A 72,089-nucleotide genomic window follows, 5' to 3' on the forward strand; every position below is an offset into this window, starting at 1 on the left:
CCATGATTGAAATCTGGTTTTTGTGTCAAAAACGAAATGGGGTGCTTCAAGGAAGTGAAGAACAGCCCCTTTTTCGTTTTTGAGGGTGGGACGAAGGTAATCAAGTAAAATTGAAATGGGAAAAAGGATTTTGGGAGAAAATAATTTTTGGGCTGGAGATGAACTTCAGCTGCATTATTCAATTCATCTTTTGAAGTCGTCAGTGGAGCGCCAGACTTCAAGTCATCTCGATGACTAAGATGAAGTTGAACAACATCTCAATGTTATAATTTATGGAATCTGTTTTCCGCCCAAAATTGCCAATCATCCAGATGAAGTAAATGCCGGGGTTCAAACCCTCGACGTTTTTCTCCTCTCTCCCTGCACCCCCTTCTCTCGCTCTCTTTCTCATTTTCATTTTTTCTCCCTCTCTCCCCGACCCCCTCTCTTGTCTCCCTGCGCCCCCGAAGTCTCTACTCCCTCTCTTCTCTCAGACTCACTCTCCAACCTCCGTCTCTCAATCTTCTCCTTTTCATTTTGTTCGTCTCTCCCTCACCCCCCTCTCTTGTCTTTGTGCGCCCCTGAGGTCTTTGCTCCCTCTCTTCTCTCGGACTCGCTCTTCAGTCTCCCTCTTTCTTTTCTCCCTCTCTCTTATCCCTCTCGGCCTCCCTCTCTTCTCTCTCTCTTCTCCCTCTGTTCTCCCTTTCAGCCTCCCACTCCCATCTCCCTCTCACTATTCTCTTTTCCCCAAAATACCTTTCGATTTCTTTCGATTTCCCCCATTTCGATTTCGATTTTCTTCGATTTTGACATTTGGGCATCGATTGCTTAATTTCTACTTCGATTCGGCATCGATTTCCCCATTCGGCTTCAATTTCACCCTTCAGCTTCGGTTTTCCCCAAATTCAGAAGGAATGACTAAACCCTAATTTTTTTTCGATTAAATTAGTGTTGTATTTGATTTAATTTTAGTTGAAGTGCCTAGTTTGGGGTTATTTGTGCATAATTGTGGGATTTAGGGTTACAATTTAGGGTCTAAATTCTGGATTAGGGTTAGGGGTTGGTGCTCGGTATTTAAGGGTTCTGGAATTAGGGTTTAGGGTTTAGGGTTAAGGGTTTAGGATTTAGGATTTATGGTATTTTTAGGGTTGAGGTTATGGAATTAGGGTTTTTTTTTAAAAAAATAGGGTTTAGTGTTTAAGGTTTTTAAGGTTTAGGGGGTTTAGGGTTTTTATGGTTTTGGGAGTTTTGTGTTTTTAAGGTCTAGGGTTTTTTGGGTTTAGGGTATGGAATTAAGGTGTAGGTTTAGGGCTTAGGGCTTTTAAGGTTTAGAGGGTTTTATGGTTTTGGGTTTTAAGTTTTGGAATTAGTGTTTAGGGTTTAGAGTTTAAGAGGTGATAGGGTTTAGGTTTTAGGGAGTTTAGGGTTTAGGGTTTTATGGTTTAAGGTTTAGGGTTTATTAGGGTTTTTTTAGTCGCCTACATGGGCGTCTATTAGCCAATGAAACCCGACCCCCATCACTGATTTGTAGTGACTACAAAGTCAGATGGAGCTCTACCAGGGTTGTTCGGTGAATTTGGACTTGATGTGTGTGTTTTTGCATTGTTTAGTACAAAATAGTTTGATTAAATTTGAAATATTTTAGAATGTTGGTGAGAATTTTTTAAGTGTTGTAGAATGATTTTGCCATGTGGTGAGGAGATATTGAAAAAGATTGGGTCAAAACCCTCAGGGAAATCCTGGACTTGTCTATAGACTTGAAGTTTCACGCTCTTGTATGGTTGGATTCGCCAAGTAAGAAGTCATGTTTACGGAGATGACAGTGGAAGAGCTGGTCAAGTGGTTTAAATATTGTGCAACAAACTATTTGTAATGCATTTTAAATACACCATCTTCTTTTGGAATATTGTTATATATTAGGTAAGATATTTGAATTATGACGTTGAAAGACTTATTTGTATAGTTAATATTTTATTTTATATGATTGTTGTGTTAATATATTGCATGGATGAATATGGTGGATGAGTATGGATGTGGACAATTAAATGAATATGGTTACATGAAAAAATATTATTAATTAATAATATGTAAAAATATATAATGTTAAAGTTAGCATTTGATAGATTTTTCATGTTTAATCATGACTTTTTTTTTTGTTAAAGAATACCATATATTATCAATCAATTAATAACTAAATGTATTATATTCGTTTATGTTATTTTTAATATTTTTTTATTAATCATGTGCACAGTTAATTTGCTCACATAAATATTGTATTAATGTACAATAAACAATAATTATTAACTAATATAATATATAATTCAATTAATTAGAATACTTTAGTTACACATTAAATTAGTTATTCATGTAGTAATAATGTTTATTTTACCTAATTTAATGTTTAAGTATTATATTTTAATTAAATATATTATTATAAGTTATTAATTCTCTTATTTTCCACGTTTTTCTCATTTGGGAGACTAACACTAAAAACTGTTTTCCAGTGGACATGAACTCGTCCACACTAACACCCATTTCAAAGATGAAGTTCATGTAGATGATTGAAATAAAGATGAAGATGAAAGTGAACTCGTCCCCCCCCCCCCTAAAGCTAATAATCTGCCCGTCAAAACAACTTGATATAGGCGGTCAGGAAGAGAGCCAGGCCAAAAAAGCTGATACTAATCATATTTATGTCAAAAAACCCTTTACCGGGTATATCTCCAAATAAAATAAGATATCATTGAACGAAAATGCTCTGCCTAATGTTTAATAACATAACTAACATGCAATTGCTGGTAGTATAAATTCCTAAACATTCAGAAAATCAAACACAAGCAAGCATAGACAAAGACCTCAGGCTGCTGCAACAGATGGCTTTGAAGCAGTAGAAAGGCGAGACCTCTTCTTGGCCAAGCTCTCGCTCCTGCGCTCCCGTTGCTCCTTCAATCTGGTGGCCAACAGCTTTTGGTACTCTGCAGCATCGGCCTTGGCCTTGGCGATCTTTGTCTTCTTCTCAGCAATTCTAGCACGCTTCCTCTGCAATGTCAAGGGGGTCACGAGCCTCTGAATCTTAGGAGCCTTGCTGCCTGTCTTCCCTGCAAATGTCATCGCCAGAATGGTTAAAAAAATAGCACAATCAAACAGAATGATCATACAAGGTTCATGGGGGTAAAAGAAGTAGAATTTGGTGCACTCAAGAATTGCAATAGTCAAATGATGTTTACCAGATTTCGTAGTGAATGTACGCCTGTATGTGTTGACATATTTCCGCACATCATCCTCCTTAGAGAGGTTGAAAAGCTTGCGGATCTTGGAGGCCCTCTTTGGCCCCCTCATTCTTGGCTTCTCAATGTCTGTTAGGCCAGGAAGATCTCTCTCACCTGTTCCAAACAGAGCAAATATGATAAGAGCATCAAACATAATTCTCAGTCAAGAATACAGATACTTTTATGTGAACAGAGTGAGCTCTCTCCACTAAATTCATCATCATCCTAACTGGTAAAGAACATCATGAGCATCAACTAGACAACAATATTCTCTTCCAATTCGCTCAATCATTATTTATACATAACTAGCTTGTCAACAACTATGGATTGAGACACGGACTCATGTTCAACAACACTAAATATCATAGATACCCAACATCTTAATCAGTTTCCCTCCCTCCAGAATATCTACCAACATTAACAAGCTACAAAAGAACATCCCATCCTAATCAAATTGAATAGATGGAACAAGAGTATCACTCATGATTACTCACAACAAGTAAATCGCTTACATTGGGAAACATACCCTTCTTCACAATAACCAAATTCAGGACTGAGAGGTCGGGGCTAACAATACAACCCCTCCCTCCAGAATATCTACCAACATTAACAAGCTACAAAAGAACATCCCATCCTAATCAAATTGAATAGATGGAACAAGAGTATCACTCATGATTACTCACAACAAGTAAATCGCTTACATTGGGAAACATACCCTTCTTCACAATAACCAAATTCAGGACTGAGAGGTCGGGGCTAACAATACAACCCCTGACAGATTTTCTTCGACGCTCTCCATTGCGCCTTCCATAACCACGAAAACATGGAGTGCCTGTTCCAAAAAGAAGTTTGAATATAATAAAATTCTTCGAATTAAAAAATTACAAAAAAAGATCAGAATAAAACCTCTGTGCAACAGCAAACGGACACGGCCAGGGGTCAACACTCCCTGTTTCATTGGAAAACCCTGCTTGTCACAACCACCCATGATCTTAAAAACATATCCCTTGAACTCCTGCAGTTAAAAGTAGTCAACAACACCATATTAAAAGCCTGCAGAACATGCATCCACGAATCTTCTGTGTTTCGACTCCTCATTGGAATGGAGTACACTCATTTGCAGCATCTAAACCACATCCATTTCATGAATGGACATCCGCAACTTAGTAAAAGTGCTTAGGGAGCATCACTATACCTCACCAAGAGCATCACCACTAACTTCCTGCGATATTCTTTTGTCATAAAAAGCTCGCCTGATCAAAGATAAATAGAAATGAATATACAAGACGAATTAAATATACAAATAAAATATAACTTTCTGTACCAATTATTCATTAGCATATAAAAATCGTAACTTGAGATTTATGTTTACAACGGCAAGAATATATCATATTTCAAAAACCAAAGCTACACTTTTGCTTAAGTAAGCATGAGTAAGTCAACTACACAGCATTCATCTACAAATTCCAGAATAATAAAACCCCGCAACTGAAATTCCTGTAGATCAAAACCTAGTACAACTACTCATAGAAAGTCTATAAGGTTTCAACTGCAATACAAACTAAACACCATGGCAAATCAACTCACTTCAAAATAGATGTCTAACTGAAACTATAATCTCTAAGACATCAGCAATAAAAAAGTACAAAAAAGTTTCGTCCACAACTTCAAACAGAGAAGATAAATCGTAAATTCAGTCCTTCAGTACGCCAACTCAGAACTTATTAACTATCACAACAAAGTCTAACAAGAATAGAACGACACATTTCTCCAATAATACCCTTCAACCATGCCCTTCCGGCAAGTTCAAATCCTATGCTAGTTCCAGTGCCCCAGTTTCAGAACTCAGATAAATTTCAGATACCAGAAGGCCAACCAATTAATCCACAAACAGTTCTAAGGGATGAAAAGGGAAGGCTTAAAACTATACAGCTTCTGCTCGTCGTCGACTTCAAGCTTCTTCTGGCAACCGGTCGTCGGATTAGCGACATTGAACTGAGACAGAAGGAAGAGTAGCAGGTAAGTTAGAGAAAAATAACAGAGGAAAGATCAAAGACGATACATTTCGAGGTTGAGAGAGATGGAACCTTCATGGTTGATGTCCGAGATCGACCTCCGCTCGCAAAACCGACGTTGGGCTTAGGGTTTGCGAGACGAGAGACTGCGCGGAAACGAAGAGCAGCACTTCGTAAAGGGCGAGAAAGGCTTTAAGGTTTGAGAGAGTGGATGTGTGAGAGGCTGATCTATCCATAAGAGAACATTTAAAGACTTAAAACGCCCCAATTTAGTAATGGAGTTTAGATTATAGGTTTAACCCTAAACATTTTTTATATAATTTTTTTGTTGTTCATAAAATATTTATTAATGTAAAAGATAATTGTTAAATATAAGTGTCTTAAATTTAACTAATTTGAAATAGTCTCTTCATTACTAATCTCCATATTATATATGGATACATATTCATCATAAATCTCAGGTAAGGTCTGTCGAATAAATTCATTCTAGCTTCCACCTAAGAATATATCTCTGGAAAACATATTTTGATCAATCTTAATTTGATCCTTGGATCCAAAACTAAAGCAATAGCCATCAACAAATTGTATTTACCCTAGTACTTTTCAAATTTCTCTTTCATTCTACTAACCATTGTCCAAATAAAAAACTTTTCCATTCATAGAATGAAAATTCAAAATTTCTTTTACCCTATGTACCTCTTTAAGTTACAAATTAGAAGTAGGGTAGTCACTCCTAGAAAATGATATTAGTTGTTGGATTTAGGATCCCATTATGAGGTCCTCGAGTAGAGGATGGGAAAGAGGAGAGGCAGAAGAAGACGATAAGAAAGGAGAGGAAGAAAGATGAAAAGAGAGAAAAAGAGAGACGACCACAGAGCTTGGGAGAAGAGAGAAAGGATATGACGAATTTGAGAGAAGAGGGGAGACTTAATGATCTACCCTTACCTTGAGCCTCTATTTATAGATTATGAAGGAAGGTTACAATGACTACAATGCCCTTAGGACTACAAGCTTTCAAAAGGAAAAGACATAAGTAGACATACATCATCATACATAAGTACACATTTGTGCCTTCATTAAGGGAAGATCAATATATTACCCTTTGTGCCACCTCCTTAATGTGGATCAGGTTTTTACCTTAATTCCACTTGAGGTGTCTTCCAACATTAGTGACTGCACTAAAAACTTCTAGAATCTCACACACCATTTCAACTGTTTCCCATTTATCAAGACTTGGCAAACAATCATAAGTTGGCTCTCTATCTAGAAATCTAAGAAATGCATTTTTGAATTGTTGAGCTTATGAAAAAGAGAAAAACTTCATTGATTTGATGTAATCTGAATACATGAACCCCTATTTATAATAGAGAAAAATAGTAGAATCCAATTACAATTAAACTACAATTACACCCAAACTCTAACACTTAAAGATAAGTCCTAGCATAATTAAATAACTCAACATAAATAGAAGACTCACATAACTAAAACACTTTTAAATAGAGACTCTTCTGTAAGACTCCTTTAAAACTACACCATATTAATTCTGGTTCTCATCTTGTCCTTAATCTGAGGCCTTACAAAACTGCTGCAGAAATGTGGGATTACCTCCACAAGGTTTATCATCAAAACAGCACGGCCCGACGGTTTCAAGTCGAATATGAATTGGCAAATTTCAAGCAAGGAGGCAGTTCCATTGAAGAATATTTCTCGGGGTTTCAAAATCTGTGGGCTAACTATACTGATATTGTTTATGAGAGCATCCCAGTTGCTGCTCTCTTAGCAGTGCAAGCAGTACATGAAACTAGTAAGAGGGATCAGTTCTTGATGAAGCTTCATCCAGAATTTGAGATTGCTCGATCACATCTGATGAATCAACATCCAGTGCTGTCTCTGGATGCCTGTTTGAGTGAACTCCTTAGGGAGGAGCAACGCATTGCTACTCAGGCCGATATGGAACATCGAGTCCAGGCTGATATATCTGCTCATGTGGCCTATGCTGCACAAGGAAAAAATAAGGACCGGGACATGAGTTCTGTTTAGTGCTTCCATTGCAAGGCCTATGGTCACTTTGCTTGGGAATGCCCCAAGAAATCTTGTAACTACTGCAAGAAGTTGGGCCATCTCATCGCAGCTTGCCCTACTCACCATGAAAAGAAAAAGAATACAACTTATCATTCCTCCACTAATACTTCTAGTTCTGCAGCATTACCAACTATCGTGCCAGCTACTACCGTTCATGTTCCTCCAGCACCTGCAAGTTCAACCCTACTTACCCCTAAAATGGTACAACAGATGATCATATATGCCTTTTCTACTTTTGGTCTCTCAGGTAAGCAGAAAATCTCTCCTCAGCCATGGTATTTTGATTCTGGTGCTTCTAACCATATGACCAACAATGTTGTATCTCTCTATAATGTCAAAAAGTATGATGGAAACCTGCACACCAACACTGCTAATGGCAGCTCTCTGCCTATCAATGCTGTTGGTGACCTCTCCCCCTCCGTATCTGATGTCTTCATGTCTTCTGACCTATTGACAAACCTTCTGTCTGTTGGTCAACTGGTTGATAAAAATTGTAATGTTCAGTTCTCTCGCTCTAGTTGTGTTGTGTAGGATCAAGCATCGGGGAAGGTGATCATGAAGGGGCCTCAAGTGGGAAGGTTTTTTCCTCTTAAAGTCTTTCTCTCCACCATCATTCCACGTACTCTTGTACCTTTTTATGCATGTAATGTTATTGGCTCTGGCCCTAAGATGTGGCATAGACGTTTAGGTCACCCAAACTCAGTTGTTTTTCGTAAATTGCTTAAATCTGGTTTATTAGACAGTAAAAAATGCACCTCTTGATACTGTTTTGAATGTTCATCATGCAAACTTGCCAAAAGTAAGGTTTTACTGTTTCCTCATCATGCCACGCATGCCTCACACTATTTTGATATTATTCATAGTGATGTATGGGGCATTGCTCATGTTGTCTCCCATGCGCAATATAAGTACTTCGTTACATTTATTGATGATTTTAGTCGATTTACCTAGGTCTACTTCTTATGAGCTAAATCTGAAGTTTTTGTCGTCTTTAAAAAGTTTCTTGCGCTTCTAGAAACGCAATTCGTTGCTCATATTAAAGTATTGGGTTCTGACTCTGGAGGCAAGTACATGTCCACTGAGCCGGGATTTTCTTCAGAGAAAAGGCATTATGTTATGGACTCATAAGGGTAAAATTTGTAATTTCTATTCATTAGGGGTTTATTTTCAATTTCTATTCATTAGGGGTTTATTTGTAATTTTTTGAACTTATGGCCTTTGGCATGTTTTCCCTAACTCCCTATATAGGGAAATGAGATAAATGAAGAAAGTAAGCATTCAGAAAATTAGAATTAAATAGGTCGGATTCTCCCTCAAAGGTCTAGGTTGGATTCTCCCTTTGAGGACCAAGGTCGAGCCTCCTTCAAGGCTCAATCCCTTCCTCCCCACGCTGGAAGAAATCGTCATGTGGTTGATCCAAAATGGGGCATAACAACTTGGTATCAGAGCGGATCACCCATGGCAATTCGTTTTCCTGGGAGGATTTGCGTCAATATTTGGTGGAACAGCATCCAGTTATGGAGAAACAGCATATGGCCATGGAGGAAATCAAGATGGACATGTACGCCATGAAGGACATATTACAGCGGATCAAATGGCTACTGGATGAGGAAATGGGTCGTGGTCAGACGCCACCGGGCAATTCCACTCTTCTAACCGAGCACCACCATTCCCGCCCGCCCCCAGCCCCACCACTTCTGCGCCATCAAACCCCGCCCCCACCTAGGGCTCCTCTGCGCCCAGCACAACCTTCGTCGGCCAAAATGCCAATTCGGGAGCTCTTGGTCATGGAAAAGCTCCCCCAAATTTCGATACCAGACGATGGCGACCCCAAATCACACACACCGGAGGGGTTTTTCCCCACCCCTGTCTCACGGGAAGCCATTCCTCTTCCTGCACAACGGACGCTTCCAGTCCAAAGGATAGCAAACTCGAAAAAGCTTTCCGAACTCCCGAAATAAAAAAGCGGTGACCCAGATTTTGGGAAATCGGAAGATATTTTTGCCCAAATGCCATCGATACAGGCTGATTTGGGTTCGACCTCCAAAATCCCCTTCTCACGGCCAGTAGCACATCTTCCCGCATAGTAGACGGAAGTCTTCCCATCTGCCTCAGTCACGAAAAATCAATTTGGCCCTCCCTCCTTTGTCTCCGACAATCTACCAGCACCAGTAGAAACAAGAGTCCACCGGAAAATGAGGAAGCGCCATCGGAAACTTGTCCGGTGGGATGTGACTTTTGACCATCACCTCCCACTCGCAATCCCCCTCTCGGCCGAACCGAGGGAACCCAACTTCCAAATTGGGTGGGTGTGGCTCAGAAAAAATTTTCAGGGGGAATTGGATTCTGGCCAACAGCTATCAGTTTCAATCTCCTTCTCGGCAATCCAGTGGGGCACCCTCATCCACGCAATCGTGACGCATTGTCAAAATGGCAGCTTCGATTCGGCATCTCTAGTTTTTGATAGAATGGTCAAGGTAGGTTCTCAGCCAAACTCTGTTACTTATTTGTGTTTCCTTCATGGTCTTTGCAATGTTGGTCGTCTTAAGGAAGCACGTGATCAGCTCATTGACATGAGAAATAGAGGTGTTTGTCCTAACGTTCGAACTTACACTAGTTTGATCCCTGGGTTGTTTAGAGTGGATTACTTTGAATTTCCTATTGGCTTGTTTAACAAGATGTTAAAAGATAGTGTGGTTCCTCACCCAGTAACTAATAATGCTCGACAGCCATGGTATGAATTACTAGTCATACCTCTTTGGTTTGAGCCTTTGTGTTCAATCATGATTCCACTTTCTATCAAGGTTTCTCTCAATTCTGTGACGAGTTTATATGCAACATTTATAGACTGGGATGATGAGATGTATGATACGAACACCAACACCCCTTCCCATGCTACAAATACAGCAATCTGTGAGGATATGGGACCAGTAGAGTACATTTTGCCTATTGTTAATGCTTGTTCTGAAGTTTATAGAAAGTTAGGTAGCTTTCATGTTCTCTGTAAGCACGGTTTGGATGGAACTCACCCTAGAGCTGACGGCAGTGTTGACCTACTGACTAAATTTTGCAGTTCTACTACTGGTATATGTACTTCTCTTGGAATTCATAGTGAGAGTGAGCTTGCAATGACATGTGGAGCTATTGCAAAAAGGTTAGACCACGATAGATTTGGATTGGATGTGGAATTTGTTCCAAATATAATAGAACAACTTCTTGAGGCCCACTCTTGTTGCCAGTATTATATGAGGAGGACTTATTTAGGGTCCCACAGTGATGACTTGCTCAGAAAATCTAAGAAGCAACGCAATGAGGATTTGTTTAATGAACCGAGAGTTCCTCCTCCTTGTCGACCTTTGAGCAGCAGGCTTCCACCAAAGTTAGCTAGTGATGTTATTAAGGCATGGGAATTACTATTTCGTTTTTATGACGTATTACAGCTAGAAGAGCCTATATCCTTTGAGGAACTTAAAAGAACTCCTTGACCTATGGTTTGATGATCCAAACTATCTTGAAAAAGTTGAAAAAGAAATACAGCAAGAAAAAAACTTTTCCATGCTGGGCAGTGAGCGCCCTGGCTTGTCCACTTCTTCGTCTACTTGTGAAGCCGGAATTCCTCCCAAGGATTATCTCAGTGATTCAATTATTATGATTGAAGTAGAGTCCAACACTGAAGCTACTCATTTGAAGAAATTGGATCATGCCCCTGAAAATCTTCAACTCTCTTGGGCCGAATTGTTGGCTTATGTCTCTCTTGGTGTGGCTAATGCAGGATGTGTTGGAGTCTTCTATGTTGCAAGTCCATTCCCTCCGGGTATTGTCCCCAATCCAGAGATTGACTTAATTGAGCCTACTGTGACTGGTACCCTCAATGTACCTAAGGCCTTAATTGAGCCTACTGTGACTGGTACCCTCAATGTACCTAAGGCCTTAATTGAGGCACCTGTGGACAGGTTATTGTTGTTTCATCTCCCTTTGCTGTTCCTATGACAACAACGTGGCCAAAGGATAAAATCAAGAATGAGACTTGTTGGTCAAACAAAGTATACTGCAGAACAACTGGGAACTGGTATTGCCTTGCAAAAACAGCAGCTGCAAGTGAAGCTTTGGAGTATGGAAAAAAACACAACATCTGGCCACATTCGAGATGTAGCTGAAGCTCTTCTCCTTATCTATGCAAGATCAGATGCATCTGGGAGATCCATATGTGGCCCCCATGCAATACAGGCACATGATTTAGTTGACAAGTTACTGAGCATGTTTTCACAGTATAATTATCCTCAAAATTTTGTCAATGGTGACGATGATATTTTTCTGGGCTCTGAGACGGTGAAGAGTTTAGGATGCTTAAAAAAATAAAAATAAAATAAAAAATTTGCTACTCTGCTAGGTTGCTCTACTTTTGTACAAACAGGCCATTCTACATTCGAGCTTGAGGGCAAGCTCGTTCTCCAAGAGGGGAGTGATGTTATGGACTCATTAGGGGTTTATTTGCAATTTTTATTCATTAAGGGTTTATTGATAATTTGTTGAAGTTATGGCCTTTGGCATGTTTTCCTTAACTCCCTATATATGGACATGAGATGAATGAAGAAAGTAAGCATTGAGAAAATTAGAATTAAACAGGTCGGATTCTCCATTTGAGGTCCAAGGTTGAGCCTCCTTCAACGCTTACCCCTTCCTCCCCACGCTGAAAGAAATCATCCTATGGTTGATCTGAAATCGGGCATAACACATTATCTCTCAACGTTCTTGTCCTTCAACACCCCAAAAAAATGGGGTTGCTGAGTGGAAAAATCGTCACCTTCTTTATATGGTCCGCGCCTTACTTCTTGAGTCATTTGTTCCTCCCCGTTTTTGGTGTCAGGCACTCTCTACCTCAGTTTATTTAATCAACTGTCTGCCCTCGCCTACCTTGTAGCATGTCTCTCCATTTGTTAGGTTATTTGGTTATTCTCCATCATACACTGATTTTCAGACGTTCAGTTGTGTTTATTTTGTGCATTTCCCAGATCATGAACGACATAAACTCACCGCCCAATCAGTGATGTGTGCGTTTCTTGGATATGCCATTTCTCAACAAGGGTATGTTTGCTATGATCCCCAAGCCCGTTGAGTCCGTGTTTCTCGGAATGTGGTCTTCTTTGAAAACCAATATTTCTTTCCATCTCACATTACACTTCCATCTGCATCCCCGTCTAGTCTGCCGAGCTTTGATGAGTCTCATCCCACTTCCTCGCTGCCCCCTTCCGATTCCAACATGGCGCTTGCCCCTGTTCATCTCTCTGCTCCTGCCCCCATCACCCTTCGCTGATCTACTCGTCCATCTTGCCCTCCTGATAGGTATGGTTTCCCCTCCCCTGTATCACTTGTGGCTACCTTATCCTCTATTTCCATTCCCTCTTGCTACAAACATGCTATGGCACATGAGAGTTGGCAACAGCCAATGCAAACAGAACTGCAAGCACTGGAGGACAATCACACTTAGGACATTGTGACTTGCCCACCTGCCATTCGGCCTCTTGAGAGTAGGTGGGTATTTTCTGTCAAGCTGCGTTTAGATGGATCATTGGATAGATACAAAGCCCACCTTGTGACCCTAGGAAATAAGCAGGAATATGGGATTGATTATGAGGAGACATTTGCTTCAGTTGCCAAGATGACCACCGTCCACACTATATTATCCATTGCAGCCTCCCAATCCAGGCCACTGCATCAGATAGATGTGAAAAATGCCTTTCTACATGGTGACCTACAAGAAGATGTTTACATGGCGCTCCCCTCGGGTATGACTACTTCATCTCCTGGTCATGGTTGCAAGCTACGTCATCCGCTGTATGGGCTGAAGAAAGCTCATCGGGCTTTGTTTAAGAAGTTTCGTAGTACACTTATTCTTCATAAGTTTACACATAGTCAATATGCTTCATCTCTATTTTATCATAAGTCTGTCGTAGGCATGGTCATTCTCTTCGTTTATGTGGATGACATCATCATTATTGGCACTAACTCGGGCCTGATTTCCAAGCTTCAACAAGTGTTGCATGCCACCTTTCATATGAAGGACTTTGGATACCTCACATACTTCTTAGGGCTGGAGGTACATCACCGTCCCAATGGTATTTTCTTAAACCAGCATAAGTATACTCAAGATCTTATTTCTCTAGCTGGATTGGATGACACATCTTCAATTGCTACTCCTATGGAGGTCAATGTCAAATACAGGAAAGATGAAGGGACTCTTTTTGATGATCCTACTATCTATCGGCGACTGGTTGGGAGTCTCATATACTTGACTTCTACTCACTCGGACATCTCCTATGTTGTGCATCAGGTTAGTCAGTTTATGTCATCTCATTAGCACCTTCATCTTGCAGCGGTTCGACGCATCATCTGCTCTCTGCATGGTTCTCCTACTCGTGGGTTATTCTTTCCTACAGGCTCTGCACTATGATTGGTTGCCTACAGTGATGCAGATTGGGTTGGATGCCCAAATACTCGTCGATCTACTACAGGCTGGTGTAAGTTTTTAGGGGATGCGCTGATTTCTTGAAAATGTAAGAAACAGGACTGGGTGTCCAAGTCATCCACCGAGGCTAAGTATCACACCATGTCTACTACATGTTCTGAAGTCATTTGGTTATGCGGCCTTCTTACTGAACTCCAGTTTCCTTAGACCTCGCTACACCACTTCATGTGGATAATACGAGTGCGATTCAGATTGCGGCCAACCCTGTTTTCCATGATCGCACCAAGCACATTGAGGTGGACTGTCACTATATCCACGACACTTTGGAGCGCCGGGTAATATCTCTTCTATATGTTTTTTCGAATCTTCAAGTAGTTGCTATCTTCACCAAAGCATTGTCTCATCCACAGCATAATTTTCTAGTTGGCAAATTGTTGTTGGTTGATTCACCAACATCAATTTGAGGGGGGATGTTATGATATTTTGGAATGTATATTAGGTATAACTTATGCTTGTTGTATGGTGTATTATATACATAGCTTAATGGGTTGAGTGGGATTGTGGTGGGCCCATGGGCTGATATGTAATATGTGATCAACCTAAGTATAAATAAGAAAGAAAAGAGAGGGAAGGGGCATTGAATTCCCGTCCTCAAAAGTTTCGCCTTGTCTCCTCACCGTCATCCTCGCCGAGAAATGAGAGCGTGCGTCTCTCTGTCAAGACTGTGCCATCAGTCCCTGGAGGTCTTGGTGGTTTTCTTCCACCATCAAGGGAGTTTAGTGGTCTCAGAGGAGAGGAGCTGCAAGCCTTGCAGCATGGTGTTTCATCCCCGAGAAGACCAGTGCGTGGACACTGGTCTCGGCTGATTCGTCGGCCCTTGTTCATGAAGAATACCTTGGTTAACAATATTTTTGATTCATTTGGAAGTATGAGTGTTGCATAGTCGCCTCCTTCTGGTTAAAATTATTTTCCTCTAGTATTTATTTAGTTTATCTTCTTATTTTTGCTTCACTTATGAGAAATGCCAAGACCCACTACTTAAATATTATAGGAGTGTACCCAACATCCAGCTTAAGTTAAGTCTTTTAGTCTTCACCCCATAAGTGATTTGTGTTTGAGCTCCTAAAAAATTGAGTAGTCTCTTTTTTAATCCCATTTTTACGCTTTTAAAATTGAGCGGAGTGTGTTTCATACTATGATCATTTTGACTAGTGTGTGGAGTTTTGTCATACAACTATGAATGTTTTTTTCTCTCACATTGTGTTTTGTCCAAGCTGGGTCTCTATATCATTTTTATCCCCATCTTGAAGGAGAGGATTAGAAGAAAAAATACAAGAATAAAGGATTTTTTTCCACATGTGGTAAATTTTATGTGACAAAAATATTAGAGAAAGGGGGAGAATAGATGAAGAAGATTTAACATCTATGAAATTTTTTCACACATTGAGGAGAATATTGTACACAACATGGCAAAGACCATACCTTTTCAGCTCCTCGAACTCCTCAACAAAATGGTGTCATTGAGAGAAGAAATAGAACCTTAATTAAAATAGTAAGAGTTATGCTACGTGCATAAAATATGCCACATAGATTTTGGGCCAAATCCATAAATTCCACTTTCTATATAATAAACTGAGTATGCATAAGGCCCTTCTCAAAAAGTTTTTCGAACCTTTGAATGCAAAGTATTTGTAGTAAAAGAACCAAAGGATAAATTACGGAAGTCTGACTCTAGAGCTGATATTGAAATATTTCTAGGTTATTCATCTCATAGAGCATATAAAGTTTATAACAAGACATCTATGAGAGTTGAGTTGGTGCACATTGAATTTGACGAATCCGATTAACCAAAGCCAACTCCAATTCCAATTTATGATGAAGAAGAGCGAAACCTCTTCAACTCATGTTGAGTTCTAGGGTTTAATCCATGGATAACCTGGTTTGAAAAGAAGAAGAAGAAGAAAGAAGAAGAAATAAGAAGTAAGAAGAAATGAGAAGGAGAAGGCAAGAGGAAAAGTTGAGGAGAAAAACTTTAAGGTTAAGAGAGAGCAAAAGAATGAGCAGCACACAACCCCCCCCCCCTCTTATTCATATAGGTGGGGCATGGATGACCTAATACATAAGAATAAAAAAGAATACTTAAACTAACCAGTAATTATAGATTATGGCCCTCACTTTGATAATTATATAGAATACCACTAAAAACTACGTCAACACTCCCCCTCAATCTGATGAGAAACATCAAATATTCTCAGCTTGGAGTAGGTATATGTGAGAGACTTTATAGCAATAGCCTTTGTGAAGATGTTCGCCAATTGATTTTTTGAAGGGATATAGTACATAGATATTATTCCAGGTTGAAGTTTTTCTCATATGAAATTACAATCTATCTCAATGTGCTTGGTTCTCTCATGAAAGATTGAATTTGTCGCAATATGGATAGCTATATGATTGTCACAATGAAGTTTGTTGGAAGATGGGCTCAAACCCACACTACCAAGGAAGGCCCACACGTCCAAGAGAGGTGTGTTAGAAGATGGACTCAATTCACATGACCAAGGAAGGCCCACACATCCAAGAGAGGTGGAAGATTGGCTCAAGCCCATAAGACCAAGGAAGAAGATGGGCTCAAACCCGTGTGACCAAGGAGGCCCACATGTCCAAGAGAGGTGGCATGATGGTAAATAAAGATTCATCTCATAAAGATGACACTGATGTAATTAGTTTTAAGTTTCAGGGGCATAATTATAATATTGTAGTTTTATTCATCTATAAATAGAGCTTCATAGGAAGGTTGTTATGGACTCATTAGGGGTTTATTTGCAATTTCTATTCATTAGGGGTTTATTTGTAATTTGTTGAACATTAGGGGTTTATTTGTAATTTGTAGAACTTATGGCCTTTGACATGTTTTCCCTAACTCCCTATATAGGGACATGAGATGAATGAAGAAAGTAAGTATTGAGAAAATTAGATTAAACAGGTCAGATTCTCCCTCAGAGGTCTAGGTCGGATTCTCCCTTTGAGGTCCAAGGTCGAGCCTCCTTCAAGGCTCAATCCCTTCCTCCCCACGCTGGAAGAAATTGTCCGGTGGTTGATCCGAAATGGGCCAAAACAGCTTGGTATCAGAGCGGACCAACGGTGGCGATGCGTTTTCCTGGGAGGATTTGCGTCGACATTTGGTGGAACAACGTCCAGTTATGGAGAAACAACATCAGGCCATGGAGGAAATCAAGACGGACATGTACGCCGTGAAGGACATGTTACAGCGGATCAAATGGCTACTGGATGAGGAAATGGGTTGTGGTCAGACGCCCCTAGGCAGTTCCACTCTTTTGGCCGAGCACCACCATTTCACCCCCCCCCCCCCCCCCCCCCCCCCCCCCCCTCCCAACCCCACCACTTTTGTGCCATCAAACCCCGCCCCCACCTAGGGCTCCTCTGTGCCCAGCACGACCTCCACCGCTTCTGCGCCATCATACCCCACCCCCACCTAGGGCTCCTCTGCACCCAGCACAACCTTCATCGGCCAAAATGCCCATTCGGGAGCTCTGGATCATGGAAAAGCTCCCCCAAATTTCAACACCAGACGGCGGCGACCCTAAATCATGCACACCGGAGGGGTTTTTCCCCACCCCGTCTCTCGGGAAGCCATAACTCTTCCTGCACAACGGACGCTTCCAGTCCGACATATTGCAGACTCAGAAATGCTTCCCGAACTCCCGAAATCAAAAGGAGGGGACCCAGATTTTGAGAAATCAGAAGACATTTCTGACCAAATCTCGTCGATACAGGCTGATTTGGGTTCGACCTCCCAAATCCCCTTCTCATGGACAGCAGCACCTCTTCCCACACAACAGACGGAAGTATTCCCATCTGCCTCAGTCATGGCGAATCAATTCGACCCTCCCTCCTTTGTCTCCGACAATCTACCAGCACCAGCAGCCACAAGAGTCCACCAAAAAATGAGGAAGCATCGTCGGAAACTTGTCCGGTGGGAGGTGACTTCCGACCATCACCTCCCACTCGCGATTCCCCTCTCGACAGCACCAAGGGAACCCAACTTCCAAATTGGATGGGCGTGGCTCAACAAAAATTTTTTGGGGAAATTGGATTCAGGCCAGCTATCAGTTCCCATCTCCTTCTCGGCAATCCAGTGGGGCAACCTCGTCCACGCAATCGCGAGGCATTGTCAAACTGGCACCTTCGATTCGGCTTCTCTGGTTTTTGATAGAAGGGTCAAGGCAGGTACTCAGCCAAACTTTGTTACTTACTCGTGAAATGTTAAGCACCTAGCTAATACTACCCAAAAGACCGGCCTGTTAGGAGCGGAAGACATAAGTACTTAACCCAGGACCATAACATCACACACCACCTTCGCGAGCCGACGACCACGGCGGCGCAACGACACTGGCCCAACCCGGTGGCCTACTCTAGCGGCGGCCTACTCCTAGTGCCCCTTCGCAGTTCTCCAGGTTGCCCTTTCCGAACCTACCAGTAATTTTAATCCAGCCTTTGCGTGCCCCGGGACTCGAACTCGCGACGTGGGAGCCAACTTTGATACCAAATGTTAAGGACCTAGCCAATACTACCCAAAAGACCGGCCTGTTAGGAGCGAAAGACATAGGTACTTAACCCACGACCATAACAAGGGTTAGGACACAAGTCCATAACCTCATTCTTCTTCTCGTTTTCTCCCCAATATGCCTTCTCTCATTTTCTCCATGGCATAATCCATGGAGTCCTGAAAATCAACATGGTATCAGAGCTTTGATTTTCATGACTCACGGGTATGGTTTTCAGGATTCCAAAAACCCATCTTCCTTTTTTATTTTGGGCATGTTGCTACTTCGGTTTCTCTGGTTGACTATATATCTCTACTGCTGGTAATTGCCACCTCTATTTATCTTTATTTATGTAATCACCGCTTTGGCATCTTCATAACCTTTATTTTTTCCATGGTAGTTCAACCAGTCCAAACGGCTTGGATACTTTGTGGGATCATAAGGATCCCTATGGAAGTAGTTAGGAACCACTACGCAAAATCCAACTGCATCAACTTTGTGCGTAACTCATCCTGAGCCGTATCCAAGTTGTGCCAAGTTAACTCAGCAGAACACCATCATACCACTGGGTCATCACAACATCGTACCAACCATATCCATGAACTACGCTCTTATTGCAATAATTGGAAGACGATTAAACAACTTGTATGAGCATGTAGTCAAACGATTTGGATGGCGACTATGTGACCGAAATCTGCATACACCAGTTGTGGAAGACCTTTTCTGGTCCACTTTTGATGGAGCACGTTTTTAAGAATGTTGTCACCAAAGGGGATGTAGCAACCGTAATACAAGTGTGAAGATGGTTCATGCCCACTAGACCACACATCCAAGAGAGGTGGAAGATGGGCTCAAGCCCACACAACCAAGGAGACCCACATATCCAAGAGAGGTGGCATGATGGTAAATAAAAAGTCATATAATAAAGATGACATTAATGTAATTAGTTTAAGTTTTAGGGGCATAATTATAATATTATAATTTTATTCATATATAAATAGAGCTTCAGGGGGAGGGTTAGAGCACAAGTCCATAACCTCATTCTTCCTCTTGTTTTCTCCCTAATATGCCATATCCCCTTTTCTCCATGGCGTAATCCATGGATTCTTGAAAGTTAGCAAAGTTGTATAGGCTTGGTTAACCAAAACCCAAATTTAGTCACGAATGATTTTAACCATAACAATTCAGTAACTAAAAGTGCCATAGCTCAATATTCTTCCTTCGCATTCGATCTAGCCCCTACATTTTATTTTATTTTCTCTAGGTGACTAGATTGCCCCCAATAGTTGTGAAGTAAACATATGTGGATTTTCTATCATAGGGGACCTAGCCCAGTCAACATCAGAAAAGCCATTAATTTTTGTATAACCATGACATTTATGTAGTGGCCATTAACTTGGACTTTTCTTGAGATACCGAAGGATTCTTTCTAATGCTTCCCAATGTGATTGTTGTGGTTGATGCATATACTAGCTGATAACACTGATCGAATAGGAAACATATGATCTTGTGATTGTGGAATAGATCAACTTTCTGACTTACCGTTGAAATCAACCAACATCAACATCACTACCAGTTTCTGCACACAACTTAACATTAGGTTCCATATGTATGTTTGTAGGCTTGCATCCAACCATCCCAGTCTCCTTTAACAAATCAAGTACGTACTTCCTTTGTGATAGGACTGTACCATGTCTGGATTGAAGAACTTCAATCTTAAAGAAGTACTCGAGAAGCCCGAGGTTCTTGGTTTAGAATTCCTTATTAAGGTCTTGCTTTACCTACTAAATATTTCAAATAAAATTGCCCTAAAAATGTCATCCACGCATACCGCCATAAGAATGTTTCACTTAGTGGAATTTCAGTAAACACTATGTGATCACTTTCACACCTCTTGAACCCAAGTTTTGTAACCACAGTAGTAAATTTATCAAACCAAGCCCACAAAGATTGTTTCAACCCATATATTGTTTTATTCGGCCGACATACTTTCTCCCCTCAACCACATGGTACATGTAGACTTCCTGTAAAAGTAAACCATTCAAGAAAGCATTCTTGGCATCTAACTGATGTAACTCTCATTTTAATTTGTCTACTAGAGAAATAAGAACTCTTACGAGTTCATCTTGGCAACGGGAGAAAAGGTTTTATCATAATCAACACCGTAAGACTGAGTATGACCTTTAGCAACTAACTAAGCCTTATATCTAGCAGTAGAGCCATCTAGATTATACTTTGGGGAGAAGATCCTTTTGCACATGACTATCCTTTTTCCTGGTGGAAGAATGGCCAAATTCATAGAGGAACTATGGTACATAACATGAATCTCTTTATCCATGGTAGCTTTTCACCTTGGATCAGTGAAAGCCTCCACATAGCTGGTAGGAATGGTAGAAGGAGACAATGAGGAGAAAAAAGAGATACAACTTTAAGACAAACAGGGAGTGGAAACATAATGAGAGTGTTGTTATTTAGGATTCCATGGATTTAGCTCATGGAGAAAAAGGGAGAGAGACACATTGGGAGAAAACCAGAGGAAGAAGAAGTTATGGACTTGATGTCCTAACCCTTCCCTTAAAGCTCTATTTATAGATTAATAAAACTATTGTATTAAAATAATACCCCTGAACTTAGGGTTTAGGGTTTTAACCCTGACACTTTAACCGAATTACATTAATATCATCTCTATGATATGACCCTTTATTTACTATCCTGTCATCATTGTATGGGCCTGTGGGCCTTCTCCTTGATCTATGGGCCTCAAGCCCATCTTCTACATCTCTTGGATATATGGGCCTTCCTTTGTCTTATGGGTTTTGGCCCATCTTTTAACACACTTGGATTTGTGGGCCTTCCTTGGTCGTGTGGGCTTGGGCCCATATTCCAACACTCCCCCTCAAGCTGGGGGTGAGTGAACAGCATAAACTCCCAGCTTGCTATAAAAAGTGTATAAAAGCTTTTTGTATAACATGCCACATCTTCCAACACTCCCCTTCCCTCTGGTGCATCCATCCATGAGGCCCTACTAGCATAAGATAAGTGGGATAAAAATTACTCTTAGCCGGTAAGACATTGCTCCATACTCCAGTCCGGATGCCGGATGTAGGGCACACTCCTCTTATTAGGTAGTGCCTCTCCTATCTCTTGTAGGTAGTGAGTTTATAGGCATTGCTCTGAAGTGTAATAAAACCTTCTCCATCACTGTGTCCCTCCACAGGACAACGATTCTCAAGTGGTAGGAGTAATAAAAGCCATTACTGGGGGGTGGTGGTGAAGGGCAGGGGTGGGGTAGTGTGTCCATTGATACTGAGACCATATCTTCTTCAATAATAATGTCTCATCCAAAGAGACATAATAGTAACAGCTGTAATGGGACTGGGCCCATATAACATGAACCAATATAATCCTTATTGTTGAATTTATGGAATTTCTCTTAATTTCCTCTTAATTTTGTGGGCCTTTGCTTGGCCTTTGCTATGTACATCAACCCTAATCCTCTCTTATATGGAGGACAGGTGCTTGAATGGGAATTAATCATTGATCATTAGTTTAATCCTGAGATCATATTCTCTCTCTTAACGAGGTCCAAGGTGCAAGCTTCCTTTGAAAGCTTGGTTATTCTCAGTAATAGGGCATTCCAAAAATCCTAGGTCTCCCTCAAGGACATCTTCCAATCTGAAACCTAGAGGAGATCGTCGGGTGACTCGATCCATGGCAAGGGAGCTTAACAACGTAGTATCAAACAAGACCACCATCGGTGGTTCTTCTTCTCCCAATAATTGGCACAATCTACTGGATGAAGTTCGGATTGAAGCACAGACCCAAAACCCGGCACTCCGAACTGAATTTATAAAGCTCCGGAAGACTATTTTGCAACTCAGTCTTTGTGTTGGAGAGTTGATTGCTCGGGATTTTGCTCTTCCGGGCAGTTCCAACTGGTCTTTCGACCAAAACCCCCACCCCATCCATCTACACTGCCTCTGCGTCTAGCACATCATAGCCTAGGGGAGTCCACGCGCCAAGCCACTCCACCGTGCCCAGGTATACCAAACTTGATTTTCCAACTTATGATGGCTCATCCGACACTTTAATAAGGTTACATCGATGTGACCAAGTTTTTTGGAATCAAAGAACACTAGCAGATGAAAAGGTTCCTTTAGCCGCCTTCCACATGCTTGACGAAGCGCAGCTATGGTACCATTAGTTTGACTCTGAACACCATATCCACGATTGGGATATTTTTTAAGGACTATTGCATGTTCAGGTTTGGTCCCCAGCCCGAAGTAATCCTCTAGGAGATTTGGTGAACCTAAAACAAACCGGTTCCATAGAGGTTTATCAAAAATAATTTTAAGAACGGCTGGAATGAGCCATTAGGTATGTGCATCCTACTTAGTATGTTCATTTGTTTACTGCTGGCATGAGCCATTAGGTATGTGCATCCTACTCAGTATGTTCATTTGTTTACTGCTGGCATGAGCCATTAGGTATGTGCATCCTACTCAGTATGTTCATTTGTTTACTGCTGGCCTAGTGGAAGCACTTCGCCTGGAAGAGGAATTACATGACCCACTATACTTAGCACATGTTATGAATCTGGCCCGTACCCTGGACACCAAGCAGAGGGTCTTGAAAGAATCTCTAGGCCATAGACCCCCATGGCAAGGCCGTGTGGCGATTGGTGCAACACACACCACTACCTCCCCTTTGCGCTAAGGCCAAAACACCTCTCCAACATCGGAGGCACACAATTTAACACCACCGGCCCAATTCATTCGTCACCTTTCACGGCCAGAGATGGAACAGAGGAGAGCAAAAGGGCTCTGTTATAATTGTGATGAGCAATACCTTCCTAGGCATCTATGCAAAAGTTTGTTTTGGTTAGAGGTGGAGGATTCGGAAGACACAACACCAATTGAGGAAGAGGAGGAACTAGTAGTGGTCGAACCAGCAATTTCCCTACATGCCATGACAGGGTTGCAAAGTACAAACACTATGCAGGTTCGTGCCCTCCTCCAACACCTCATATTACTGGCCTTAGTTGATTCGGGTAGCACCCACAACTTCATCAACCAACCAGCAACACACTAGCTTGGCTTGAAAATTCAGCAAAACTCTGGCACTTTGGTTTCGGCGGCCAACGGGGAAAAGATTCCCAGTGCGGGAGTTTGTTCAACAGTACCTTTTGTTATTGAAGGCCACACATTTGTGGCAGATTTTTTGGTCATTCCATTGGCAGGTTTTGACTTGATTTTGGGTATTAAATGGCTGCAGCAGTTGGGTCCTATTTTATGGGATTTCAAGTCCCTCACTATGAGTTTCACTTCTGCCCAGCAACCCATTATCCTTCATGGGACTCATGCACCATTCCCTTGCACTCTCTAGTACCTCCAAGTTATGGACTCCGACCACTGTAAGTTAAACTCACTCATTACAGAATTTGTTGATTTATTTCAGGAGCCAGCAACACTTCCACCTATCCGAGCTTGTGATCATCGGATTCATTTAAAAGTGGGCACTGAGCCAGTAGTGGTACGCACCTACCGCTACCCCCACATACAAAAAGATGAAATCGAGCGGCAATGTCAAAACATGTTGGTGCAAAGCATTATTCAGCCCAGTCGGTCGCCGTTTTCGTCCCCAGTGTTATTAGTTAATAAACAAGACAACACTTGGCATTTTTGTGTGGACTAGAAAGAGCTGAATGCCCATACAATCAAGGATAAATTTCCAATACCAGTGGTGGACAAACTCTTGGATGAATTACATGGGGCACAATTCTTTACTAAATTTGATTTGAGATCCGAGTACCACCAGATTTAGGTACACCCTACAGATGTGGAGAAGGACTGCCTTCCACACACACCATGGCCACTTCGTGTTACAATGTGGGGCCCAACATGGTGCTCCACCATGATGACGTAGGTCATCAAGAAGAATCCTAGAGGACTTGGGACACCAAGAAGAGTTCTCTCCCTAAGCAAGCTCGAGTAAAGGAATCAAGAAGCACAAACTGAGTTGATTTAGAAGACTTGAAGATCAAGTGGGGCCCACAAGATCTCACGAGCTGGCACAATTATCAAGGTGGGCTGGAGAATCATGAGGGGCCCACTAGGATAAGGCCATGAGCTGGCTTATCCCTTACATTCACGTGGATAATAAAGAACTCCTAGTTCTACTCCAATTAGTCTTCTAGGAGTTCTAGTTTGAATAAACTTACTTATATTGAAGAGTTAGAGTTAGAATGTAATTAGGATTGAATGAAAACTTGTATTAATATGAAGAAAAAAAAAATTTTGAGGGGGATAATTAGGCTTGAGTTAAAAAAAACTTTGTGACTATCAAAAACTTGAATTGAATCCCTCATAATTTGAAACATAAGGTGAAATTTATCTGTTTAAGGAGAGAACTTGCTGAATTGACTTCATCCTTTTGCTCCTCACAAAACTAGTTGAACCCATTGTTGCTTGAAGGCTGAATTGAGTTTCCTTTTCACTAAACTTGAATAACGTGATAAACTTTACTTTAAACCCTAGAATTCCATCTCTGAAGCCATGTTGAATTATAGGGTTTAATCCATGGATAACTTGGGTTAGGGAAGAAGTGACAAACTGAGGCTGACGGAAAAGCAAGACCATAGCTTCCAGCTCTGGGTTTTCATGGACAGAACCACCATGACCTGAGACTGACGGCACAGCCTACACCAAGATCTCCAAGCTCTGAACTCGGTGGCTAGAACCACCACCACCAGAGGCTGATGGAACAGCTTGAGAGAAGATCTTCAAGCTCTGGTTTCACCATGAGGAAGAAGACACTTAGGGGGCTGGAAAAACGGGAGTGCTGCTCCCCTCCCCTCCATTTTCTATTTAAACTTAGGTTTAGCTAATTACATTACAGCCCATGGGCTCAATACAGTGCAACCCAGCCCACTAAACCCTTTCTAATTACCCTATGTACATGACATAAATTATACAAAAAATATTAACATAATGCCTATCTAATATACATTCCAACATATGGTAACGTCCCTCCTCAAATTGATGTCGGGAAGTCAACCAGCAACAATTTTCCAACTAGAAAATTATGCCGGGGTTGAGACAATGCTTTGGTGAAGACATCAGCCACTTGAAGATCCAAACAGATGTACGGAAGAGACATTACTCAGCACTCCAAAGTGTCGCAGATAGAGTAACAATCAACCTCAATGAGCTTGGTGCACTCATGGAAAACAGGGTTGGTAGCAATCTGAATAGCACTCGTATTATCCGCATGGAGAGGTGTAGGTGAAGTCTGATGAAACTAGAGCTCAACAAGAAGACTGTGTAGCCATATAACTTCATAACACATAGTAGACATGGCACGATACTCGGCCTCGACCGAGGACTTGGACACTCGATCTTGTTTCTTACACTTCCAATAAATCAATGCATCTCCTAAAAACATACACCAACCTGTAGTAGAATGATGGGTATCTGGGCACCCAACCCAATCAACATCACTATAGAAAACCAATTGAAGCGCGGAGCCTGTAGGAAAGAATAATCCATAAGTAGGAGAACCTCACAGATAGCAGATCATGCACCGAATTGCCGCAAGATGAAGGTGGCGAGGAGAAGACATAAACCGATTGACTTGATGAACAATATAGAAGATGTTCGAACGAGTAGTGGTCAAGTATATGAGGCTCCCAACCAGGCGTCAATAGATAGTAGGATTATCAAGGAGAGCCCCTTCATCTTTCTTGTTTTTGACATTGACCTCCATAGGAGTAGCGACCGAAGAAGTGTCCTCCAACCTTGCTAGAGTAATAATATCTTGAATATACTTATGCTGTTTTAAGAAAATGTCGTTGGGTCGATGATGTACTTCCAAACCTAAGAAGTACGTGAGCTGGCCAAGATCCTTCATATTAAAAGTTGCATGCAACACCTGCTGAAGCTTAGTAATCAGGCCACAGTCAGTGTCAGTAATGATGATATCATCCACATAAACCAAGAGAATGACCATGCCCGTGGTAGACTTGTATAGAAGAGAGAGGAATCATACTAACTCTGTGTAAAGTTTTGGAGAATAAGTGTATTGCAAAAAATTTCAAACCAAACTCGGGGAGCTTGCTTAAGCCCATACAGAGAACGATGTAGATTGCAAACATCATTAGGAGAAGTAGTCATACCAGAGGGGAGATTCATATAGATATCCTCCTGTAGATCACCATGTAGAAAGGCATTCTTCACATCCATCTTATGCAATGGCCAGGATTGGGAGGTTGCAATGGCTAATATAGTGCGGATTGTGGTCATCTTGGCAACTAGAGCAAATGTATCCTCATAATTAATCCTATATTCCTGCTTGTTCCCCAGGGCTACAAGGAGCTCTTTGTACAGATCCAAAGATCCATATGAACACAACTTGATAGAGAAAACCCATTTACTCCCAAGAGGCCGAATAGCAGGAGGGCAAGTAACAATGTCCCAAGTGTGATTCTCCTCTAGAGCTTGTAGTTCTGTTTGCATTGCCTTTTGCCAACTCTAATGTGCCATTGCTAGTTTGTAGAAAGAGAGAATGGAAATAGATGATAAAGTAGCCGCAAGAGATACAGGAGAGGAGAGACCTATTAGGGGGTCAATAAGGGTGAGTAGACCGGCAAAGAGTGGTGGTGGCAGGAGAAGAGGGATGATCAGGAGAAGGCGCCAGGTCGGGATAAGGAGGGGCACCGATGAAGTAGGGTGAGACTCAACAAAGCTAGGCAGAATAAACAAAGATGCAGATGGCAAAGTAACATGAGATGGAAAGAAATATTGGTTTTCAAAGAAAACCACATTCCGAGAAACACGGATTCAATGAGCTTGCAGATAGTATCAAACATAACCTTTTTGAGAAATGACATAACCAAGAAAAGCACACATAACTCATTGGGTTGTAAGTTTGTGTCATTCATGATCAGGTAGATCTACAAAACAAACACAACGAAATGTCCAAAGATCAATAAATGATGGAGAATAACCAAATAACTTAAAGAATGGAGAAACATGATACAAGGTAGGAGAGGCTAGGCGGTTGATGAAATGAACTGAGGTAGAAAGTGCTTCACACCAAAAATGGAGAGGAACAGATGATTCAAGTAGAAGTGTTTAGACCATATCAAGAAGGTGACAATTTTTCAACTCAGCAACCCCATTTTGTTGCGGTGTCGAGGGACAAAAATGTTGAGAGATAATGCCTTTGCTTTGAAGAAAATCCTTGAACTCAATAGACATGTACTCGCCTCAAGAGTCAAAGCACAATACCTTAATGTGAGCAGAAAATTGAGTTTCAAGAAGCGCAAGAAACCACTTAAATACTATGGAAACTTCAGACTTAGCCTGTAATACGTAGGCCTAGATAAAACGACTGAAGTCATCAATAAAGGTAACAAAGTACTTATATTGTGCATGCGAGACAACAAGATCGATTCCCCAAACATCACTATAAATAAGATAAAAATAGTGAGAGGCATGCGAGGCATGATGAGGAAAAGGTAGAACTTTTACTTTTTCCAAGTTTGCATGATGAACAATCAAAAGAAAGATCATGAAAAGAGCATGTTAGACTGCCTAATAAATCAAATTTAAATAGTATGAAGAACATCAAAGTTTGAGTGGCCTAGACGTCTATGCCACATCTTAGTGCCAGAGACAACAACATTACATGCAAAAGAAAGTACAAAAGTATGCGGTGTAATGGTTGAGAGAAAGACTTTAAGTGGAAATAGTCGTCCCACTTTAGGCCCCTTCACGATCACCTTCCCTGACGCTTGATCTTGCACAACACAATCAAAGCGAGAGAACTGAACATTACAATTGTTATCAACCATTTGACCAACAAAAAGAAGATTTTTAGATAGGTCAGGGGACACAAAGACATCTACTAAGGTGGAAGAGAGATCACCAACAACACTGATAGGCAGAGAGCTGCCATCAGCAGTGTTGATTTTCAAGTTTCCAGCATACTTTTGGACATTAGAAAGAGACATGGCATTGTTGGTCTGTTACGCCGCGGATCTAACACACGAGGAAGACAATGAATAGGGAGGATTGTTGTGATGTTTTGAACGTTCGAAGGGAGCTCAACCCTGGACCTCAAAGGGAGAATCCGACCTTGCTAACAACTATTTGATTCAGTGCTTACTTTCTTCATTCATCTCACATCCCTATGTAGGGAGTTAGGGAAAACATGCTTAAGACCATAAGTTCAACAAATTAAAAATAAACCCCTAATGAATAAAAATTGAAAATAAACCCCTAATGAATAGAAATTGCAAATAAACCCCTAATGAGTCCATAACATTACTCCCCTCCTTGAGAACGAGCTTGCCCTCCAGCTCGAATGTAGGATCATGTGCCCGTTCTGAAGGCTGGGTTCATGTAAAGTGGCAACCACAGTATCAGTGTCAGCGCGCTGGACTACAAAAGTAGAGCAACCAAGTAGAGGAGCAGATTTTTTTTTATTATTATTATTATTATTATTTTTGTAACCTCGTCACTGTAATTCTCTCTTATGTCAGTATCATGCAATGCAGCATTTCCAAAACCAGGTTTGATAACTAGTGGTAAACAGAGTCTACTACCTCTGCAATTTCATTATTCAGGCCAGCACTGGATCTAATAACAGCCCACAGAACCTGGGGAGGGTGCTGATCATCTTTGGCAAGGCGCTCAGACCGGCATGGGGCTCTTGTCTGGATCTAACCTGTTGACAAACCGACGGCCATATCAGCGATAAAGGGATCCTCGGTTCCACCACTCCAGTGACCTGTCATCACACCCCAGCCAACACGTTTGGACATCTGAACAACCTCAATGCTCTCTGTCACTGAGCCAATATGGTTGACCTTCAACAGAAGAGCATTGCACCCCTTGTTCTGGATTGCTTTCTCCACACGCTTTGGGTTAGTAAGAAGAAAATGATCTCCAACACTTTGCACTTGCTTCCCAATCTCCTTCGTTAGCTTGTTGTAATGTTCCCAATCAGCCTTAGCAAATGGATCCGAAATAGACACAAGTTTTTAGTATGCCACAAAGGACTTGTAGACAATCTTCAAGCTGTCTCCTGAAATTTTCTGGGAGCTATCGTGGTTTGCCTCTTTGAAATTCAAATCATATGACATATCCTTATGGTTAGAGAACTCAGATGCAGCGGCATCCATGCCAATCACCACCTGGCCAGGATATCTGGTTATGGCTCCATGAACAGCACTATGTGCAAGAAGAGTATAGTAGATGTTGTCTGATGCATTACTAGGAATTACACGGATCATGTAAGTTGAATCAATATACTGCAAGTTTATTGCTGTCTTCTGGCTTTTTGAGAAATGATCCTTGACTTTTTGAGAGGCCAACATCAAGGAGTAAATGATTCCCTGATGCATCTTTTGTATCCATATGACTCATGTTGTGAGCAACATACTCCTGCCCAGCACCTTCGGCTAACACAATGACAATATGCCCATTTTCTTTAATTCGCTGCTCGAAAAATTCAAAAAGTCCACCTTCCCCTTCTAAGTAAAATGGAGACTCCGGAATTAAGCAACAATGCACATCTCGGCTTGCCAAAGTAGCATATATAGCTATAAACCCACTATAACAACCCATAAGTTTCAAAATTCCAACACCATTCTCAACAATTTCAACTACAATGTGTGCAGCATTAATAGGCCTATGAGCCTCTTCTACAGCTGTGTCAAAATTGAAGGATTTGTCGATCACTACAATGTCATTATCAATAGTTTTAGGGATTCCAGCAACAATGACCAGGAGCCTGCGTTTCTAAATTTCCTCATATATGGCATATGCTCCTTTTTGGGTTCCATGACCACCAATTATGTAAACCGGATTAATGTCCCGGTCCTGTATGTTGTCAACTATTTTCATTGTATCGTGACCTCCCCATGAGGTACAAAGGAAGGTCCCACCACGTTTGTGAATATCATTCACAACCTTTGGTGTCAATGGAATGGTATTTTTGGAGTAAAATCCTCAATATCCTCCCTGAATACCAAGGATGTCATTCACTCCATACATAATATTCAAACGACATACTATCTCTCGAATAACAGTATGAATACCAGGGCACAAGCCACCACTTGTGACTATGCAAGCCTTGACATCATGTGGGTTGAAATAGACCTTCTCCTGAGGACCTACAAGTAAAAAATGTACTCCTCTTTGACTATTTTTCTGGACAACAATCTTCTGGGCAACCACACCTTCTGGATTGGCAAAGTTTTGCCTAAGGCTTTGAAAGGCAGGGTTTTTTCCTCTAAAAACCGGTTTCCAATTGAGAAAACCAGAAGGACAGCATGAATTCCATCCCTTGATAAAGCAAGGCATCTGACAAGCTCTGTTACTATGTCCATATGAATCAACACTGTATCAAATAGCCCAAAAGTGTCAATAACATTCACAACATGGCCATCTCCAAGAACAGTTTTATGCAATTCATAGTTAGTTGGAACACCAGAAGCCTTAGTCTTTGAAACAAAGACCTTCCGTCCAAGTTTCAGCTTCAAATTGACTACCCAAAAGAATTCTATCTCCCTGGGATCCAGAAAAGGAAACCCTCCCTCTGCAATTTGACAATTCACCTCCGCACAGGTACTGTATGCATCCATAGAAAAACAAACCCACCAAAAAAAAATTTGCCGACGTCCCCAAAAAATTAGTTTTATGAATCCCGGCATCCTCCCAAAAATTTGATCTCGACTTGCATAGACCCAAGCCGAAATTCCCGCATTTGGGCTCTGGTTCGTGGCTTCCCGAATCAGAGAGCTATTGTTCCCAATTTTTGAGCAGCGTTGCTGCTACTCAGCACCTTGGAGGAGGCCCTTCAACCGCATGGAACCACCGATTTGAACTAAAAATAGATTGAGTTTCAAAATCTTATCCCAAATTTCGTTGGATATGGTTCCCTGTTGGGCTTCCGAGGGCAAGGTTGAGGTAGAGAATGAGAATCCAGAAGCCAGAGCCCATCAGATTTGTTTCTGATGGTGTCGACGGAGCCTCCTCCATGTCCGGTGGCGAAAGGCAAACCTGCGCTGATGTGGCAAATATGGCTGGTGCTTGTCAGCCCATTCCGGTGGAATTTGTGCCCCATAAACTGCCAGTTCAGCCAGTGTTGTGGTTTGCATCGCCGGTGGAAGATGTATGGCTTCGTGGGAGACAGAGGTGGGGAAAAACCCCTCTGATGAGCACGATTTGGGGTCGCTGCCGTCTGATGTCCCGGTTGAAATAGTCGCCGAAAGATATTCCTTTTGCAGATCGGGATGGGGTTCCGATCGCCGTGAGTCGTGTTGGTGTGCTTCTGGATTTGAGGTCTCCCCCAATCTAACTAACGCCGATGATGTGGTAGCCGAAAACCCCTCCGATTTTCCCAAATCATCGTCATTGTTCAGCTTTGAAATTCCGTGCTTGGAAATCTTAATTTGTGGTGACACAAAACCTCTCTGCCCCTCCGGATCTGAGATTGACCCCAAATCCTCCGCAGAGGCTTCGGCTGGTAGATGGGATGAAGTGGTTACTTGATCACCCATTTTCCTGTCGGAGACAGCTTCTCCAGCGAATGCCTCTCTATACTCTGTTGTTAGCCAATACTTCACCCAGGCATCACGCCAATACTGTATCTCATCTGCTGTAAAGCCATCTACAACCATTTCACGGACTTGTCTATGCATCGCCAACCATGGGTCTTCGTGGCCCATCATGTGCCCGCTCTGATACCAAGATGTTACGCCCCGAATCTAACACACGAGGAAGACGATGAATAGGGAGGATTCATGTGATGTTTTGAGCCTTCAAAGGGAGCTCAACCCTGGACCTCAAAGGGAGAATCCGAACTAGACCTTAGAAGGGAGAATCTGACCTTGCTAACAACTATTTGATTCAATGTTTACTTTCTTCATTCATCTTACGTCCCTATATAGGGAGTTAGGGAAAACATGCCAAAGGCCATAAGTTCAACAAATTACAAATAAACCCCTAATGAATAGAAATTGCAAATAAACCCCTAATGAATATAAATTAAAAATAAACCCCTAATAAGTCCATAACATGGTCATATGGTTAGAAGCACCGGAATCAAAATACCATGGCTGAACAGAGACTTTATGCTTACCTGAGAGACCAAAAGTAGAAAAAGCAGAGATGATCATCTGTTGTACCATTTTAGGGGTGAGTGTGTTCGGATTTGCGGGTGTTGGAGGAACATAAATTGTAGTTATTGGGACGGAAGTAGGCAATACGACAAAACTAGAAGTACCAGTGGAGGTATGATAAGCAACATTTTTCTTCATTTCAGGGCTAGGAGGGCAAGTTGTGATGAGATGACCTGGCTTCTTGCAGTAGTTACAAGATTTCTTGGGGCATTCCCGAGAAAATTTACCATAATCCTTGTAGTGAAAGCACTGGACAAAACCCATGTCCCGACCCTTATTTTTCCCTTGTGCTGCATAGGCCACAGGAGCAGAGGTATCAGCCTGGACCCGATTTTCCATTCCAGCCTAAGTAACAATGCGCTGCTCATCCCTATGAAGCTCACTCAAACAGGCATCCAGAGACGGCACTGGATGACGATTCATCACATGTGAACGGGAAATCTCAAAACATGCTTGAAAATGAACCGAGTTACTCGTAATAGTCCACAATTTACAGCATAAAAGTAAACGTTTATGCCTTGGAATATAACAACGATTTCGTACCTTTAATATTAAAATCATCGAATTATTAGTTTAGTACATATGATCAACAAAATACATGTTCAACAACAATAAGATACAACCATCAATGATTATTCCACATACAAGTCGCTATGGCATCTCGATATTGTGCGGCTTTTGTGGATTCTAATGCACATTGCCTCCGAATGTATGTTGATTGATTGTCTTCATCAACAAGACCATCGTTGTCATTGCTATCTACATCATCATTAACACCTGCATTAGCCCATAAATCCTAAACCTTAAACCCACCCTCCATTAGCCCCTAAACCTAACTTTTATTAACCCTAAACCCTAAACCCTAACCCCTTAACCCTAATTCCAAAATCTAAACCCCCTAAAAGCCCCAAACCCTAAACCCTAATCTCTAGTAACCCTACCTTGACCATGCTTTAAAAAAATTCTTAACCCTAAATACCCTTAAGCATACTCTAAATACCCTAAACCTTGGCCCTAAACCCGAAATTATACCCTATAAAGACAAAATTGAACCCTAAATACCATAAACCCTAACCCTATATCCCGAAATTATGTAGAAACCAAACCATCAATACAAATACGCACACAAAAATTAAGATTAAATCAAATACAAGTACATTAATTAAAAAAATTAAGGTTTAAGGTTACCTTCTGAAATTTGGGAAAAACCGAAGCCCATTGGGAAATCGAAGTCGAATGCATAAATCAAGGGAAATCGAAGAAATTGACTCCGAAATGGGAAAAATTGAAGGAAATCGAAACCAAAATGGATGAAATCAAAGAAAATCGTGAGGATATTTAGGGGAAAAGAGAAGAGCGAGAGGATGAATGGAGAGGGAAGCCGAGAGGGAGAATAATGCATCAAAGAGACAAGGAGAGGAGAGAAGAAGCTATGCTTATAAAATAAAATAAAATTATAATATCTTAGTTTGGAACAATTTTTTAGCCTAAACTAAAAGCCCCAACCTCTACCTATAACACCATGGTAAGTGAAGAATTAACCATAATAAAACATTTATCCAAGTAAACATTTAAAAATGAATACTAAGTAAACATGAACGATTACTACATATATAAAGAGCTAAAAATGGAAAATATGAACAAAAAAAAATCCACTACAAGGACTCAACTCCATCTTTCTCTAGTTTTACACATATGTAACATAATAAATCTACCCTTGTTTCAGAGGAAATCTGAAATCCTGTCTTTTGTGGCTTTAAACCCTCAAGTCTTTTGAAAAACACATTTTTCAGTCTATATTCATTAAGAAGGGGGAAACCTTCCATGCGTAGTGAACTCCATTTTGTTAGTGGTAAAAAGTGGACTTCATAACTCTACTTAAATTTAAATAAAATACAAAATTTGCAATTCACAATGAATCTATACCCGTCCATTTCATTTATACATCTTCCCAAACAAAATACAAAAACTCCCCTCGTGTAACAGTTCATTTTACATGGAAGCTGACCCTTTCAACAACCACCAAGTTGATTGAAGTCAAATGGATCATTTTATATCACATAATTTAGAGTTAAACAATACATCTGTCAACATGCCCCACTGCGGAGGGCTTTACAAACAGATTAAGAAATCAATACTAATTTAGTATACAAGTGCACTAGACATTGCAGAACAAAATGAAACTCTTGAACTAAAACGGAATAGACATGTAATCTATATATTATCTACAAGTTAAAACTTTCCTTATAAAAGGACAGCTAGAATCTGAAACAGAGTGACTCACTGTCATTGGAATGTGACTCAAGACTTCAGACCCAACTCAGCCCCAGATAAATCCAGGTCGGTTTAGCCAAGCTCAAGTTGGTTTCGTAGCGAGTCAAGGGAGACTTGCAAAAAATAGAAGGGGAAAATCCAAACCCCTAACTCAAGCTCCCTCCCAAATCCAAGTTGACCAAGCGAGTCGCAGAACCATTCTCACTACAGTAACTAAACGCACTGACAGGCAGTGTTCCCAGGGGGGATAATGATACTCTTATTCTGGGTTATTGTCAAAAGGGAGTTACTCTCTTTACATTTGGCCCATCTAGTACTTGGCAGCTTCCTTTCATCATTTTTCCATAGTCTTGCCACCAAAGACGTAAACAGGCTCCTCATATATGTTGCAGCCATTGCCACAATATCTCTGTAGAGAAAGAATGTCAGCAACATGCAAAAGTTAACTTGTAATGGTGTGTTACGGTCCCGGGTCATAGATCGAGTAACACGGCGTAGGATTTGCGAATCCAGCACTAGTACTGAGTTGTTGGACTCAGTATGGAGGGTTAAAAATCCCTTCTTTGGGTAATTTTCCACCAGTGATCAGTTTCCCTTTTTATGAACTCATTTTAGTGCTAAAGTTATAGCTAGAATGGAATTAATTCAAGTGAAGAGATAATGGAGGAAAACCTGTTCTTGCTCACGTAAATCAGGGTTTCAATGCTGATTTGATGCAGCTCGTTCTAGGACTTGAAGGCCTAGCTTAGGGGGACAGCCTTGGCTCACGTTGATGGTTTCCCTTACTCTGTTTCCGTGATGATTTCCCAGTAAGAAGAGTAAAATTCTCCTTTCTTTGTTGCTCGTCAAGATGGAATTGAACCAAACTTGTTGTTGACGTTGATGATGAGGGAAGACCCTCTCTTTGGGCTCGAAAAAGGGGAAGGAAGCTCCTCTCTTAGTATAGATGATGAGGGATGAATTTGGGTGAAGATGGATGGCAATGGAGGATGAAGGATAGGTTGGATTTTTGGAGTAAACCCTAAACTCGAGATCAAGAGGTGATCCATGCTAATCTACAATCTCAAATCAATGGCCTAGAGGGAAAATTCCAGATGTTGATGTCCCGAATGGAGGAGGGCTTTGCCCAGCTTTCCGCCCATAGGGATCTTCCTCACGCACAACATATCATCTCAACCCTCATCCTCCGCCACCACCTCCTCCCCTGCGCCAAACACCTCCACCTCGTGGGGGCATCAATCCAGCACCCCCTACCGTGCCAAGGTACACAAAGCTTGATTTTCCAACGTATGATGGGTCTTCCGACCCTTTAATGTGGTTACACAGGTGTGATCATTTCTTTTCTAATCAAGGAACTCTGCCTGAGGGCAAGGTTCAATTAGCTGCCTTCCACATGCTCAATGAAGCGCTTATGTGGTTTCATCAATTCAAAAACGAGTTTGTAGTATATGATTGGGAATTTTTCAAAGAAAATTGCATGCTACGGTTTGGTGCTCCGCTTCGCAGCAACCCAGTTGGGGATTTGGTAAATCTAAAACAGCTTGGAACTATCGAACAATATCATAAATTGTTCCAAGAAAAACTTGCTCATGCAAGTCATTTGGTGCGGCCTGAACTTTATGTTAGTTTGTTCACGGCTGGCCTGGTAGAACCACTTCGCCTAGAAGTGGAATTGGAAGCCCCCACCTCCCTAGCCCACGCCATGAATTTGTGTTACGGTCCCGGATCTGACACGTGGATTCTTTGGGAGGATCTGGGGTTTGCCATGGGTTGCAGGTCTTCTAGGCATTACCGTAGGAATAGTAGGAAGACATGGGAAAGACGAAAATGAAGATCAAGCCTAAGGGAAGCTTGAAAACCCTAGAGCTCGTTGAGGAGAACTCTAAGCCTCTTTACGCTAGATTTAACCTAATTTTTAATACTTCAATCCTTTCCTTTTCTCATTACTCTTACCCCTTAAATAGGGTTCACCCTGTTAGGGTTTAATAAAATATTACAGAAATATCCCTATGAATAAAATATTCCAAAAATATCCCTATTAATAAATAATTCCAAAAATACCCCTATTAATAAATAATTCCAAAAATACCCCTATGGCCTAAAACTGAAATAAAATAAAGTAAATTAAATAAAAAACTAAAATAATAATGTTATTACGTGCATAACATTACACCCCCTTGGAAGATGAGCTTATCCTCAAGCTCGGAAGTAGTGTCGGTATTCCGATGTCTCCACCGGTGCCGAAGTAGCATCTGCGATAGCTATGACCCCCCTTCAGGACACCAATTTTTTTTTTGGCCCGGTCTGAGTTAACCTAGGTTGACTCGGTTCAGGAACCCGGTCCGGCGCACGACTCAGCTTCGTGCGCTGATGAAATTTTCTTAACTTAGGAAAATTTGAATTGAACCATCTTCTTCCTCCTTCGACAGAAATTTTGTCGACGATTCTTCGGAAATTGAAATTCGGCGTTATCCTCCTGCCAATCCCTAGCATAGAGGCCGTCGGTAAGTGCCGAAACCTAGTCGACAGTTGCTTCTTCCCTCAGGACGCCAACGAAGGTGGGCGACGGTCGTCTTCCGTCCACACGGCTCCGAACATGGCGGAAAGTTCGTGGTCGAACAGCATACAGGGGATCCAAAAAATTAAATCCCACAGCTGCAATTCGAAGATCCACATCCGCACAGGTATTGTGCTCATCCACAGAAACACAAAGCCCCTCAAAAAAAAAAAATTCCGATACACTGTCCCCCCCCCCCCCCCCCCCCCCCCCCCAATTTGGAACAATGGTTTGCTCTGTTCTGCCGAGAGGTGGTGGCCGGAAGTCGAATCCCACCAGAGTTGTGTATGACGGCGCCGACGGAGTCGCTTTCGTGTCTGGTGGTGAAGAGTAACCATTTTGGGCGTCGCCGCCTGGTAATTTTCTGAGACCGAGGGCTCTCGAAAACACACCCCTGTCGGAAGAATCGCCGGAAGACACTGGGCTGGCCGTGGGGAGGGGTTTTGGGAGGTGGAACCCCCACCCTTGATTACCGACGGGAGCGAGGCATAATACCCTTTCGAGATCCTCAAAATTGAGGTCCCGCCGGGAGATTGCGGAAATGTGGAGGCCAAAATCGGCTGTGATTTCATAGGTGCGATTTTGAAAATGTTGAGGTCGAAATGGACGCCCCTTTTTTTAAAAAAAACAGCGTCCGCCTCTTCTACATGGATTTTTTCCGGTAACGATGATGAAATTGTTGATTTTTCCGGCCCTTGGCCTGTTGCCCCGTCCGAGATAGCTTCTGGTACTTCATGTTGGTCGGAGATTTGAGGTCATGTGACCTGCTTTGCTGCAGCAACGAGTTCCTCCCTTGCATAATGTTCAATAGAAGCATCTAACCGCACTCGTATTTCCTCCAATTCCTTACCCATAGCAATCCATCTTTCTTGGGATATAGAATAACCAATTGTGTTCCCACTCTGATACTAGTTGTTACGGTCCCGGATCTGACACGTGGATTCTTTGGGAGGATCTGGGGTCTACCACGGGTTGCAGGTCTTCCAGGTATTACCGTAGGAATAGTAGGAAGACATGGGGAAGACGAAAATGAAGATCAAACCTAAGGGAAGCTTGAAAACCTTAGAGCTCGTTGAGGAGAACTCTAAGCCTCTTTACGCTAGATTTAACCTAATTCTTAATACTTCAATCCTTTCCTTTTCTCATTACTCTTACCCCTTAAATAGGGTTCACCCTATTAGGGTTTAATAAAATATTACAGAAATATCCCTATGAATAAAATATTCCAAAAATATCCCTATTAATAAATAATTCCAAAAATACCCTTATGGCCTAAAACTGAAATAAAATAAAGTAAATTAAATAAAACAACTAAAATAATAATGTTATTGCGTGCATAACATACATCTCTGTTGTTTAAGCTTATTTCTACATCTATGATATTTGGTTCAAGTTGGGATCACTGCCATTACCTCCTAGCTTGAGGGGGAGAAATAGAAGAAGTAAAAAAAAAGGTATTTTATTTCATATGTTGTGGATAAGTATATGTGACAAAAATAATCAAGAAAGGGGGAGCACAAAAGATGAAGCTTATGCATCTAAGAAAAAAAATTATATCGAATTATGATTATTTCATGGGTCCTTCTACAAGGTTTATTATTTTGGTTCATGCTATATGTGTTGGAAGATGGTCGTGTTACATTACAGTTGTTGCTATTATATCTCTTTAGATGAGACATTGTTATTGAAGAAAAGGTGGCTTCAGTACCTTTTCTCATACCATAATTTATTTGACTCTCAAAAATATCATGGTTGGGACACCATGAGAGTCGGTGCCCGGATTGGGACACCATGATATATTTAACTCTCAAAAATATCACGATTGGGAAACCATGAGAGTCGGTGACCGGATTGGGACACTATTATAAATAAACCCACTACCGACCCACCCCACCCCCCCGTAATGTATTTTACTACTCCTTCCACTTGCGAGTAGTTGTCATGTGGAGGGACACAGTGGTGGATACTTCAGAGTAATGCCGATAGACACACTACCTACAAAAGATGGTGTGCCCTACATCTAGCATTAAGACAAGAGTATGGAGCAATGTCTTACCGGCTAGGAGTGATTTTTACTCTCACTTATATTATGCCAGCAGGGCTTCATGGAAGGACACAACAGGGTGAGGGGGAGTGTTGGAAGATGAAGGCATGTACCATTTATACAAAAAGATTATATACATCATTTGCAGCAAGCTAGGAGTTCATATTCTCTCACCCCCCAGCTTGAGGGGGAGTGTTGGAAGATAGGCCCAAGCCCACACGACCAAGGAAGACCCACATATCTAAGAGTATTATAAGATGGGTCACACGACCAAGGAAGGTCCACAAGATGGGCCCAAACACATAAGAAGTAGGACCCACCATGATTACCACAAATTGGCATCCTTATCACATAAGTTGGAAGATCAAGAAGGACTCACAAAGGCATCTTTATCGTATGGTTACATCCTAGAAGAGTTCTAGTTTGAGTTATGTTTGTCTTTTATCTATATTGAGTTATTTAATTATACGATGACTTATCTTTAATTGTTAGAGTTTGGGTGTAATTGAGACAAATGTAGTTTTATTGTAATTGGACTCTACTACTTTCCCCTATTATGAATAGAGGTTCATGAATTTTGATTATGATAAGCTAATGAATTCAACGAAGTATTTCTTTTTTCAATAAATTCGACACTCTTGTCCACCTAAAATCTTCTCTCCACAACTTTTCTTCTTCTTCTCACCCCTTTATCCTCTTCTACCATGATTATAAATCATGGAATCCTATGTTTCAACATGGTATCAGAGTGGGCAATGATCTGAGATTTAAAAGGATAAGAATTTTGAGATAAATATGGAGAATAAATGAAGGAAGAAGAGGAAAAATAAAAAGAATAAATAGGAGTTTCTCATTTTTCTTAAAGCCTTATTTTTCAATTTCTATATTTCATTGGATGTTTCACTCTCTTTTCGTACTTTTCATATAGTAATTTATATACCATTGGAAAGATATTTGAGTCTAGTTTCCAAATAAAAAATAATATTTTAAATAATATTTTTCTAGAAAAATGAATCAACATCTGAAGCGTCAAAGGTAAAGTAGCAAAAATGTTTCGTGCAACAGTAGAAAGCTTCAACTTTCAAGCCAATTTATGCCATCAAGAGCGAGACTTTATATGGAGAATTATATATCAACAAAAATATATATAAGTCTATTTTTTAAAATATTCAACCAATTTTTATTTTGAGTTTTTTAGATGGAGATATCAATCTCAGAAAAGTCAATGGTCATGCTAGGTAAAGAAGAAAGAGTATTCAGTTTGGTCAGATTATAAAGTCCGAAATCTATCAGATTATTTATCTCAAAAAAATTAAATTTTATGAAGATAAGTTATACATTGTTGAAAGGTATTTTAGTTTCAGAAGGAGAAAATTTCATGTCAATATGATCTATATTTAAGGAGATATTTTCATTGGAAGAATCAAAGGTCATGTTGGTATACTGTTGCATGCGAAGATCAGGATTTAAGCAGATTATTTTGCTTAAATTTTTGAGTTGCTTTATTGATCAACAATATCAGGAAAGTATCTCATGATCCACCCTTGGAAGCTTTCTTTTTGTTAACTAACAATATCTGGAAAGAATCTTTAGAATATATTCTTATTTTCAAAAAATTCCTTGATTTATTTATCAAAGATTGCCTTGCCTAAATATTTCAAGAAAAAAAAAGGCAAGGAAAGGTGTCTTCTTTGATTGCTAAGTAGGCACAAATTGAAGGTGGAAATTTAGAAGATTTTCCCAACTACGAATTTTGTGAGATTTTATTGGTATATTAAAAGATTACATATAATTTGATTTGGTATCATTGCCTAAAAAACTAAGGAAGGAAAAGATTGAAATATTTGGCTTGTCTTGAGTTACTTGGTTTACAATATTTGAGCTAATAAATTTGTTGATACTAGCCTTTTTTTACTTGATCATACAAGAGGTGGATTAGCACTTGAGTTTGCAAAATATTCATTGACTTCGAGCTGGGATCATTGACATTATCTCCCAACTTGAGGGGGAGAATAGATGGCGAAGTATGAAGGATGAGCACATTGGAGATTGTTTGATTTATTTATTATCAAATATCACTTGGTTCAACTTGTTATCACCGGTCTATTACTCGGCTTGATTCACTCACACAATGTCAAAGCTACTATCTACTATCTGCTATCTACTACCGGCTTGACTCCGGCTTGATTATTACCTTCGATTATCCTCAACTTGTCACTTGGTGCATAGTTGTTATGGTCTCGGATCTGACACATGAATTCGTAGGGAAGAAGATGAGCAAGACAAAAATTAAGCCGAAGGGAAGCTTGAGAACCCTAGGTTCTTTGAGGAGAACGCACACCCCTGAGCTCATTGAGGAGAGCTCAAAACCTTTGTTTACTTCAAATCAATACTTGTCTTTCTCATTGCTATTACCCCTTAAATAGGGTTCACCTTTACAAGTTTTATGATAAATATTACAAAAATACCCCTATAGATTAAATATTACAAAAAATACCCCTATAGATAAAATATTACAAAAATACCCCTATGGCCTATTAATTCTTTAACTAAAATAAAATAAAGTAAACTAAAGAAAAATAATTAATTAGACTTTTAATAACTTAATAATGTTATTGTGTGCATAACATTACACCCCCCTGGGAGAAAGTACATGTCCTCAAGCTCGAAGGTGGGGTATGTTTGTTGACGTGTCCACCTGTTCCCAAGTAGCATCCGCAAATCTGGGTCAGCCCTCTGGATGACAAAATTGGAGCAATCTACCAAAGAAGCAATTTTTTTTGCTGACACTGCCAGCATCACTTGTTATAACATACCCTAATACGGAAAAGCAACCGAACAATAAGTTGAACTATCACCTACTCCAAACTGGAAACTTATGTTTTGATATGAACAACCCTTGAGTGATCTGCCCCAACGGTTGCCTCATTGGCAAAATGCAGCATGTCCCCGATAACCTGAGTAATTGGATTGAGCTGATTCCTACTTATGGCTAGCTGCCCAAGTTCAGCCAGCGGTCCTTCACTTGTCTGGGCATACATGGCTGCTATGGCTCCACAAAAATTTAAACACATGGCAGAGATGAGGTTTTTCTTCTTGTCCCTGCAACCACGGTCACTATGAAATTTCTACTTAGAGGACTATGGTCTATATGACCCAAGTCAAGACTCCATAGACCACTATCGACATCCTTCAACTCGACAGCAATGGAGAGAACTGCTCAACTAAGAATAGGCCCCTAGCAAGCATTGTTTGCAGTATTTGGAAGCAGTCCTTGTGCAATAAATTGCCCAACACTACCCAGCTTATTTATTTGGACATCAAACAAAATATCTATGGTACCTCTCATATCAATTGGCACTATTTCAAACCTGCACCCAACACTAGGATGAATCCCTCTGAGCATGCCAACACAGATCTTGCAAGATACATTACCCCCAACAAAAGGTGGATAGCTGCATACCCCATGTGCTTTTTCATTCTGCACGATCACTGTTTTCAGCATTGGTTGCTGGCTGTCGAGCAGCAAATTTTGTTGCACTGCCACAGTTTTCAACACTGGTTGCTGGCTGTCTAGCAGCAATTGTTGTTGCACTACCACAGTTTTCAGCACTAGTTATTGGCTGTCTAGCAGCAATATTTGATGCACTGCCACAACAGCACTGTGGCCTTGGCTGTTAGGCAGCACTGTGGCCTTGGCTATTAGGCAGCACTGTGTTCAGCACAGGCACGACAGACCTCATTTGGTGGAAAAAGCCATGAGGGTAAGCACAAGTTGTCCCTCTTAATAAATGCAAACGTTCCTCAGCACCATCCTTCAAATGGTTGATATGCCCACGTAAAACTGCAGCACTTATACTATGTCCAGACGCCGCCCAGAATTTAAATTTTTTTCCTTCAACAACCATAAAAATCATTCCCCACAACATTACATTCAAATTATGGTCAAGAGAACCTTCATCATTTAGAGTCTTTTTATCTGCCAACAATCTCTCAAAATCAATAGTATTAAGACATGTTTTACCAAAGACAACTCCTCTGCCACCTAAGATTTCATTTGAGACTAGATCAATAACAAGTAATTCATTAAATACACTACGAGCATTATCAATGTTCCCACCTTGCACAAGCATATTCAAGACTTGTCTCATTTGTTCAAAGTCAAAATATTCCAAGTGTTGCTCAGCTGCATTATTTTTTCAGTTTGTATTTTCTGCTATGGTGCCCTTTTCTTCATTGCAATAGCAGCAGCAATTGTAAATGGCAGCATCATCTAGGCCTCAAGATCTCCACGAATGGCCCATGTAGTAAGAACAAAAATTACATTTGTTGTTGTCCCTGTTCGGCCAGAATTAGCTACATCATGTAGAGAAGTATCTGGTGTGTCCACGACAACAGATAATTGGGCTTCATAAGTTATTGTTGGTTGTACTCTCAGAACTGTCGTCAGTGTTTTTAGCAATGGGTTTTGCACTGTCACAACAGCTCTGTATAATCCAGAAATGCAGTGGATTGAGCTAGAACAATAGGTGGAACTTCTGCATAATTCATGTGCTGGTGTAGGTTGTCATAGTTTTTCTTTTAATCCTGGTGCAGTAGCCTCCAAAACCTACTGAGACCAGATTCGTTGTTTGAGATCTATCAAGTTCATTCCAGCTCCATCAGTTTCATTAATACTATCATAACATCCATAAACATAACCCAATGTCACCCTCGTTGGGATACACATAAAGAAGATTCCAAGCCAAGTTGTTTTCTGAGTTTCAGGTGCATTGTCATCAATAAATGAAGCCGCAAGACTTATAAATGAAGCTTCTCCAAACCCAACAGATGCAGCATATTTCAATGGACCAAAAGTCAAATGAACAACCACAACCAATATAAGTAGCAACAAGTTTTATTTTTTTCAATTGAGCCCATTTCTGCATTGCCAGAGTAACAACAATTTTAACAATTGGAAGTGTCTCTCCTGTCCAACCCAAGATTGCAACAGTAACAGAAATTTGAAATTTAGGTAGACTATTCAATCCAGCCACAGAAAAATAAGGCATCCCCATAGAAAAATTTGCATCTCCAGAACTCTCACCTGGTTGACAAATTTTGACATACAATGGTCGAGTAGCATACATATCATTCAAAAAATAAAACACAACATTTTGAAATGGACTGTTACTGCTGGAAAAATAACCAGAAACAGCCACACTGTTGTTGTGTTCATCCACAACAATAGAATGCATCCCATAAAAATTGATATAATTCATGGACAAGATCATTCCCAGCGCACCTAAAAAAAATTTTATCTCCAATTTTTTCCATGTTGTCTACCTTCTCATATTCAAAACTCCCACCGTAGTGAAAAAATTCTACAAACAGGGCCCGAATAGCATACATGGGACCCAACAATTGAAGCACAATGTTTTAAATTTGACAAACAACAGACGCACAGGTACTGTTGGTATCAATAGAAAAATAAATCACCCCAATAAATTTTTTTAGCATTCTTGGAATTCCCAAAAGATTCCCATCTTTCAATTCAGACACTACAACCTGAATTCCATAAAAAAATGGACTATTTCTCTGCTTCACGGGATAGAAAACCACCATGCCAAAAATTCGAGCAACATTGTTGCTGGTCAGCCCCTTTTAGCCCTATCACCCCCATGAAAGAATCTTTTTGACATCCAAATCAAGGGCGTTTCAGAAAGTTACCCCAAAATTTTGTCTTCCACTGTGGTTCCCCTTTCTCTCGTCGCCCTTTCTCCCATTTTCTCCTTGCCATGCCGACTGCCGGAATGATGGACCCCACAGAAATGCGTTGCGGTTGGTTGCCCATGGAGCTTTTTTTGACGGGGAACAACACCCCTTTGGGGCTTCTACACTTGGAGATTTTCTGAGACAGAGGTCTCTCAGAATTTTTTGCGACGTTTATGGAAGACATATGGCTTCCCATGAGAAGGGGGTTGTCGAATACCCCTCCGATTTTGAAATTTTTGAGTCTTAGCCATCTAATTTGGAATTTCTGAGTCCGATTTCATATTTGATGTATTAGACTCTGATTTCGGATTTACATGGTCCTTGCTGCTAGACTTCGGCTCTGGATTTCCCTATGTGGAAATTTTTAAATTTCTGGCCCTTGGCCTTGCTTCCAGTTTGAGACAGCGTCTGCTGCCTTGCGTTTTGTGAATATTTTGTGCACGGATATTATAGGACGTATGACCTTCTTTTCTGCGGCTATGAGATGGCTCTCAATTACAAAAAATTTAATGGAAATTCTACGCATTCCATCCCGCAGTATAGCTCTGATACCAAATGTTAAGCACCTAGCCGATACTACCAAAAGACCGGCCTGGAAGGTAGCAGAAAGCCAAGCACTTAACCCAGGATCATAACATCACACACCCCTTGGAGAAAGAGCTTATCCTCAAGCTCTTATGAGCTGACACTCAACAAGCTCCTCCGTTACAAGCTGACGTCCACGGTCGCCCACTCTAGCGACACGGCTATGTCGCCCCCTCCGGGATTTGAACTCACAACATAAGTAGTGGCTCTGATACCAGCTGTTAAGGTCCCAGATCTAACACATGGATTCGTGGGGAGGAAGAAGAGAGATGAAAATCAAACCAAATGGAAGCTTGAAAACCCTAGGTTCTTTGAGGAGAATGCACACCCCTGAGATCGTTGAGGAGAACTCAAAACCTTTGTTTACTCTATATCAATGTTTGTCCTTCTTATTACTCTTACCCTTAAATAGGGTTCACCTTTACAAGGTTTAAGATAAATATTAAAAAAATATCCATGTAGATAAAATATTGCCCCTATGGCCTATGCATTCTTTGACTGAAATAAAATAAAGTAAATTACAGAAAAATAATTAATTAGACTCTAAATAACTTAATAATGTTATTGCGTGCATAACAATAGCTTCCTTATTCAAGGAAGGACTTGCTACAGATTATCTTATGTGTCCTTATGTTATGGTCTCTGACCATGGACCGAGTAATCCGATGGAGTGAGAGATCTGCATCCAACTCAAGTTCAGCACCAGGGTGCTGTTGACATCCTGACCTGCCTATGTTTCTGAATTCTTGGTGAGTGACGAGAGAGAAGGGGAAAATGAGAGTGCTTGGAAATGGATGAAGGGGGTATGAGATAACCCGGCTCTGAGGGAGTCCGCAACCTAGGTTTGTCGGAGGAGAACCTTAACCCTGCTCTGTTTTCAAATTCGACATCCCATTTTCATTTCTGCTCCCCTCTTAAGTTGTTCGCTGAGGACCAAATAGTTTTAAAAAAGTGCCATTATGGTTTACACGCTCAATGAGCTGAAATAATTCAAACATAAGTTCTAAGTAATTGCTGAAATAAATCAAACATAAGTTCTAATTATTTGAGTGATCTGCGTTGCCCTTCAACCGCGTCGCCTTTGGATGATTCGTTTGGCTATCAAGTCCATAACATCACTCCCCCCTAGGGAACAGAGCTTGTCCTCAAACTCAAATGAAGGATACACGTGTTGGATGTTATGCACCTAGCCAATACTCCCCAAAAGATCGGCCTGTTAGGAGTGGAAGGCATAGGTACTTAACCCAGGACCATAAAATCACACCCCACCTTCGCGAGCCGACGACCATGATGGCCCACTCTAGTGACGGCCTACTCTAGCGATGGCCCACTCTAGCCAGACCTGGGTTAAGTTCCTACGGCCTACCAGTAATTTTAATCTGGCCTCTAAGTCGCCCCCTCCACTTAGGTCGCCCCTTCCGGGATTCGAACTCGCAAGGTGGGAAACCGCTCTGATACCAAATATTATGCACCTAGCCAATACTACCCAAAAGACTTGCCTGTTAGGAGCGAAAGACATAGGTACTTAACCCAGGACCATAACATTAGAACATCTGTAGATATTCCCAAGTGGAGTCTATAGGATCAGTATGTGACCATTGAACCAAAATCTGGGTGTTGTCCGCCAGCTGCCGAGTCTTCAGAATTTTGATCGGAGTGAGAGAGAGCTTACCATTCTCTATCGGTGGCAGTGCAGGAATGGACTGATGTGCTAGTCCCCTGAGAGGCTTGAGCAGGGAAACATGGAAAATATCATGGAGTTGGGACTCTGGGGGCAGTTGGAGCTGATAGGCAACGTGTCCAACTCCCTGTAGAATTCGGAAGGGCCCAAAGTACTTGGGGGAAAGCTTGTGGTCGTACCGGCAATGGAGTGTTGGCGATATGGTTGGAGATGGAGCCAGATAAAGTTGTATCGAAGGTACTGTACATCCCGGTGGTGCTGATCATACTGGAGCTTCATGCAGGCCTGAGCTTTTCGGAGGCGGTCTAGAGCATTTGCTAACAACTGATCTCTACTCTGCAAGGCGTGATCAAGTGCGTCCACTCGGGTTGACCCTTTTGTATATGAGAGCAAATGAGGGGGGAGGGGGGGGGGGGGGTCTTTTCCGTTGAGGAGACATCCTATAAGGCTGTATGAAATGAGGTGTTGTAGCAATACTCTGCTTAGCTAATGCATTGAACCCATTTCTTGGGGTTGTCCCCCACAAGGCACCGTAAGTACATCTCAATGGTTCTGTTCACTACTTCCGTCTGACCATCTGTTTGAGGGTGGTAGGCCAAAGAATATTTGAGTTTCATGCCGCATAATCGGAAGAGGTCCTTCCAGAAGTGACTGGTAAAGATCACATCCCGATCACTAACTATGGACTCGGGAATGCCATGGAAATGCACAATATTGTAAAAAAAAACATGGGCGACTGTGGCTGCTGTATACGGATGGGCCATGGGCATGAAGTGGGCATACTTTGAATGGCGGTCAACCACGAAAAAAAGTATGGATTTCCCCACTGCTCGCAGAAGTCCTTCAATAAAATCCATAGAGAGGTCAGGTCATACCTAAGTGGGGAGGTAAAGGGGCTGAAGTACCCCAGCCGAAGACAAATGGTTAGCCTTGTTGCGCTGGCACACCAGGCACACAGCAACATAATCTGCAACGTTACACATCAACCCAGCCCAATAAAAATCATCGCGTATCCTCTGTAAAGTTTTTTGGAGCCCCCCATGCGTGTTGTCATGGTAAGCTGATAAAATACTCAGCAGCAAGGGAAATGAATGCAGGAGGAAGATGTGATGTTTGTATAGGATGAGCTGATCCTGGATGGACTAGTGAGATGCCAGCTGGCCTGCTATAATTCTTTGAGACAACTGTTGTAATTCTGTGGTGGACTGGTGCTCCTGATGTATGGATTCTAGTAGCAAAGGCGTGGGCTGGCTGATGGTTGCAATTTGTAGTGCTTCATCTGAACGATGGGAGAGAGCGTCCGCAGCTCGGTTCAAGGGACCAGGTTTGTGTTCGACAGTAAAATCGAATCCCATGAGCTTGCTTATCCAGTGCTGTTGTGGTGAGGTGCATATGGGTTGGTTCAACAAGAACTTCAGACTAGAGTGAACAGTGCGGATGAGAAAAAGCGGCCCCGCAAATATGGTCGCCAGTGCTGTACGACCTTCGCTAATCCAATTAATTCTCTTTCGTAGGCTGGCAATTTATGATGGTGGAGGGCTAGCTGACGGCTAAAGTATGCAATGGGGTGTTGGGATTGATGAAGAACTGCCCCAATACCGCTGCCGGATGCATCACATTCCAGCACAAACACGGTCTTCAAAATTTGGCAGTTGAAGTACCGGTGCTGAAGCTAGAGTTTGCTGGAGCCCGTGGAATGAGGTCTCTATTGCATCAGTCCAGAGGAAGGCGTTACGGCGTAGCAGGTTCGATAAGGGCGATGCGAGGTGAGCATAATTCTTGATGAACTTTCTGTAATACCCTGCTAAGCCCAGAAAACCTCCTAAGGCAGCAACATTTCGGGGTGGTGGCCACTGCAGTATCACCTCTATTTTTGTGAGATCCATAGTAACTCCGGTTGTTGTAATCACATGACCCAAATAGGCCACCTGTGGCTGACCAAAGGAGCACTTGGAGTGCTTCAAATATAAGTGATGAGTCCGGAGGAGGCTGAAGACTAGATGCAGGTCTTGGAGGTGTTGCACCCAATTCTTTTTGAAAATTAGGATATCGTCAAAGAACACAAGAACAAATTTTATGAGATAGGGGCGAAATACCTCATTCATTAATGCCTGAAATGTAGATGGCGCATTGGATAGGCCGAAGGGCATGACAATGAACTCGAAATATCCATGGTGAGTGCGGAAGGCTGTTTTCTCTATGTCCGGAGGATACATTCAGACTTGATGATAGCCAGATAGCAAGTCGAGCTTGGTGAAAAATTTGGCCCCGTGGAGTTCATCTAGTAACTCATCCACCACTGGAATTGGAAGCCTGTCCTTAATGGTCTTGGCATTTAATTCCCAGTAATCAACACAAAACCGCCATGTGTGATCATTCTTCTTCACCGACAAGACAGGCGACGAGAAGGGAGAGGTACTCAGTCTTATGAAGCCTTGGTCTAGCATGATAGCGCATTGCCTTTCAATCTCATCTTTTTGTAGGTGGGGGTATCTATATGGTCGCACCACCACCACCTCAGAGCCAAGCTTCAACCGGATTCTGTGCTCACAGTGGCGCACTGGCGGAAGGCTGTTGGGTAGGTGAAAGAGATCTATAAACTCATCCAGCAATAATTCCAACGTGGTTGTTGTGGGCTACTGGTGCTGGATGCTATGAAGTTGTGTTGAACCTTCGGTATGACAGCCCTGAAGTGTGATTCTATGGTTGTGCAATTCAAAGCTCATTGTAAGTGCTGCGAAGTCCCATAAGATCGGCCCTAATATCTGGAGCCACTTAATGCCCAGAACTAAATCAAAACCAGCTAGGGGAATGGTAAAGAAATCTGCTGAGAAGGTATGACCAGCAATGGAAAATTGGACAGATTTGTTGACCCAATAGCTCAGCACTTTTTCACCATTGGCAACGTTCACTGAAGTGGTTGGCTAGGATTGCACCAGAAGTCGCAAATAGTTGGCTATTGTGACGGTGATAAAATTGTGTGTGTTGCCTGAGTCCACTAGACCTACTAGTGGCTGGTTGCCAACCAAAGCACAGACCTTCATTGTTGTGGTGATCTGAATGCCTGTGATGGTGTGTAAGGATACAGCCGGTTCCTCTATATAAATGTGTTCAACCAGTTGTTCTTCCTGTTCTTCCTCTTCCATTTCTATCCAAAAGAGTCTCTTGCAGTGGTGCCCGAATGTATAGTGTTCATCACAATTAAAGCATAACCCCTTTTCTTTCCGGGCTTCCATTTCTGCTCTGGATAATTTTTTTTTGTTGGGTGGATTTGTGGGAGAGGGTTTTTGGGTGGAAGGAGGAGGGGTGTAAGCATTGCTGGGCCATTGGGAAGTTGTGGAGGATCCTCCCGAGTTGGGTTTCCCGATTGGCTACATTGGCTTTCTGTTTTGAAACTTGTTTTTGGCCTCCAAGGCTCGAGCTAAATTCATAGCTCGTGTCAAATCTGAGGGGGCAAGAAGTTCTACTTCCAACCTCAGGGCCTCATTTAACCTGGCTGTAAAGAAGCTAACATGCTGATCCACTCGGATGATGTTGCCAGCTCGGGCTAACCTCTCCTGAAATAATTTCTGGTATTCGGCGACACTACATGTCTGTTTTAAGAGAATGAGATTGCCCAACTGGTTGGTGTGGGTGGGTGACACAAACCAAATGGTGCACAATTCTTTAAAGTCTTCCCAACTGTTATGGACTCTATAGCATCACGAGTTACCAACAGGCGTAGGAATTAATTAATGTGTTTTTCAATTTCCATGTAATTGTCTTTGGTTTGGGTTGGTTTAGCATTTATTGGTTTGAACCATTGACCCAAGAGGTCTTTAGGGTTTTGGACGTCCTCCACCCTATTTAAGGGGACGGCTAGGGTAATGAAGATTATGAATTGAGTTCACTCTAGTTAACGTAAGTTAGATAAACAGGTCAAGAGCTCCTTCAAGCTCTCTTCCGAATTTCCCCAATTCTCCTTTCCGAAATTCAATCCCCTTCAGCCCTCATTCCATCTCAACGTCAAGCAAGATAATGGAAGGAAGAGAAGAGAGGAGGGTGACAAGATCCATGGCTCGTGAGGATCCTAACAACGTGGTATCAAACAGGTCCACCCTCGGTGATTCCTCTTCTCCAGAGGACATACGTCAAGTCCTTTCAGACCTTCAACAACGATCCACTCTTCAAGGTACTGAAATTTCTCACATCAATACTACCTTACAAACTCTGGAATCATCTCTACAATCCATCCTACGACAACTTGCTGCACTTCAAGCACCAACGCCACCACCAGCAACCAATTTTCAACAACAACCAGTTCCCCACCAACAATTCACGCCACCACCAAATCCACCCTTGCGCCAACCAATGGGTTCAATGACCACTCACGCACAAGCACCTTCAACGGTTCCCAGGTACTTTAAACTTAACTTTCCTACATATGATGGCTCTAAAGATCCTTTACTGTGGTTCACGAAATGTGAACAATTCTTTTATCATCAAAAAACGGTGGAAATGGACAAGGTTACTTTGGCCGCCTACCACATGCTCGATGAAGCGCTCATGTGGTTCCATCACTACCGAAATGTCCATTCCATTCAAGATTGGCTGCACTTTAAACATGCTTGCCAGTTAAGGTTCGGACCTCCAGCTAGCAGCAACCCAGTGGGGGAATTGATCAACTACAAACAGACCAGCACCTTAGAGGTTTACCAAAAAACGTTCCAAGAACGGTTGGCCAGAGCTAGTGAATTTGTTCCTCCTCACCTACATGTTCAGATTTTTAATGCTGGATTGACAGAGGCAGTCAGATTGGAAGTGGAATTACTGGGTCCAACAAATTTGGACTCTGCAATGAATTATGCCAGGGCTGTGGAGCACAAACAGAGAGTTCTAAAAGAGTCTTTACAAAGAAAACCATTTTGGCAAAACAGAACACAGGGTACTGCATCTGGTCCACGTTTTGGGTCCTCTGCCCCTAACCGAACAGATCAGGCTACTCATGTTCCTCCACACTCTATGCCATGTAAATTTTTGACTAAACAGGAAATGGATGCTCGAAAGGCAAAGGGCCTATGTTTTAATTGTGACGAACAATTCTTGCCCGGACATACCTGTAAACGTTTATTCAGTATTGAATTATTGGAAGAAGATTCAGAAGAGCTTCTTGAAAATGAAATTGTGGAAGAGGTACAACAGGAAGCAGAGCTCTCCCTCCATGCCATGCATGGCCTGCGTAGTTCTAATACCATGCAGGTAAAGGCCAGGTTACATCATCTCATGCTACTTGCTTTAGTTGATTCGGGCAGCACACATAATTTTATCAGTGAACCAGCCGCGCAACAATTGGGATTGGAAATTCAACAACAAAGGGGTCTCTCAATTTCAGTGGCCAATGGGGCCAAAATTGCTAGCGTGGGGTTATGTGCTAACACCCCTTTCACCATTGAGGGGCATTCCTTTCAGGCAGATTTACTAGTCATTCCATTGGCTGGATTTGATTTGGTGCTCGGGGTCAAATGGCTCCAGTTATTAGGACCGATATTATGGGACTTTCAGGCTCGGACTATGACATTTTCAGCACCACAGGGCCAGATTACATTACAAGGCATTGTGGCACAGGTCCCTTACGCACTTCACACTTTGCATATTCAACACACGGGTGATGATCAGTTAGCTCCTTTACTTACAGCATTTGCGGATTTATTTAATGACCCTACAGGTCTACCACCAGTGTGTCATTGCGATCACCGCATTCGTTTAAAGTTGGGAACTGATCCAGTAGTGGTGCGGCCTTATCGTTACCCACATATCCAGAAAGATGAAATAGAACGACAGTGCATGCATATGCTCGCTCAGGGTGTGATCCAGCACAGTCGATCTCCTTTCTCCTCACCAGTGTTACTTGTACGTAAAAAAGATAAATCTTGGAGATTTTGTGTCGACTATAGGCAACTAAACTTGCACACAGTTAAGGACAAGTTCCCCATTCCAGTTGTGGACGAGTTGCTGGATGAGTTACATGGTGCTACAATTTTTACCAAATTAGATTTGAAATCGGGCTATCATCAAATAAGAGTTCACCAGGCGGATGTGGAGAAGACTGCCTTCCGCACACATCACGGTCATTTCGAGTTCCTCGTCATGCCCTTCGGTCTCTCCAATGCACCATCCACCTTTCAGGCCCTCATGAATGAGGTCTTTTCATCACTTCTGCGCCACTATGTGTTAGTCTTTTTTGATGACATTCTGGTCTACAGCAAAAATTGGGAAGAACATCTCCACCACCTCCACCAGGTATTTACCATTCTACGCTCTCATCATTTGGTTTTGAATCAATCAAAATGTGCTATGGGTACATCTGAGGTGGCATATTTGGGCCACGTCATATCAGCTGGGGGCGTGAAAGTTGACCAGAGCAAGATTCAGGCAGTTACAGATTGGCCGGTTCCCACCTCCACTACAGCATTAAAGGGCTTTTTGGGCTTAGCGGGATATTATAGAAAATTTATCCAATCTTATGGACAGATAGCAGCACCACTCAACAACCTGCTAAAAAAAAATGCCTTCCACTGGTCTTCTTCAGCAGAACAGGCATTTAACCTGTTAAAGGAGGCCTTAGCCTCAGCGCCAGTCCTACAATTACCAGATTTTGAGGCAGAATTTGTGGTGGAATGTGATGCCTCCGGGGGAGGTATAGGGGCAGTGTTACAACAATTGGGGCACCCCATTGCTTATTTCAGTCGTCAGTTGGGACAACACCACCATAAGTTAGCTGCATATGAGAGGGAATTGATTGGGTTAGCCAAGGCTGTCCAACATTGGCGACCGTATCTTTGGGGAAGACCGTTTCTCATTCGTACAGATCATTACAGCCTCAAGTATCTTCTGGAACAACGCCTCACCACATCCCCACAGCAGCATTGGTTAACTAAACTCATGGGCTTTGATTTTACGGTTCATTATAAGCCAGGTAGTTCGAATTTGGGGGCTGATGCCTTATCACGTCGGGATATTTCCACCACTCAAATTTATGCTATCAGTCACCCACGTGCACTGCTATTAGATTCTATTCATGAGGAAGTAAATCAATATCCAGATCTTATGTCTTTATATCAGGATATTCAACAGGGGACAGCTGCTCCTCATTGGACGATTCAGGATCGTCTCATTCTCTACAAAAACAGGATATTTTTACATAATACATCACCACTTCTTCACACAATCCTGTCCTCTATCCATGATAGCACACATGAGGGTCGACAGAAAACATATTTCCGAATCAGTCGGGACTTTTACTGGAAGGGCATGAAGAGCACAATTGCTGATTATGTAGCTGCTTGTCAGATTTGTCAAAGAAACAAGGCCGAATCCTTAAGTCCAGCCGGCCTACTGCAACCTCTACAACTACCATCTCAAATCTGGTCTGATATTTCCATGGACTTCATTGTTGGACTTCCCATTTCATCAGGTAAATCGGTGATCTTTGTCGTCGTTGATCGGTTTTCAAAATATGGGCACTTCCTTGCTTTGGCGCATCCATATACTGCTGCTCAGGTCGCTCAATTATTTATGGACAACATTGTCAGATTACATGGAATTCCCTCATCCATTATCAGTGACAGGGATGCAATTTTTACCAGTCTCTTTTGGAAGGAATTATTCAAATTATAGGGCACCCAATTGGCATTTTCGTCAGCCTATCACCCACAAACGGACGGACAAACAGAGGTTGTCAATCGCACTATTGAAATGTATCTTCGTTGTTTTTTGGGGGACGCACCTAGAAGATGGGTGAAATGGCTTTCATGGGCCGAATTTTGCTATAACACATCTTACCACACAGCACTGGGTACTACTTTCAGGGTAGTTTATGGCAGAGATCTACCTCGTTTGTTACCATATGAACCGGGGGCATCCAAAGTCATCACTTTGGACCAAGCATTAGCTGAACGAGATGCTATGCTCACTGAGGTACGTACACATCTGCAAGTGGCCCAACACTCTATGAAACGCTTTTATGATAAGAAGCACCGGGAGGCATCTTATTGCCCTGGAGACTATGTGTGGCTAAAGCTTCAACACTACCGCCAGCTGTCCCTGACTGCAGCCAAGCGCCATAAGCTGTCTCCAAAATATTATGGTCCATTTTCGATATTGGACCAAATTGGGCCTGTGGCATACCGTTTGCAGCTCCCACCGGAAGCAAAGATCCACAATGTATTTCACGTCTCCCAATTGAAGCCCTTCCAAGGTGACTCGCCCCTACTACACACTCCACTGCCGCCACTACATGAGGGCAGAGTCCTTTCTATTCCAGCTCAGGTAATACAAGCACGCCACATTCAAGGGGATTGGGAAATTCTAGTCCAGTGGGCCGATGCCGATCCCAGTGACACCACATGGGAGCAGTTATCAACATTTCGACTTTTATATCCTTCCTTCGAGCTTGAGGACAAGCTCTTTCTCCAGGAGGGGGGTGATGTTATCGACTCTATAGCATCACGAGTTACCAACAGGCGTAGGAATTAATTAATGTGTTTTTCAATTTCCATGTAATTGTCTTTGGTTTGGTTTTGTCTTTGGTTTGGGTTGGTTTAGCATTTATTGGTTTGAACCATTGACCCAAGAGGTCTTTAGGGTTTTGGACGTCCTCCACCCTATTTAAGGGGACGGCTAGGGTAATGAAGATTATGAATTGAGTTCACTCTAGTTAACGTAAGTTAGATAAACAGGTCAAGAGCTCCTTCAAGCTCTCTTCCGAATTTCCCCAATTCTCCTTTCCGAAATTCAATCCCCTTCAGCCCTCATTCCATCTCAACGTCAAGCAAGATAATGGAAGGAAGAGAAGAGAGGAGGGTGACAAGATCCATGGCTCGTGAGGATCCTAACACCAACCAATGCCTGGATGTTCCTTTTCGAGTTAGTGGCCCCACAGTTGCACTTCGGTGAGCATGTGGAAGGTGGCCAAGCCAACTCTATCAACTGCAGTAGTATGTTGGTGGGAAAAAAAATTTCGCATTAGTACAACCAACTTAAAGGGTCCTTTGAACCATCATAGACTGGAAAATCCATTTTAGTGTACCCGGGAATGGTGCCATTGCTCGGGCCATTATGCTCTGGACATCCTCCATTCGGACTGAAATGTCCCCCTTGTCCATTGTGTTTTGTGCGTCCCCCATTTGGAGTGGGTGTCCTTTAGATCAGGGTTGTGAGCTCTTCCATTTTTTGAGAGAACACCTGAGAGACTGAAGAGATCCTGCTATCCAGCAGGGTTGCCAAGCAACCCTCTACTTCGTCCTGCCTGACTTGCATCTCTTCCCTGAGCCTTTCAAACCTCTCTTCTTGGCTTGATGTCTCTCCCATATTTCCCCGCTCTGATACCAATGTGTTATGGTCTCTAACCATGGACCGAGTAATCCGACGGAAGGAAAGATTTGCGTCCAGCTCAGGTTTAGCACCAGGGTGCTGTTGACGTCCTCACCGGTCTATGTTTTTGAATTCTTGGTGAATGACGAGAGAGAAGGGGAAAAGAAGAGTGCTCGGAAATGGATGAAGGGGGTATGAGATAACCCGGCTCTGAGGGAAACCATAACCTATGGCTCTGAGGGAGACCATAACCTACGGCTCTGAGGGAGTCTGCAACCTAGGTTCGTCGGAGGAGAACCTTAACCCTGCTCTATTTTCAAATTCGACATCCCATTTTCATTTCCGCTCCCCTCTTAAGCTGTTTGCTGAGGACCAAGTAGTTTTACAAAAGTGCCATTATGGCTTACACGCTCAATGAGATGAAATAATTCAAACATAAGTTCTAAATAATTGTTGAAATAAATCAAACATAAGTTTTAATTAATTGAATGATCTGCATTGCCTTTGGATGACTCGTTCGGTTATCGAGTCCATAACACCTTATTGCTCTTAAGTACTTTTCCTACCTACTGGTTATCCGCTGCTATATAACTGCCTATTTGGTACGTGTTATTTGGGCCCAGGACTATTTTAGTTGATGCTATTGTGTCTCTTTGATTGAGACATTATTATTGAAGGAGGACTTCTTGGTTGTTGATTGTTGTCAATATTGGTTATTTCAATAAAGAAGAAAGCACGTGGTGGCCCCAAATATTATCTTCTTGTGATTACCTTTTACCCCCTTATTTGGCAGTTTTAATCCTACCATTCGAGAGTAACCCTATGTTGAGACACCGTGATGGATGAGCTTATTACTACACTTCTGAGCAATACCTATAGACACACTACCTACAGAGAATAGGAGTGTGCCCAACTTCCAACGTGGGTCAAGTCTATTATTCACCCAAGAGGTATTTTTTTAGCTACCCCGAGAAAGTGGGTAGACTCTGTGCCCCCACAAAAGGGTTACTTTTCTGCCCGTGAAATTGAGCGAAAAGTATTTTTGACTATGACCATTTGATTGGAGTAAAGAGTGATATCTTATAGCTAGGAGTGATTTTACTCTCTTATATTATGCCAACTGGGTCTCTTGGAAAAAAGAGACCACTAGCTTGAGGGGGAGTGTTGGAAGATATGGTGAACTGCTATTTTATACAGGAAGATCTTATACACCATTTTTAGCGAGTTGGGCGTTTATGATGTTCTCTCAACCCCAACTTGAGGGGGAATGTTGGAAGATGGGCCCAAACCCACACGACCAAGGAAGGCCCACAGTCCCACACAGTGGTAGCATGATGGTAAATAAAGAATTATCTCATAAAGATGACACTGATGTAACTAGTTTATAATTTATGTTTCTTATTCACTCTTACTTGGGTGAAGGGTATTCTTGTAATATTAGTAAGTTGGATATCTATAAAAACAACTTAAGGGGGAGGGTTTGGACAAGTCCATAACCCTATTCTTCCTCCTCTTTTCTCCAAATTCATCACTCTTCCTCTTCTCCTCCTAAAACCTTCTCTCCACAACTCTTTTTCTTCTTCTTCTCACCCCTTAATCCTCTTCTACCATGATTATACATCATGAAGTCCTAAGTTTCAACAAGATGATACTTTAGCATGAGAGGTGGAGGAAGGATCCAATATCCAAAGTAATGTTGGACTTATGTCATCGAATGTTGGAAGTGTGGAGGAGCTAAGAAGTTGGGTATTGGCCTCTTCTAGATATAGTTTGATATTTAACAAGCAAATAGCAATTGCTCAGGCCTCCCGTTGTTTTTCTTGAACTAATATATCAACAGAATAGGGTAGAACACTTTTCTACTCCTAAATTAGCCCTCTGAACCTTTCCAAATACTCATGTAAGATGTCCCCTTGCTTTGGATTGAACATGCTTTGAAAAACATCATATAATTTATGTAGGTTATTCGTACTTGAATACAACTTGACACATGTATCCCATATCTGCTTGGCGATTTCAATGTGAACTACATTGTTGGCCACATGCTCCTCCATGTTGTTTATGAGCCAACTAAACACCAATGTATCATTCTTGAACCATTTAATATAGGATGTGTCCTCCTCATCAACAGGTAGAGCTAGTCTAATTAGATCTCCTAAGAGGTCTCAGGTAATGAGAAACCTTCCAATTGATTGAGACTAGCTTAAGTAATTAGACAACCCTCTCAAGGGTATAGTAGTAATTTTGTGGATGTCACATTTACTCCCCATGTAGTCTTCAGCCATGAAGTATCAATGGCAATTTGCTTATGTAATATAGAGGAAGCTTCAACAATTGATACAATCCAGGTCTTAATAAACTATCAACTTCAATATCCAAAAAAGCCACTTCTCAAATCAAAGTCTCAACTCTAATATATTTAAGTCTTGACCATATATTAATGTACTTATTTAGTAGATAAAACTTGAGTTAAGCCACCAACCCGAGCCAGAGGCTGAACCACTTTGAACTCAACTTATCAAAAAAATTGAGATATAGAGACATATTCAAGAGTTGCCAACCCAAGCATCAATCAATAAAAATCCCTCATGTAGATCAATAACAATTATATACACATGTATCTTTCTTTATTAGGAAAGGGTATCAATCTAACCATGGAAGATTTTCCCTTAAATCCACCACTTCCAAAGATAGAAAAAAGAAACTTTCTTTTTGTAATAAGTGCCACTTCAAGAAGATCTCAATCTTGACTTGCCTTAATTATTTTTTTCAAAGATACTCAATCAAAGTAAATCAGATCTTTCAAACTATCAAGGATCTTGAGAAGGTTGGAAAGACAAAAAAATTGTGGCTAGAAAGGTGAACTAAAGAAGAAACAACTTTCCTTCTTCAATTGGTGCCAACTATCAATCCAAAGGAAACACTTTCACTTGCCCTTTTTTCTTGGAATCTTTTGGCAAGAAAATCCACCACTTATCTCAACGTGGAGGAACAGAAAAAGCCAACTTAAAGGCTTGACAACTTCTTCCATGGAAGATTTATTATAAGAAAAACTTAAGGCTCAGTTGTTCCAAAAAACAAAAACAAAAACTTATCCGAGCTGTTTTGAGATCAACACAACCATCGATTTAAAACAATTCATTGTACCAAGAAAGAGACACTCTTTGATCATACTAATAAGAGGATGATAGAGTTTGATTTCATATAACTTTCAAAGTATAAAATATCACATCATAACCGATCTTGGTGAATAGGAACCAAACTTGCAAACCGAGTGCAAAATAAGTATTATCAGAACATCTTCTAAACCAAGAGATATATCCTTTAAAACTTCTATACAAAAACCATCATATCTTGATCCATTTTGAGAGATCAAACACTTGACAACCATGTCATTAAAGGAGATAAAGAATGAAGATAAAAAAATTATCTTGTCTTCGGTTTGATACCTTGCTTCATGAGTGTTGGAAGATGGGCTCAAGCCCACAAGCTCAAGACAAGAAGCCCACACGTCAAAGGAGTGGCATATGTGTAAAATATGGTACTTTCCATAAAGATGGCATAGAAGTGTAAATATGTGTTCCTTTTATGTCTTTTGTTTTATCAAGTTGTAGCCCTAAGGGTATTGTAAAACTATAAATAAAGGCATTGGCTAAGAGGTAGGGCATTGAAGCACTTTCCTCTCTTTCCACAAATTCGTCCAGCCCTCATATTTCTTTTTGACGCAACCCTCTTCTCCCTTAATCCAAACTCTCTTCTTCCACGTTCTTCTTCTTCTCTTCTCCTTCTCTCTTCTTCTTCTTCTTTCTTGTTGATCTAAAGTTCCTTTCATGAGATCCTAAATTCTACATGGTATCAGAGCAAGGAGTTTAGGATCTCATCATGGAGTTATTATGAAATCTGTTCAAGAAGTTGTAAAAGGAGTTCAATCATAAAGTGATAAGTTCATCATCTTCTTACTTATGTTTTTTTGTTTCCTTTTCTTATTTACATACTCCTTTTACTGTTTTTCTTTACTTCTTGAATTTTGAGTCACATCAAGTCAAGATAAATCTTTATATGTTGTAAAGATTTATTTCTATGACTAAATTGATGTTATAATCTTGACTCCTTGTAAATCAATTACAAGAGTGATCAAGATCATTTGTTGTTTGCTTCTTATTAAGATTGATGGGTGAAATTCAATTACCTTTATGTAATTTGGATCCATCTCATTTGAGGTAGAATTCTAGCACATGTTGTTGTATCTTCTCCTACTTAAGGTTACCCATGGGTTTGTGTTATGTTGTTGGATGCCCATTATGTGTTTGATGAAATGCCAACAGCCATTTACCCTTTGTAGTTCCGTTTTTTTTTAACTTCAACAATTGAATTTTTTCTTATGTTGAAGTCTCCCATGAGCTGAAGATAAATCTCTTCCAAGTGTCTTGGTTTGTCGTTAAATTTTTTCTAAATTTTTTTCTATTGCTCATTTGTGTTGGAGTTTGGATTAAGCCTAATCGGTTGCATCTATTTTCTTCTCTTTGTTCTTATGATTACAAGAGAAGTTGAGTGATGGTTTGATGATATTATCACTTTCTAAAGGCACAAATTTGTTGATAATTTGGTGTTTTCTCGTGTGAAAGAAATTGGTTCTTGTTCTCTTTTGTTGGTGATTGATTTGGTCTACGGGTTCTTCAAATTACATAGAGTAATTGTTCTTTGAAGAAGGCCTTTTTCACTTGACCTCCATATTTTACTTGCTTCATTATGGAGATTGGATACAATAGTAATAAGAGTGATATACTCCGTATTACTACAATTCCACTTAGAGGTATCTCCAATTACATGAGCTGGTCACAATCGGTTCGGAGGGTTCGTATTACTCGTGACCTCTTGAGCCACGTTGTTAACTTTTCTCCGATTGATGAAGAAGATGTGTCCTACCACAAGTGGGTTAAGGATGATAACATGGTGATAAGTTGGCTCATTAATAGCATGGAAGAGCAGGTGGCCAATAATGTGGTCCACTTGGAAACCGCCAAGAACATATGGGACAGTTGTGCCAAGCTTTACTCAAGCACTGCTTCATTACAAAAAATATATGATGTCTTACAAAACATGTCGCATACGAAACATGGAGATAATATTCATGAATTTTTGGCACGATTTCGCGGTCTTCTTCAAGAATGGAAACTAGCTCAGCCATATTCCACTGATATTGCCATTCAAGAACGACAAAGAGAAGCTTTGGCAGCAGCCATTTGCTTATCGAATATTAAACCATACCTTGAGGTGGCCAAAACTCAACTTCTAAGTTCTTCTGCTCTTCCATCATTTGATGATATTAGTGCTACATTACTTAGGATACCAGATCCATCCCCTCCTTCTCCTATTGATTCTCCATCGGTGATGTTCTCTGGCAATCGGAGAATATCTTCCTCATTCCGAGGACGGGGCAGAAATATGAGAGGGGGTCGAACTATGAGAGGGGCTGAAAATAGAGGTGGTAGAACGGGTCAGAATTCTTTCCGTACTGAGCCTCAACTTTGCACTTATTGTGGCCGTCAGAACCACCTTGTGGCATCATGCTGGAAACTTCATGGCAAGCCTGATTGGGCCACAGCTAACCCAGTCTCAGTTAACGTTGAGAAAAATGAAGATAAGGCTGAATCATCATCCGGAAATGTGACTCTTACGGTTGAGGACTATGCTGTATTTCAGAAAATGAAGTCCTTCATGAAATCATCTATTCCCTCATCATCTACTGCTGCCACTACTATTGCCTCAGGTATGCTTTCTTCCTCATCTTCCTCTTCCTCTTGGATCATCGACTCCGGGGCCTCCGAACATCTATCAGGTAACAAACACTTGTTGCAGTCCTTATCTCCTTGTTATCCTCATAAATTCCTTACTATTGCTGACGGTACCCAAACCAAGGTCCTTGGCAAAGGTTCCTCCTCTCTTACTTCATCTATTCTCCTTCAAGATGTTTTGTTTGTTCCTCAGTTTCCTTTAAATTTTCTCTCGGTTAGCCAATTGACCAAACAATTAAATTGCTCTATCACCTTCTCACCGTCTTCTTGTGTCTTTCAGGATCTCACTACGAAGCGGGTGATTGGTGGCGGCCATGAAAAGGGGGGTTTGTACTACTTCACTCTTCCACCATTAGCTGCATTATCTTCCACTACATCCGAGGCCCAACTTTGGCACAACCGACTTGGTCATCCGTCTACCCTTCACTTCGTTCTTTGGTTCCATCTTTAAAAGGACTTTCTAATATCAGTTGTGAGGTTTGTCAATTAAGTAAACATGTCAGGAGTACATATTCTCCTCGTCTTACAACTACAAGTACTGCTCCATTTGAGCTAATACATTCTGATGTATGGGGCCCTTTATGTGTCTCAAATATTTTCCAAGTTAAATATTTTGTCATTTTTGTTGATGATTTTACTCGACTGACTTGGTTATATCTATTTAAAGAGCGTTCCGAAATTCTTCCTTTGTTTAAAAATTTTCATGCTATGGTCTTGACACAATTTGGGAAGAAAATTCAAACCCTTAGATCTGATAATGCTAAGGAATACATGTCTCATGACTTCAAATCATTTTGTGAGAGTAATGGGGTTATTCATCAAACATCATGTGCCTATACTCCTCAACAAAATGGTGTTGCTGAAAGGAAGAATCGTCATCTTCTTGAAGTTGCTCGGGGCCTCCTCTACTCCATGAAGGTACCCTATTTCTATTGGCCTCATGCTATACTTACACCATGCTTTCTCATTAATAGGTTACCTTCATCAGTCCTTCATCATAAAACTCCTTACTCTGTGTTATTTAGTGGTGAAGATTCTTTTTCTCTTCCTTCGAAAGTGTTTGGATGTACATGTTTTGTTCATGTTACATCTCCACATAAAAATAAACTTGATCCTCGGTCTATGAAGTGCATTTTTTTGGGATACTCTCGCACCCAGAAAGGTTATGTCTGTTACAATCCTACCCTTCGGAGGATGTTTATCTCTAGGGATGTGACTTTCTTTGAGGACACTCCCTTCTACTCCTCCCATGATGCTCCTCCAGGATGGACTTGTCCTTCTTCTACTCCTTGTCCGCTTGTGCCGTTCAATCTTGAAGTGGATCCATCCCCTGATACACCGGCTGTACCTTCAACTGTGGAGTTGTCGGATCCACCCGAGGTAAGTCCTTCTCCTCCTATGTATGGGCCTGAATTTGATACTCGGCCTATTGCTTTAAGAAAAGAACGTCGCTCCTGTACTACTTCACATCCTATCTCAAATTTTATGTCTCACCATCGCTTGTCTTCTGAGTGTTTTCAGTTTCTTGCGTCCCTTTCTTCTACTTCCGTTCCGCAGTCGTATCAGGAGGCCTTGAGACATCCAGGATGGAAGGCGGCTATGGATGAAGAAATGCACTCCTTATACGAAAACCAAACCTGGTACTTAACATCACTCCCGAAAGGTAAAAGACCTGTTGGTTGTCGATGGGTTTTTTCAGTGAAACATAATCCGTATGGATCGGTTGCTCGTCTTAAAGCTCGACTGGTTGCTAAGGGCTATACGCAGTGCTATGGGATAGATTATGAGGAGACCTTCTCTCCTGTTGCAAAATTGAATTCGGTACACATCATCTTATCTATTGTTGTTAACTCCTCATGGCCCGTCTATTAGTTGGATGTTAAAAATGCTTTTTTAAATGGTGATATTAGTGAGGAAATTTATATGGTTCAACCACCTGGTTATGTGGTTGAGGGGGAGTCAGTATGCCGATTAAAAAAGTCTTTATATGGGCTTAAGCAGTCCCCTCGGGCATGGTTTGATAAATTTAGTCAAACACTCCTACGGTTTAGTTTTCATCGGTGCTCAGTTGATCATTCCGTATATTATAAAGATACGGTCAAAGGGAAAATATTATTGGCCGTATATGTGGATGATATTATCTTAACCGGTGATGATGCTTTGAGCATACAAGAGGTGAAACAGATGATATGTCAGGAATTCAAGACTAAAGACCTTGGTATGCTTAAATATTTTTTGGGTATAGAAGTTCTTCAATCCAAACATGGGATAATATTGTCTCAAAGGAAATATGTCTTGGATCTCCTTGAAGAAACATGAATGAGGTTGTAGACCAGTTGACACACCTATGGATACAAATGTAAAATTATATGCCACAAATGAAGAAGATATTGATATTGGCAAATACCAAAGACTCATGGGAAAACTGATTTATTTCACAGTAACTAGGCCAGACATATCATATGTTGTAAGTGTGGTGAGTCAATTCATGCACAAACCACAAATTACCCACTGACAAGCTTTAGAGAGAATATTACGTTATCTAAAAGGAGCTCCAGGAAGAGGATTGCTGTATAAAAAACATGGGCACTTCAACATAGAAGGCTTCTCAGATGCAGATTGGGCTGGATCTCCTGATGATAGAAAATCTACATCAGGATATTGTACTTTGGTTGGGGGAAACTTGGTTACATGGAAAAGTAAGAAGCAAAATGTGGTTGCAAGATCTAGCGCCGAAGCAGAATACAGAGCTATGGCCCATACCGTTAGTGAACTTTTATGGATTAGGACCCTTCTTACCGAACTAGGTTTTTATAAAAAGGGGTCCATGAATCTTCATTGTGATAATCAAGCAACCATTCATATCACTTCAAATCCAGTTTTTCATGAAAGAACTAAACACATTGAGGTGGATTGTCATTTTATACGGGAGAAGTTTCAAGCAGGAATAATCTCTCTCAAACATGTGTCATCTCAAGAGCAAGTGGCTGATATTCTTACTAAACCTGTTACATCTAAAATCCTATCGTTTATATGCGGCAAGCTGGGTATTTATGATGTCTTTTCTCCTCCAGCTTGAGGGGGAGTGTTGGAAGATGGACTCAAGCTCACAAGCTCAAGACAAGAAGCCCCCATGTCAAAGGAGTGGCATATGAGTAAAATATGGTACTTTCCATAAAGATGGCATAGAAGTGTAAATATGTGTTCCTTTTATGTCTTTTATTTTATCAAGTTGTAACCCTAAGGGTATTGTAAAACTATAAATAAAGGCATTGGCTAAGAGGTAGGGCATTGAAGCACTCTCCTCTCTTTCCACAAATTCGTCCAGCCCTCATATTTCTTTTTGACGCAACCCTCTTCTCCCTTAATCCAAACTCTCTTCTTCCACGTTCTTCTTCTTCTCTTCTCCTTCTCTCTTCTTCTTCTTCTTCTTTCTTGTTGATCTAAAGTTCCTTTCATGAGATCCTAAATTCTACAATGAGTGAGGCTTAATCACCGCACCATCTAACTTGAGGTTCTTAAATCCACAACTCTGATACTATGTTGGATTTAGTATCCCATGACAAGTTCTTGACCAAGGTGGTGAGAGAGGAGAGAAATAAGAAGAGGAGAAGAAAAAAGAGAAAGAAGGAAGAAAGGAGAAAGGAGAGATAGAGACGGCTAAAGAAATGGAGAGAGCGAGAAAGTTTGGGAGAAAAGTTTAAGGAATCTAAGGACGAATTTGAGAGAGAAGAGGGGAGACATAATGATCTACCCAATGTTTTGAGCCTCTATTTATAGTTGAAGAAGGAAGTTTACAATGACTACAATGCCCTTAGGGCTACAACTTCTAAAAAAAAAAAGGCATAAGTAGACATATATCATCTTCTTTAATTACACCCTTGAGCCATCTTTATGAGAATACTTTTAAATTATAACCTTCAAGATGTCTTCCAACATATCTTATGTCCATTTTTTCGTAATTCAAAGCATACTTTTCTGACTCACCGAATCAAGTGAATTAACTTGGATTTGGAGGTTGCAGAGTTGAGTCAGATGGAATCACTCCAATTTTGGGTGACTCGAGCGATCCGACTCGCTACGGACCCATCAACTTGGATTTTCGGAGCGAGTTGCCAGATTGTAAGATCCAATGGGTGTGGAGTGGCAACAATGGGGAATGGAGCAAAGGAGGTCTTACCTGCCGTCACCCTTCATGTACTGTATGCACCGGCTACACGTCACTGGGTAAAATGTTTACCCGTGAAGCATGGGTAAATTTGGCTTTTTCTGAAGAAGTTCAGATGGCATCGGTTGAGTGAGAAAAACGGTCATGCTAGTTCCCACTTTCGAAGGATTCGAGCGCAGACAGAGCTTCCACTTTTGTGTCCACCTCTTTGACAAAGGGCTTAAGCGCGGGACAGAACCCTGCCGTACAAATATTTCTGCTTGCTTCGCGGTTCTCTTCTCTACCTCCATTGTTTGGAAAACCAAAAGATTGATTGGTTTTTTTCAATCCTCTTTGCACAGCTCCGGCCGTGTTTCGTTGGTGATCTGACTCTCAAATGTCTCAGAACAACATTCCCCCAATCGAAGTCTTCTGGTCTCTCGTTAACAAAGCAGATAAGAAGTTCTCAAGAGTTAGAGATTTGCCTTTCTTCGTGAGAAATAGGTGATACCCCTTTTTCTCTTCAGCACATTTTATCATGCCGTTGAACCCTACTTCGGTTTTTCATGTTTCTTCTTTTTCAGGTTCGATTTGTATTTCCAAGATGTTTTCAAAGTTTACACTCAACTGTGGAAGTTTCAAAAAGATAATAGGCAGAAACTCGTCGAATCCGGGTTGAAGAGATGGGAGATCGGTGAGATCGCCTCTCGAATAGCGCAGCTGCATTATGGTCAATATCTTCGGACAAGCGACACTACTTATCTTTCTGAATCCTATACCTTTTATGAAGCGATTTTGACTAGGGAATATTTTAAAGAAGGGGCCTCTCAGAATCTTAGTCTTGCGAGAAAGCAGCTGAGATGTCTTGCCAGGTTCATGGTCGTGTGTTTGGTTTGTAATCGGAGGGAAATGGTGCCCCGGCTGCTTAATCAGTTAAGGTCAACTGTTGAGGAGTGCAAAACGAATTTTAATGTAAGTCTGGTTCACGTTCATTGTCCGTCCAGTTGCCATTTTTTTTTTTTTTTTTATAATTTGTCCAAATACATAAATACTCGGAGCAAATAACTGATGCTATTAGTAATGAGATTGTCACCTTAAACCCTCTTAATTGAACCAGTTTGATCTATTTTACTGTCCAGATGTTGTGAACTTATATTTTTAGGCTTTGGTGGTTGTGGATCGCTATCCATTTTGAAGTCTTCAACTAGATAATTCATATGCATAGTTACGTAAAAGGATTGGATTATGGATTGAGATCCTGTACTCTTATGTTTAATCTAATGATACTCGTGAATTTTTGCATACTTGTACGGACATTCAACTTTGCTTGGGCATCTGGGGCCAGGTAAACTGACTTTTGGGTCATATTTGCCCAGGAGGCGGATTTCAAAGACTGGAAGCTGATGATTCAAGATTTAATTAAATTTCTGAAAGCTGACACAGCTTTTATGAATATGAGGCCTTTAAGATACAGTTTGGTTCTTGACTTGCATCCAGATTCATTTCCAGTGGTTGCTTCTGTTGCGGCAAAGAGACTGAGGTTAAGAGACGCAATCCTGTGCAGCTACCAACACAATGAGGTAAGGTACAGAGACCTTGATTCCCAAAAAGGTACTTCTTTATTGCACTACCAAATCCTGAAATTCTAATTGTAGACCACTTCCTTTCTTTGACAGGTGAAGTTTGCAGAGCTCATATTAAACACATACAGAATGCTCCAATGCCTGGAGTGGGAACCAAGAGGTTCATTTTATGTGATGCCAGGAGATGAAGTTGGTGGAGTTGGTTCTGACAATGCTCAAAATGTGGAGCTGGGGCCTAATCGTATTGCTTCCTTTCCAGGAATTACCGATCCTGCCTTGCCACCAAATCCACAGAAAGCTATTTTGTATCGTCCAACTATTATACATTTTATAGCAGTGAGTTCGACATTTTTATTTCAAGCACTGCATTTTTACCACTTTCTAGCAGTGCTTAATTAAAAGCACTTATTGCCTTGTATTTAAGAAGCCCTAAAGTGCTCCTCATTATTCATATCATGCCAGTGATGAAAAATCCATGGGTGAAGACAATCTTATTGGTGAAGAACCACTAAAATGAATATCAATAAATAGCACTTCCAAGTTCCTTGTTTTGTTTTTTAAGAAATATTATAATATTATATAAACTTGTCCTCCAAATAGTTATTATATGACATCCTCCCTCTAGATATAGAGGCTGTCTCATGTAAGAGCTAGTTATATCAAGTTGTCAAATTCTATAGCTAACTTTGATGGTGATAGATTGACATTGAAATTTTAATATTGCACATGGAAACGGTTAGACATAGAGAAAGAGCAGGTGTGATGTTTTTCATAGTTATAAAAACCAGTCCTTTTTGTGTCTCAATCATGGTGATAACGTGAAATTCCGAGCATTTCATTCTCAATACTGTATGACACTCATAAGCTTCCACTTTGTGTACTTGATGACAGGTCCTTGCAATGATGTGTGAGGGGCTTCCTCCTGATGGAGTTTTGTTGATATATCTCTCTGCATCTGGTTGAAAATTTGTGCAATCAATTCTTGCCTTTTATTGTTCTTATACTCAGGATTGTGAACATCACTTTTTGCTTTTCTAGTTTTATTGTGATGTAAATGAAACTTATTGTAGGAACATGTGGATACCTAGGAACTACATTATCATCAGATTGTTGGGCTTCTGCAGTCAACACTACTGAAACTGCGGTGGAAACTTTTCAGTCTCTTGACCTGACATCAAATGTGTTCCCATCTCCCAAATTTTCTCATGATAGTCCAACCCATGGTTCTTCTCAAGATGAGGGCACCCAAAGAAATCATGAAGATTGTTTGTGCTTGGGTTCTTTTGAGGATGAAGGTGATCCTCTCATGGTGATCTCATATTGTACAAGAATCTTATGATTGTTGATCTCTTTTTGAGCTTAAATTTTCAGTATAAATATATAAATGACATCAAAACAGATCTTCATCTTGTTCAAAGCATGTCTTTGTTAGTGTTGACAAAAAGACTCATAACTTAGAGTGTTCTTAATTATTTTTACTACTTCAGCAATTAAGTAAAGAAAGATTCTGTACTTCAGTTGCATTTTAACAGTCCTTTTTGCTACTTTTATTTTACTCAGGTAAAAATTTCCTTTGCCCTGGTGACTTGATACCATTTACAAGAAAACCTCTCTTTCTAATTGTTGACAGTGAGAACAGTCACACATTCAAGGCAAGAATCTCACTTTGATTTCATGATTCCCATCTTGGCTATCAAATGTTTTCTTATATTTTTTTTCCCAGAAAAAGAGACGATTGAGAAAATAGTTGATAAACTGCTAATCACTGGTCATATATATAGAACTTACCATTAATGCCAGACTGAACTGAACCGAAAGGTTGAACTGGCTTCAAGCAGGCCCCATCCCTAGTCTGAGTGTGAATGTTGTTGGGACCTGGGTTAAGCTAAAAACTGACTGGCAAACCAGTACGAACTGGAGTAGTCTACCCCACCAGGAATGGACTGTCAGGTGAGGGGCTCTTCATCCTCTTGCCAGGGAGGGGTACACAAGGAGTTGGAGCTTTCCCTTTTTTACAAGCAGGGAAGGAGTCACTGCCCTTTCAATTGTCATGCAAAAGTTCCCCATACTGGTAGGGGAGGTCCCCACTTCCTGGCCTCTCCGTACAAAATTTACAGAGGGTCCAGGACGAGGCTCTACTAGCCCTTCCTTGATGGGAAGCGCTGGTTTGGGGAGATCCCCTTCCCCAACCAGTATCTCTCTCTCTCTCTCTCTCTCTCTCTCTCTCTCCAGATATTTATATTTATTTTGGTTTTTAAAATATTTTTGTAACAATGATTCCATGCTGATGTCATTGCTGCTTCAACTGTTGGTTTTTTGCACCTGAACTGGTTACACAACACCCAGCTACGTCTCCAAGTCTATGGCGGACCGGTTCTGAAAACTTTGGAACTTCTAAATAGATTTTCTATAACTCATTGTCTTCCAGATTGTATTTTTATTTGCTGAAATAGAAGGTTTTGTATTCTCTCTTTGATACTAATTATTCTTGTTGATCTGCCGCCTAAAGTCTCTATTATAGCTGTGTCTGTTCTGGGGATGTGTTATGATGAACTGATTTCCACCTGGAATTGTTAAAAATGCTAATGTAAAACCAAATGTTAATTTATCATGCTTAAATCATATCAAAGGGACTTTTGCTGACCAAACTTGGTTTGACTAGTTCTTTTGTAAAACTGTAGGCTATACATGGGATGGAAAAAGGAGAGAGAACTGCAATGCTCCTTTCTCCTTCCTCTCCTTCACCAGCTGCTGCTGGTGATGGAATCCAACTGCCGGATGTGAATCAGTTCACTGTGTTCCTTACAGCTCCTTTACAGGCTTTCTGCATGTTACTTGGGCTTCCAGGCACTAACATCGAGAAGGTGATTTGTACTGATTTCACTATTCAGTGTGTTTCTATTAAGAGAGATCAGATTATGTTGAGCAGAAATAATATATTCAGTAGCAAAATTATCTCATTCATTTCCACCATTGAGTTATATTCATTTGTTTCCATGTACTATTCTCTCAGGAGACATATTGGATGGCTGAGAAATTGCTTTCCTCATTGTTTAATAATTGGGGATTTATTTTGGCGACATCAGACTCACTAGATCCAGTTTGGGCCCAAGTGCTGCTTGATCCTTTTCTTAGGCGATTCCTTCTGAGGTAGGTTACCTAAAGTCTACCATAAACATTAGGAATGAAGGTATCTTATCTTGTTCTGTCTATTTGTAGGTCTTCTCAAGCTGATTAATATCCTTATATGATCAATCATACATGACTCTAATTTCTTATGCCTTTACACAAAGTTTTTTTTTTTTTTTTATATCTTTTTAACTTGTTGTGCCAGATTTCTATTTTGCCGGGCTGTCTTAGCCCTCTATGCACCAACGTCTGGCAAGAGTGAATTTCTTCCTGAATGTATCCCCCTTCTTCCGAATTCTCTCCTCCCATCGAGTGAGATCTCTCAGTCTGCAATATGGCAACTAGCTAATGTTTTCAGTGGAACTAATCATTTTGTCTTCTCTGTGGAAGAATCTCAAAAATGGGGAACGAGGTCTTGAGTTTCAAAAGAGCTCTCTACAGACATCCTCCCGATGACCCTATATGCCCTTTGGAGATGACAACCATATATAAGAAAGTAACTACTTTATACTGTAGCCTTGTTCTGGCTAACATAATATGAGTGCATTCGTCTGGCGTTGCTTCAGTTGCTAAATGTGTCCTTACAATTATGTTGACGGATTTAAAAAAAAAAGAAAAAAAAAAA

The 72,089-nt window shown here is 41.2% G+C and overlaps 2 protein-coding genes and 1 pseudogene across 4 annotated transcripts in view; 1 reads left to right on the forward strand and 2 right to left on the reverse strand.

The window, feature by feature from the left end:
* Positions 1–2,643: 2,643 nt before the first annotated feature.
* Positions 2,644–5,475, reverse strand: LOC137948050 (small ribosomal subunit protein eS6-like). The gene is made up of 7 exons (XM_068793972.1): positions 5,336–5,475; positions 5,179–5,243; positions 4,444–4,501; positions 4,155–4,263; positions 3,964–4,080; positions 3,207–3,362; positions 2,644–3,077 (listed from the first exon to the last, which is right to left on the reverse strand). Exons 1-7 carry the CDS (start codon positions 5,339–5,341, stop codon positions 2,836–2,838), a joined length of 753 nt encoding a protein of 250 aa, XP_068650073.1. The 5' UTR covers positions 5,342–5,475; the 3' UTR covers positions 2,644–2,835.
* Positions 5,476–28,958: 23,483 nt separating this feature from the next.
* LOC137947665 (uncharacterized) lies at positions 28,959–32,903 on the reverse strand (annotated as a pseudogene).
* Positions 32,904–66,915: 34,012 nt separating this feature from the next.
* Positions 66,916–72,089, forward strand: part of LOC137948674 (uncharacterized) — a 5,488-nt gene continuing 314 nt past the window's right edge. Inside the window, exons 1-11 of one of the 3 annotated variants that reach the window (XM_068794797.1) lie at positions 66,916–67,256; positions 67,337–67,446; positions 67,543–67,724; positions 68,129–68,332; positions 68,429–68,671; positions 69,227–69,293; positions 69,406–69,630; positions 69,896–69,987; positions 71,017–71,199; positions 71,349–71,485; positions 71,670–72,089. The exon at positions 71,670–72,089 is cut by the window's right edge and continues 314 nt beyond it. In XM_068794797.1, coding sequence (XP_068650898.1) covers positions 67,150–67,256; positions 67,337–67,446; positions 67,543–67,724; positions 68,129–68,332; positions 68,429–68,671; positions 69,227–69,293; positions 69,406–69,630; positions 69,896–69,987; positions 71,017–71,199; positions 71,349–71,485; positions 71,670–71,883 — 1,764 coding nt within the window. In that variant the 5' untranslated portion in view covers positions 66,916–67,149 and the 3' untranslated portion in view covers positions 71,884–72,089. Of the gene's footprint in view, positions 67,257–67,336; positions 67,725–68,128; positions 68,333–68,428; positions 68,672–69,226; positions 69,294–69,405; positions 69,631–69,895; positions 69,988–71,016; positions 71,200–71,348; positions 71,486–71,669 lie in introns of all 3 variants that reach the window. The other 2 variants (XM_068794796.1, XM_068794795.1) reach the window with 2 other exon arrangements.

The sequence above is a fragment of the Aristolochia californica genome, unplaced genomic scaffold (genome assembly GCF_029961685.1).
Source record: "Aristolochia californica isolate CCGP_79_NKW_82.1479 unplaced genomic scaffold, dmAriCali1.0.hap1 SCAF_13, whole genome shotgun sequence".
Taxonomy (NCBI): Eukaryota; Viridiplantae; Streptophyta; class Magnoliopsida; order Piperales; family Aristolochiaceae; genus Aristolochia; species Aristolochia californica.

Coding starts and splice junctions, on each gene's coding strand:
- LOC137948050 (XM_068793972.1), bottom strand. Junction 4,502..5,178: donor GTCGACGACGAGCAGAAGCT/GTATAGTTTTAA, acceptor ATCTTTGATCAG/GCGAGCTTTTTATGACAAAA. Junction 4,081..4,154: donor CCGTTTGCTGTTGCACAGAG/GTTTTATTCTGA, acceptor TTTTTGGAACAG/GCACTCCATGTTTTCGTGGT.